Genomic DNA, 72089 nt, shown 5'->3' with positions numbered 1-72089 from the left:
TAATTAATTGGTTGGCCTTCACAAACTATGAGAATTATCAATTTCCTAAGTCATATTTTCCACTTCTAATTTCCATTTGTGTGGATATATGATTTTTTAATTCAAATATTCCACCTAGCCTTGACACATGATTATGACACGTCATAGATTCCCTATTCACACTAGGTTAAAACATGTCATATTTGGTATATTTTATTTCTTACTCATGTCTATAATAAGCCTTCATCGTCATATATTCTTGGCTATAAGTAGTTTTGAGGTGTCATGTGTACACCATAGATTCTCCTCCACTTTTAGCCATGTTAATTGTCATGCATCATAGAATCATACAAGTGGCTTGGAGGTGTCATATACATCTCATAGATTCTCCTCCACTTTTAGCCATGTTGACTTTAATGTGTCATAGAATCTCATATTTGTCTAATTATGTCATGGTTGTCATAGATATTCTAATAAATATCATGCCAAGTTGCGTATTTCAAATGACAAGTGTCCACCCTCTCATTTAATTCTCTCCTCTTTCATGTTGGCTATAAATTGAGCCTTCTTGATCCTTTTTCCAATCATAAATATATTTATCTCTTAGAATTCTATTATCACATCATGCTCAAATCACACTTCTTGTACTCTCAATAGCATCATCTCATCATAGTCATTTGCTTTCAATTTTATAGTCACTATAGGCAATTGGATCTACATCAAATGGAAAAAAAAGAAGGACATGGGATCTACAACTAAAGAGAGAGTTTTAATTATGTTTCTTTCTTTGTTTTAGTTGTATTTCATAGTAGATTAGAAGTGTTTTAGTGTATGTTTATTGAGTTTTTGAGGTTGTTCATAGTGTGCTAGGTTCTAACCCATTTTCTAAATGTATAATTAGTGAACTTGACATGAAGATCATGCAAACTAACTTGGGCCTTTTGGTTTTGTGATTGTAGGTGCAAGGAAGGAGCTCACTTAAAGGAGAACAATGTCTATCTATTGTTTCTTATCACACCTAGTTTAATTATGGGGCCTAGTAACATGTTTTTTTCTTTCATTTATGTATTTTTGTAGCTTGTTTTCTTAGGTGTGCACTCTTCTTTGTTATTGCACACTTGGGACCTTTAGGAGGTTGTTTTCGGGGCCTAGGAATCACCATAATCCCTGTTTGCTATCCACACTTGACCAACTATGCCCCAAAACCCCCAACTATGCCCTTTGGGGCCCCAAGTGCACCAGGGGTGCACTCTGCACTATCCTAGTGCACTTGGTTGAGAAGCTTTCATATTTTCAAGTTCTAGGTATTATTTTGGCCTCATTTCCCCATAGTCTACACCCTCTCTACCAACTACACTCAAACTAGCCCCAACTATACTAGGGGTACAATTAGCATTATTTGAGTGCACTTGTGGGCATCTTGAGTCTTTCTAGCCTTCTAAAGCACAATCTTCTCTATCAGAGCACAGTTGGTTCACAGAAATCACATGTTTTAATTAGAATCTACATCTAGGGTTTCAATTTCATTATAAGACCTAGGATAGGTGTTTTTGTGTTACTGATGATTTTTTTGTAGCATGTGGTGATCATTAGAAGAAGAAATATCAATTACACACTACTAATTCTTATTTACAGGACATTATTGAAGACCCATGTGCTTGTCTAAACCTTATGTGTGGATTTCTTAGATTAGATGATACTTCATTTGGTTCTCTAAAAATAATTTTATTTTCTATTTGGTGTCCATGCATTGTTTAGAACCCTAGGAGTTACATGGACGTATCTTCTTCCCTCATCATTTGTAGATCCTAGGTACAAGAGAAATATATGCAAATTCTTTAGAGAGGCTTGCCTTGGACCCAAGACTAACCACTTGGAGAGTCCCATGTGACAACCTCAAAGTGGTAATAGGCCAAAGCCAGGTCAACATTCCAACTACCATTAGAAAAATTGATATGGTTAATGTCATGTTGGTGGTATTGTTGTGTGATAGCTCTCCTCTAGTACCCTTGTGGTGCGTCAAACCCTAGTTCTCAAGGTGGGGAGACCTTCTATGGAAGTGTATCATTCACTTTTCAAATGGAATGCCCAAAATAAACACCTTGTCTTAGTAGCCAAAATCCCTTCCATCCATTGGCTCAAGGGGTCACCATTCCTGTTATGACATCCCACATACTCATGGTCCTTAGTAGAGGCAACAGTCCTTTGGGAATTGATGAACCCTAGGATTCAAATCTTGGTAGCTCTAAGAAGTGAGTGCACTATAAGGGGTAGCATATGGTGCCAAGATCCTAGGTTTTCTTCTCTAGATAAGTGTGAGTGAACTTTGGTTCAAGTGGGAATTCACTGGATATAGTCTTAAAGCTTAGGTTGTGGTGTGTCTTTTCAATTTAATAACAACAATTCTTAATTATTGTATCTTGTGTGTGAACAACACTAATCACTATAAAGCTAAAATTTCAAATTTTCACCAACACATATGTGAACCTTGGATGCTATCAAACATTATCAAAATGTTATACCTCTTGTCAAAACATTGCAAACTTTGTCCAAACACTTGAAACTTTTAAACCATGGAGACTTCTAACCTTAGGAGTGCTTGGCATGACTTAAATTCCACCTTTGCATGGTATACCATTGAATTTTTCATTCTTTGAGATTCATTCTTGCATCCTCTAGGCCTCATTTTGGATCCCTCATCTTTCATATTACATTCATTAGGCATCATTTTGCATCCCTTAGTCTTTGCATTCTAGCCCTAAATCTACATCTTGCATCTCCCAACATGCATTCTTGCATACCAAAACTTCATTTTTCACATCTTAACCATTATTACATGTGTCCTAACCTTTATTTTTCATCCTCAGTCTGATCATAGAACTACCCTCTATCATTTATCTCTCTAGAACAATGATCTGGAAATCACCAAGCCCAAAATTTCCTTAGTTTCAGACCACTTTACCAACTGCACTCTGAAACTACCAACTATAGTCTAACTATCCCCAACTACACCATGGGTGCAATTGGCTCTATCTGAGTGCACTTTCTTTCTAGAACATCCAATTTATACTTCCAAATATCATTTTGAGACTTTAGGAGTGTAACCAGGTTCTTGGATAGGCCCCCCTTGCTGATTATGTCATGAACTTCACTTTGCATGTCCTAACCTTCATTGTGCACACCTTAGGCTTCATTCATCAAGTCATAAAACTCATTTTGAATTCCCAATCTAATTATAACATCATCCCCAACAACCTAGCTCTTTGGTATAGCAACCTGACAATCACGTAGTCTAGAATCAACAAACTTTTAACCCAATCTCCCAACTACGCTATGAAACAACCAAGTGCATGCAAACTAGCCCCAAGTGCACCATATGTGTAGTTGGTGTTTTTAGAGTGAACTTGGTTCTGTCATAGTACACTTGGTGACCAACATGACCATTTTGGACCTCTAGATTGCATTTTGGGACCCTAGAACTGCCTCTAGAAGCCTGTGTAGGCCCTCATTCTAAACATGGCCTAGAACATCATTTTTCATCCCAAACTTAATTTTGCATCCTAGGACCTTTGAATATTGCATATCTAATGAATATATCTTCATTTTGACTATCCCTAAGCCTCATTTCAAACCTCAAAAACCTTTGAACTTAGTCAAAAATTAGAACAAAGTATGAATCTTAGAGTATCTCCTAATGTTGATGGATGATGGATCTTTACTATAGTCTTTTTATCATTTTTTTCATTTTCTTGGGTCAAAATCTATTTATGTCTTGATGGATTTGACCTTGTCATTTTTATCAACTTGATCGTTTCAATTTTTGTCTCTTTTTGGTCAAGATCCAAATTCCTCCTTCACAAGGTTAAACTCTTAGACTAATGCTTTTTAAAGATTTGATCCTAAGTTCAAAACCTTGCATACACCCTTGTCATAGAATTATCATATTTCTAATCTCCCTAAACATCATTTTTATTACCCCTAGTTTCATAATCACTTCATGTTTTATAGTTCAAAACCCTAGCATCTCTTCCAATATCAAACATCATCAACTTGTCTTCTTGATCTCATGTACCCATGTTGCATGCCCTAAAAATAATTATCAATGTTAGCATAGCTTCCTTCACATAATACAACTTGCATACATAAACCTCTAACATCATTTTGAAGTCTAAAGTTCAACACTAATCCATAATTTGCATACCATAGAGCCATTTTCATACCCTTTAATCAAAATCAAAAACATCATTCACATTTTCATTTGTGCATCATTTCCTTAGGACATTTTCATCTTTCATATCAAAACCATCGGTAATTTTTCACTTTCATAGATTGCATAACATAACCAAACCCTTAAAAATTCAAAAAATACTCATATCTTGCATACCCACTTCCAAATTATCAAGTTTTGCCCTATTTTACCTGCTAAACCCTTGTTTTACCAGCTGCACACTTTAGGTGTGCAATTGGTAGTTTAAGTTTGCACTATGTAGTTTTAGAGCACACTTGGCAATTAGGGATTTCATTTTAGCTTCCAACACCCTAAACTACATTCTCATACCTTGCATTGCATCCCCAAACCATAAAAAACACCCAAAAACACTTTGATCATTCTTAGTCTACATATTTTTCACCCTAACACATCTTTTTACCAATTGCATACCTTTTGGTCACCAACTACTTACCTTCAAGGCCCCAAAGATGTAATTGGTATTGTTAGAGTATAGTTGATAGTTTAGGTACACACTTGGGAGGTAGAGTGCCCATTAGGGGTTTTCTCCATTGCGTATGTGTCCTTAAGTATTATGCCAATACTTAAAGGGACATAATCAACTTAGAGACTAGAAGAACTATATCAAACCTTATTTTTTGAGGTACAAACACAACCCAAACCTCATCCAAGATAAAATAATAGCAAGAAACCAAAGCCTCACAACCTTTACTCATGGACCAATTAAGCATGTATCTGCAAAACCCTAACCATCAAGAAATAACATAACCAACCCTAAACAACACATCTAATATGAAATTTCCTTTAAACACTTCTCCTACATGTGGAATGGTTCAGTGGAGTCCCAATTTGAAACCCATATTCATATATATATACCACTTGGATGTAGAAGTGTAGCTATAATTCCTGAGGATGAAGAAACTCATTCATTCAAATTCAGTAAACCTAACATGAGTATCTTAAATCCTCCAAAAATACAAGGTAATTTGCACCTAAGTGATGATTTTGACACAAATTATGGCATCACTAAGGAAGAAATGGCTAGCGCTTGCTAAGACAAGAATTTTTGAAAAAACTTTAAACTTTTGGCAGCCTAAGAAATTGCCAAATTCAATCCAAATTTGGAGGAACCTAAGTCCAAACATCAAAACAAACCAACATTCAAAAGCATACAACCCATGATTAATTTGGACTTGGACAAGGGAAAACAACCTTTGGAATTTTTGAACACATAGATAGAACCTATAAGATCTCACCAAAAATCAACCATAAAAATTCTCCAAAGTACTTTTGAACACATCAATATCAACTCGTCTTTTAACAAACCTCCATCAATCAATGGAAACAAGACTCTTCCAAAATACCTTAAGAGGATGTTGAGTATTGATCTCAATAAAATAATTCAACAACAAGATGTGCCTAAGGGGACTTACACTCTAGGGATGCCAAATATGCCTCCTTTGGAGGAAAATCAACAAAATGCACCCTTGCTCCTAACTCTACCAACTATTATGACATCAAATGTTATGGAGCCCCCTATGAGTATACCATGTGAAACATCAATTGTAAAAACCCCTATTCACATACAAAGGAAGAGCCTTATTGAAATTTCACCTATTCCCCAAAGGAATATGTCCCATTGGAAAATCAATATGATGTCCCATGGTGAAACATCTAACACACAAAAGTATGAAAAAAAAGACCCAAACATGATGTTCACCTCTAAAGGACATAACCAACTTCCAAGAGAACAACAACTTGTGGTGGTACAAGGACTTAACATCCCTAATGCACATCCAAGTAAAAATATACTTAACATGAATACAATGTATCAACATCAACAACAACAACAACCTCAAGTGGTACAAGGATCCAATGTCTCTAATGCACAACCTAGTCTAAATCCACTTGACTTACAGGCAATGTACCAACAACAATTCCAACAACAACAAGTCATGTTTGCTAAACAACAAGAGAAACTAAAAAAATAGTTGGAATAACAAATATTCTTAGAGAAAAAAATTTCCTATCAACAACAATTGTTACAACTACAACATGTGCCCCAAACTCAACAGATACCTCGAAAACAATAGTCTCATACATGGCTTCATATTCAACCAACATAGTTATCTCAACAACAACCATAAAAAAATCCATAACAAGTGATGCAATAACAACCCATGTTACAACTCTCGTAATCAATACCACAACAACAAGTACAACAACAAGGACCATTTTGTCTTTGAGGTGCCAACATACCTCTACCTCCTATTGACACATCACCCAAGTCTTCAAATACAAAAATGTTAGCACCAAGTAGACATAGTTCTTTCCATAGAAAATGATCTACTTATAGACATAAAAGACTTGAAAAAGGACCATCATTCAAAACCCTAATGAATATTTACTACAAAAATTCAAACAAATGTCCAAACAAGTTGAGGCATTGGGAGTCCACAAGAAATAGACTCTATATACAGAAAGGGATTTATATCCTAATCCCTTTGATAAAAATATATACATTCTTCCATTTCCAAAACATTTCAAGGCACCAAGATTTGAAAAATATCAAGGACAAGGAAACCCAGTTGATCACATTAGGGAATTCTGTGCCTCTTGTACTGAATTCAGTGATCAGGCCACATACCTCATGAGACTATTCCCTCATTCTCTAGGTGGTCCCACACTCAAATGGTACTCCAAACTTCCTAGTAACATAAAATCTTAGTCAAAATTAGCAGACAAATTCATATCCCACTTTGCATTGAACATTATAAATGAGGTGACACTTTTTGATTTGTGCTCAACTAAAAAAAATATGGGAGAGTCATTTATCAAATTCTAATTATGTTGGAGAAAATCAATGCTCACTGAATATTCCTGAAGAACAACAATTTAATCTATGCATTGAAAACCTAGTCCCTAATTTAATGTACAAACTCAAGATCAAAAGTCTAAGAACCATTAATAAGATAATGAAAAAGGGAGCTAGCATTTAAGATTCCCTCATCCACAAAGGCATCCTCAAGACAATCAAGGAAAACAAAAATACAAATTCATCTAATGACAAGGATAAATTTTTCTCCAAGAACAAGAACATGACTAATGATGGTATTGTGGATGCACAAACGATCAATAGAATAGAACCTCAAGTGACTCTAAAAGGTGAAAATCCTACAAATTCATAAACTCCCAATCAAACACCACCTCAACAATAGAAACCTGAGATTTCCATGCAAGATAGAGCTTGAAGATGTCCTAGAAAAAAGGATAGGAAATTTACACCACTGGGGATACCTCTTGAGACTAAACTTCAATAATTACTCAATCATATCTTATTGCAGTTACCCTTGATCAAGGATGAACCATTAACTAAAACCTCTTGGTGGGATGACAACAAATTCTATGATTATGACCGCATCAAAGGTCACAAGACCTTGTCATGTTTTTAGTTGAAACATGAAATACAAGACCTTATCAATGATAGTGTGATCATAGTTGATCTATCATTAGTAGCACCCAATTCTAATTATACCATTTTCAAAGAGCCTTGGGGTAATCATGACAAAGGGAAAGCCTTTAGTTCAAAATCTGACTTGCAGACTAACTACAAACACACTGGATACAACTACACCATCAACCATTTCAATGAGTTTGAATCCCACATATCCACATTCACCTTAAAAGATGAAGAGCCTCACTGCATTGTTGCCACCCACCACACTTAGATTACCTTACCTAGAGCCCCAACTAGAACTATGACCCCAGATAGACCTACCACATCTGCTAGACCTATGAACCCTAGTAGACCTATTGATCCTACTTCTTTAGATTACAACCTTGTCAACCAGATTGGAAAAACCCCAATGCAAATATCCATCCTACATTTGTTTCATGCATCACCCCAATATTAGAAGGTCCTTCACCAAGCTTTAAAAGAATCTATAGTACCAGATAAAATTGATGTTGTCTAGTTCCAAGCCATGGTTGGGAACCTATCTACATCACACCATATCACCTTTTACCCTCGAGCTATTCCTTAGGATAGACCCAACCATAATGACCCTCTTCATCTTGAAGTCTTTATCCATAATGCCAATGTTAGATGTGTCTTGATAGATGGAGGAGTAGGACTAAACATCTATACCCTTAAAGTTGTGAAGGTTTAGGTTTACTCTAAAGAAGATGTGGACCCTCTTGCATAATCACAATAAAAGCCTATGATGATGGTGAATGCATCTCTAAGGGCATTATCATATTACCTATAAGAGTTGATCTAACTACCAAGAATACATTGTTATAGGTCTTAGATATAGAAATGAATTGTAACATCATACTAGGATGCCCTTGGATCCATGCTCTAAAAGCAGTGCCTTTTACATATCACTAGTGCTTAAAATTTTCCTATAACAATGTAGAGGTTACTATCCTTGGTGATCCAAACCCATTCCAATTATGTGCAAGTCTTAGAGGAACTATTGCATATGAAATCCTGACCAACAATGAAACAATTCCACTTGATTCCTCCAAATATGTTGATCCTTCCAAACGCACAATTGCATTCAAAGGAAAGCTTAAAATTTAAGACCAAGGTTTTGGTGAGTTTTCCATATGATAGGCCTTTCACATTTGAAAATTACCCCTTTCTCCTAAGCCCTATGGAAAACCACAACTTATGAAGATTTGACCCAAATTCATATTACAGAAGAAACCTTCTGTGACTTTCACTAGTGGAGGTGGCCTGCATGAAGATCATGTTTACAAAAATACATATACATGGATTGAAAAGGCTAAAGAAAAATAAAAACCTACTCCTATATCTTCAAAAAAGTATGGGCCTGGATTCACCATCATGTAGAAAAAGGGATATGATGGATGTAGTGGCCTGGGACATAAAAAACAAGGCATTACTCTACCTATTACTGTAGCAAGATAGCCTTGTATCTTGAGACTTGGATTCAAGCTATTTGTATTGGGTCTTCCTATTATTGATTCATCCTTGTCTAAGAATGTGAATGCTTCGATTGATGAAAAGGCATCTAAGAACACCCAACCTAACATCACAAGAATTGAACTCAACATTGATGATCTTGATATCTCTTATGGTCTTGACCACATCTTTTATCCTAATGAACTACCAATATAGGATAAACATATCACTGACACCCCACCTAGTCCCACAAAAGTAGGTCTCTTGGTGAAAATTAAAAGGTGCCATTAGAACATGAAAAAGTAAAAATAAAGGACATATCCAATGGTGAAAACCTCTTTGAGGTGCCCGAGGATGGAAGAATGGAAATACCTGCATTGAAGGAAAGATCAACACTACTTGTGGAAATGATAGAAGAGATAAATCTGGGAACACCTAACAACTTTAAGTTCATACATTTTGTAGCCTTGTTATGACCAAAGGAAAAAGATGAGTTTTTCAAATTCTTTCTAGAAAGTAGATCAACTTCGCTTGTTCTTATGCACACATGCCTAGATTAGATCCTGAGCTAGTCCTCCATCACTTGCCATTAAAACTAGGAGTGAAACTAGTAAAGAAAAAGTTGATAAAGATGCATTCTCAAGTTGCTCTCCTTGTCAAAGCCAAATTAAAAAAACTATTGGATGCAGACTTCATAAGACCCATTGATTACATAGAGTGGATATCCAACTTGGTACCAATAAGCCAACACTCTGGGGGCATCCAGATATGCACAAACTTTAGTGATCTCAACAAAGAATGTCCCAAGGATGATTTCCCATTACCAAATATAGACATCATCATAGATATGATAACTAGATATGGCATGTTATCACTAATGGATGGATTCTTTGGCTACAACCAAATCAAAATAGCTCCTAAAGATCAACACAAAACAACTTTCACATCTCCTTGGGGAACATATTGTTGGAATGTCCTTTTGGCCGTAAAAATATTGAGGCAACATATCAAAGAGCAATGACTACCATCTTCCATGATTTCATGCACATCCTAATGGAAGACTATGTAGATGACTTACTTTGCAAATCCCCTAGAAGAAGTGATCATTTGGGCATCCTAGAAAAAATATTCAACATAATGGAAGCTATAAGATCTATTTGAATCCTTAAAAGTGTGTATTTAGAGTCATTTTTGGAAAGCTCCTTGGGTATATTGTGTTGGTAAATAGATTATTCTTTTCAATTTAACTCTTAAATGCCCAAATCCACAAGAAATAATTTGATACCAACAGTTGGATAATCTATCACTAGGTTGATCAATTTCCTCTAAATTGAAAGGTACAGCTCCCTTATGAATGATATTCAATGAATTTTGTTCTATTCCTAAACTCACTGGTTATGTACTTAACCTGAGAATGGAAGAGGAAAACCAAACTAGCCCTAGATAGAACTAACTCAGGTAGTAAATTTAGTTCTAAACCTAGCCAACTCTAAGAATTCACATTTCTTATGACTCCTTGGCATTGGTAATGCAGTATGAATGCTACTTATGCAAATGTAGTGAAAACAAGGGTTAAATCATTCTGATTTCCATAATAGGAATGTCTACAAATACTACGATCTTTAGCCCATCCAGTACTTAACACATGATGCAAGATAATGTTCAAAACTGAATATATCAATACTACTATTGATTTATAATTAGAGAATTCATAACCAAATGCTACAATTTAGAATAAAACCCATCTTTTTCTTGAACACAACAAATAAGAATACTCTAATTTTATTTGCTCACAACCTCTGCCAAGTCTATTACAAAACTAGAACTCTCAACTCTAAATGAAATGTAGAAAATGCAATGTTCCTTCTCCCCTACTCTAGCTCTTTGTCTCTCATAGAAAAGAAGGCCCTTCTTCCATAATTGAATTCCATATTTAACATCTTTACCTTGTATGTGATCCTTTAGTTACCAATATAACTAATTCTTTTTAAAACATGAAGGGCAACTAAATAGCTTTTCTCCATTTGATAATAATATTTTCTCTTTTCTCTATTCAATTCTCTTTTCTCCCCATAGATAGCTCATAATCATATCAAGAAAGGTGGATTTAAAACATTCCATGTGTCGACAGGTGTATTCCAAGTGTCATTTGGAGAGAGATATGGGGAATAACTTTCTAGTGGAAGCCTTCATCATGATGGTTAAAATATGTTTCTAAAATCTATCCTTCTCTTTAACTATCATCTTTGGGGAAGACATTTTTTTGAACAATTCACCTATGCCTCATAAATTCCTTTATTCCCATGCTCGAACACACGTGTGTGATATGCCTAGTGATTCTTCATTTTACAAGAGTTTTCTCCTATGTTCCAAATTCATATCATACTCTTGCATGGAAAATGTTTGATACATATGTGCTTAGGCTGATGCATTCTTTATGTAGCCACGGGGCCCTTTCACTTTTCTATTGGCATTTGGTCAAACATTTTGACCATATCCTATTTTCTACAATCTACATGCTCCATCTTCACTCCCCAAATAGAACTCAATGAATCTTTTTCTATTCATATGTGGATGGATTTTGAAACTTTTAGATCTTTCTTCATGACCTCCATGGCTTCACTGGCTACAGATGTATCTCTAGAATGAGCATAGAACAAAACATAGATTCTGTATTAAAATGTTTCCCTCATCTCATTATTGGGATCTTACTTTGATTCATATCAAGTTGCTATGTTAATTATTTCATGAAAGGATCAAACATCATTAGCACGATGCCATACTTCTTGTGGACATAATGATCCATTGCACCACTATGAAGCATGGACTTTGGTATTGAACCTTTGCACCATTTGACAATGTGGACCTTGTGACATTACCTTCACACTGGTAGGCTCATGCCATGACATTTGACAAGGGCACACAATAGGGAATGGAGTCAATACTATTGGAAATATAAGGAGTAACTAAGAGGGGAGGGGTGAATTGGTTACTAAGAAAAAAAATCCTAGATCCCTTAGATATTAGTATAAAATGCAAATAGATAACTGAATACTACTAAAGCTCGGTAAAAACACAAAATGTTGTAACTCATAATAACTGGATTAGCTTAGTAAAAGATTAACATACAAACCATTAGATGTTATCTATGATTACCATTAGTTTAACTTAGTTGAAAACATATAAAAAAAAAGTATGAACACATTTGACACCAGGATTTAACGTAGAAACCCAATTTGGGAAAAACCACCAATAGCAACTAGTTACTAATTTTCACTCTTCTAAAGTGAGCCTTGTTAGGAGTCAACCCTATTGAAGGTTACAAAACACATTGTTAGGTGTGAGTCTATTAAAGGATTTAATCACCCTATTAGGAGTGGCTTAGTTAGAGGTCTTGAGAACAATTCAATGGAATTGCCACCTTATTAGAGGATTTGCAAATAGCTATTAAGCCAACTCTATTAAGAGATTTAGATCACTGCTACAATGGTTAGAGACTAACAATGAGATGACCTAATTTGAATGCAACTAAATTGCTGATTTTATATCTTTTTTTTGGCTTTTACTTGATCCTTCCTGATCAAATATGGCTTTGTTGCACCACAAGGATATTCTACTTATCCTTCAAATTCACTTCCTCTACTCATCAATAGATCTTCAATCACATCATCACAATTTGTACATTCTCTTGCACTTTTTCACACACTTGAAATCACAACTTGACCTTATACTTATACCTTCCACTTTGTCAAGTCGGCTCAAATAAAACTTAAAATATTCAATATTCATTACCTTGATTGGCTGGAATCAATAGATAAATAAATTAGGCTTAATACAATAAAATAAGAAAATCCTTCATTAGCTGACCCTACTTGGTAGAAACTAACTTTGAAATGATTTCCTTTGTTAACCAACAGAACCTTGGTTAACACTGCAAACTTAAGAAAATCCTTTGGCAACTGAGTGAGCTTAGTTAGCACTGGTTCCATCCAACTTTCCTCCGATACTTGAGTGAGCTCAGTTAACACTCACTTACTGTAAATTTTCCTTTGATACCCAAGTGAACTCGGTAGACATTGCCTTCTAAACTAGAAAAATAGAAGAATGCTTAGTAGACACTAGGAACTCTCTTCACCACCCTAGTGAGCTCAACATATACTGATTAATAATGATTATGACATTTGTGTAACATCAAAGACAACACACAACTAATCAATTATATCCAACAAATATGTCAAATTCAAAACTTTGACTTGTCTAAAAGCTGTTGTATCAATACTTAGACCTTGATCTCAAATATACATGCATGTTCCATCTTATTATCATATAGCTCAATAGCATGGAGAGAAATATTCATTCCTTGATCGTGATTATGTGATGCTGCTCAAACATATAATAAACCCTTCTTTAATGACTTGATTACTATTCCACTACTTGTAGAATGCTTGGCTGTTGGAAACCTAATAGGGGCATTCTCTACATTGAATTTTGCCTATTGAGGGATGCTTCTTTGTAATTGTTACTTAGAAATCTTTGAACTTTACCTTGGCATATTGGGTTGAGAATGATACTCACAAGGAGGACTTAGCTACTTCACCTTTACTCCATATGTGTGGCTATGAATACAATGATGGGTAAGGCCGTGGTAATGGTTCCCACTTTTTAGCCAAGTTTGAAACTAAAGTAGATATTTTTAACAAAAACTTGATTTTCAAATGCATATTATGACAAAACCATAAAGAATTTGATGATGATGTAAATTGGTGATTTTTAGCATTTTCTAGCTAGTTTCTAACAATATTTTTAATTTTTTTTAATAATTTCATTTGTAATCCTTTGTTTGTCTCCTTTGAGAAGTGCTTTATACAAAAATTGATTTTTTCAAAAAGTGATAGGTGTTTTGATAAACATAACTTTTTTAAAAATAGGATAACTATAAAATTCTTTTTGGGCTAGAATAGTAACATCAATAACTGGCAACTTTTTTTGGTTTTGTTCAATTTTGTCAAAAAGTATAGGTTTTATTTAGTGTCAAAGTGACACTAAAGATAATTTAGACACAAGTTACTTTTGATAAATATAACTTGATTTGTATATATCAAAATGCAATTTTTCTTGACTTGATAGAAAGCTAATATGCATAGCTTTGATGATCATGCTTTTTAAAAAAAATATTATTTACTTTTATATTTTTCCCAAGGCTTCAAATGGAGGTTTCTAAAATGATTAAAAAAACCTATATTTAATAAAATTAAAAATAAAACATCACAATAAAAATAATATGTGCTAAAAATATATTCATTGGAAAGCTTATTGAAAGGAGAACACATTTCTAAACTTAGTTTCAGAGTTTAAATTTATTTGGCCCTTGTTTGAGCCATCACAAGAATAAAATTTGTCTGAAATTAAGGACAATCTGAAAATTTTCCATGTTTGGAGGCTGAGCATGAAGGTGACTTTGTTCTAAGCCCATTTTTGTGGTCTTTGAGTGAAGCATCTTCACACAAAGCCACTTGGGTGGTTTGCCACTTTTCAAGAGGGGCTTCGTTCAAACGAAGCCCCCTAGGTTATTTCATGATAGCCAAAAATGGCCATGTGGGACGACCAGGGGGCTTCAGTTGAAGCCCCCTATCTAAGCAAATGGGATTTGGTCAAAGCCCCTTGGCCAACCCTTCCACAACCAGGGGGCTTCATTTTAAGCCCTTTGGCCATGTTGGATGCCCAAGGGCTTCTCTTGAAGCCCTATAGGTACATTTTTGGGTGCCATGGGGCTTCAAGCAAAGCCCTTAGCAACAATTTTTGGGTGCTATGGGCTTCGTTCAAAGCCCCTAGTCGGCCCAAATTAGTGTTATAGGCTTCGTTTGAAGCCCCTAGTTGGCCCAAAATAAAATATTTGTAATTTTTTTTTGGTATAAATAAAAATTGTAGGCTCATATTTTAATAAATACACAAAAATGTTAGAAGGAATTCATTGTTTTGAAGAAAAAGGAAGAAGACTCAAGACAATTTGAAATTTTTTAAAAAAAATTTGGAGACTGACTTGATAATTGAAAATATTTTAAAAATCAAAGATGGGATGATAGCAAGGAAGACAAAGTAAATTGACAAGAAATAGATCAACTAATGTAGAATAGAGAAATCATGAGAAAACTTTAGCAAATTATCACAAAAGAAGAGAAGGTATGTACATGAGTAAATTCATATGGTGCATATATTTGCAATTTTATAATTAATTTTATAAATTTATTCATTTATATGCATGTTGGTCTTAACAAAAAATCACAAGACAAGCAAATACATGTTGAAGAATATTTGAGACATGACAATCCAGGACATGATAGTTCAGGACATAACAATCTGGGATATGACAATTTGGGACATAACAATTTGAGACATGATAATTCAAGACATGAACCAATGGAACTTGGAGAAGGGTCAGGATCAATTTCTCAAATTGGTATGGATGAACACATAATACTAGCTACAAGTGTAAAGAAAAATATTAGTCATATAAATTTATATCATTTACTTATAATAGATGTGGATAAATTGAAATCACTTGTTGATATTAAATCGTTAAGTCTTTCCGAAAAAAAAGGTATGAATAAGATAGTAAAATATATAAAAAGTAAAATTGATGTTTTAGAAACACTTGAAAAAACTCCAAGTACATGCATGCGTTCTTTTATAGAAAAAATTGGAAGAGTCGTTAAAATTGTTAGGTGTAGACACAACATCAAAAAAGAGAAAATTTTCTAACATGCAAAGTGATATTGTTGAAAATGTTAAGAAAGGTTTGAGCTCTATAGGGAAGAAAATTCAAAGCAAAGATAAGAGCACTACAAGACGAGTTATGTTGCAATCTATTCTTGGTAGTAGTATACCAAAAAATAGACAAATATTTTCAATTTCATCACATATTGGTTTTAGTAGAAAAACCATATCAAAATATATTAAGAGAAGAATGATTTTGGATGATAGTACTTTGGAAGGAAATTGGGCAATTATGTGTAGAGCTCCTTGTTGTGATATGAGTGATGATATAATAAAAAATTTAATATCATTCTAGAATGATAATACTTGTCCTTCATCAAATACTAGAGATGTTCTCAGACATAGGGTTAGACCTAACCTTTATGAACATCATACAAAACATTGGTTGGACATAACACAAGATGACATGTATGTCTCATTTTGTAGTTCAAATCTAGATATAAATATTGGGTAGACATTATTTGAAATATTGAAGCCATATTATGTTAGGAGAAACAAAGTGTTTGAAACTTGTTGTCATTATCATATTGAATTTGATCTCCACTATCAAGTTTATCAGAATTTATAGAAGAAACTTTTGTTATGAAAATGCCCCTCCTAATAGATGAAGTGAGTTCATCTCATCTATTTTGTGTGAAAAAATAGATGATCATGTTGGTCAAATCAATTGCATTAGAGGAATATGTGACACGTGTTCTAATTTGGATCTTTTTCCTTTGAATAATGAAGATATTGATGTCACAAAAATGATAACTTGCAAGGGTTAAAAGTATGTAATGAATCAAACTAAATCTAGGAAAGAATCGAAAAGATTAGAATATGTTGAAGAGGAGGTGACTGTTGGAGCATTTATGGACAAATTCAAAAGTTTGATACAACCGTATATTCATCATGCATATTTTGCAAAGTGGTAAGCACAACAATTTCAAATGCTTAGAGATAACTTCCCACTTGGAACCATTTTATCAATTGTTGACTTTGTAGAAAACTATTCCTTTGTTCATCAAAAGGCTATTCAATTAGACTACTATTTTCCAGCTTAGGTTACTATTATGGTACAAGTGTGCTATTGTTATGCATAGTTAGATTTCGATGGTATTCAAAGCATAGTTGAAGCATGAGTCATCAAAAAAGAATATCAGTTCTACATAAGTGGTGATAAAGAACATGATATTCATTATGTAGAACATTGTTTCAAGAATTTTTTTGCATATATCAAAGAAAGAGGTATAAGTATTGATAAACATTATGTTTGGTTAGATTGGTGTGTTGTACAATTCAAATAATCTCAACCATTTTATGCACTTTGTCAATATCATTGCGATGAAAACATACCACATGTATGGAGTTTCTTCGAAAGTGGACATGGAAAAGGTGAACATGACGGTGATAGAGCTTGTATCAAACATGCTCTACCAAAGTATCAAATGAATTATAAGGGAGTTCATATAAATAATGCACATGACATTGTTGAATGGTGCAAGACACATTTTGCATCAAATGAGGTTGATGCATCATCAAGAGTGAGTCAAATAGTACCATGTAGAGTCTTTTGGGAGATATCAAGTAAATGTATATACGTGTTCATATATATTTCCTCTTAAACATAATTTAAGTTATACACACATGACACATTTGACTATATATATTTTTGTCTCTAATTTTTTTTGTATATATATTAAATATGTGTCTTCAAGTGTGGATAGAAAACTATGCATGGTTGTAAGAGGATAGAAAAAACATGATCCTTACATTTTGTTATGAGTACCAATCATCTTAATTGGACATTGTGCATAAGAGACTATTCATGTTTTTGTTGTTATTTTATTGTTGAGAATTACCATGAGTGCATCAATCAGGATCGTGGATATGTAGGTCTATGGATTTTGGTGCCACATTTTGTTACTGGTATAGTTAATTGAGATGAAGATGAAAACTTTGATGACATTCCTTTGATTTCTACTAATTATAACCATATATTTGGACTAGTTCAAATTGGTAAGTAAAATATTTAAAATAATAAATTTATATATGAATATATTAAATTTACAAAGAAATTTTAGAGCTCACAATATATATATATATGTACATGATATTTAAATTGTATATACAGGTGAAGTCTTTGTAGTTATTGTTGAGCCTAGAAATGTAGGAGTGAGTTACTATTTATTGTGTTGCATTGCTAAAAGGATGAAGTTAATTGAACTTGAAGAAAGTGATGGAATGGTATTCCCTACAGGTATATTTGTATTAAATTAACTAATTTAAATTATGAGTGTATTTATATTTAAATGATAAAAAATTATTTATTACATACCTATGTACATGTGTTAAATTAAATTTGAAATGCATTTTTTGAAATTTTAGTTGTTTTGGAGGGAACATATCTCAAGAAAGAAAAATTAGTGGAACATGGAATTCACTTTGTTGATTATCAACCTGATAATAAAGTGCTTCAATATAGCCACCATGTTATTGCTATGTCCATTTCTCTACATCTAATTAAACATAAAGGTGGATGTCCCAATTAGAGATTAGATACTGAGGACCAAGAGAGAATATTAAATGTTCTCCATGAGCATGTGGAACCACTTGGAACCACTTGACATCTATTTCATATTTCCAAAACTTACTACGTTTAATACTTCATATTTCTAGATAACTTGCTTCAATATTTAATATTTCATAGTTAATTTAATCCATTTCATACATGTACATACATTCAATACTTACATGTGTAACTTGCATACTTATATTGAATACTTACATGTTCATTAAATGATATACTTATATGTTCATACATTATATACATACATACTTGACATGTTCATTTGATATCCATTTCATATACATACATTACATTGAATGTTTACATGTTCACATGGACCATGAACTAGAAACATGAATATATCACATTTAGATTTAATTGAATAAATTGAACTAATCATACATGTACACATGTCTAACTATAAACTAAATACATGTATATCACATGGACCATAAACTAGAAACACATATATATCATATTTCTAATCATAAATTGAACCAATTATGTACACATGTCTAACCATAAACTAAATACATGTATATTGAATGGCATAAACTAGAAATGTATGTATGTATCATATTTCTAATCATAAATTGAACCTTGTCATGTACACATGTCTAACTATAAATGAAATACATACGTATAGATCATATCCAAAGGTCATAAACTAGAAACATATATGACGATTGAATAAATTTCAAACCAATCATGTGTTTAATTTAAAAATGAATCATAAACAAACATGTATGTGCAAAGATCAATATGTGTGCGCGCGTGCACGTGTGTGTGTGTCAAATCATAAGTTTTATATGTCTCAATTAGATCAATGATAAAGTAAACATATGCATGTGTCCTAAACTAGAGATTCATCCAGACACATATGAATAGAGCGACTCTTTGATTGAGAATCATGAGGATCATATGTCTATGGAGTATCAACTAAGCCCTACAAATTAAAATACAACAATGTATTAGACATGTATAGGACCTGTATATATGTACACATTAATTTAAATTTCTATAATTAAAAATTACCTGAGCACTAATGGGTGTCACATCCATCATATTTGTAGCTCTACAAGTTGTAGGAGTCGCATCGACAACATCTCTCCTCCCACTACGATCAGAGCCCACACTGGAAGAAGCATTCTTTGCTACCTATACCTATAAAAATATAACTCATTTGGAAATATGAGTACATAATTATACATTTGTACATGAAAATTTGTTATTGTAAAAATGAAACTTAAAAGAGGTGTACCTAGGTCTGGGGAGAAAGAGGGTCATCAATGACATGTACTAAGGTGTCATCAATAGAAACTACATTGCTAATAATCTCAATCCTCTAAAATAGTGAGGAGTGCAAAGGACTAACAAGTTGGGATGGAAGTGGTGTAGAGTTAGTAGACTAATATAGCAACATGTCCATGTATGATCCTATGTCATTGGAAACATGAATCTGACTCAAATCTTGTATCTGATGATCAAGCACATCAACTTAATTAGTAGAAATAGATATACCTCAACTAAGTCCTAAGGTCCCTTTAGGTGGAGCTACAATAAACTGATGTGCTAAGTTCTAAGCTGAGTACTAGGCACTAGACTACTTAGTGCCAAAGTGTTGTGTAGAGTGCTCAATGCCAAAGTCCTGTGCAAAGTGTTGTGTACTTTGGTGTGCATGACCTGATGACATGTCATGGGACACTCAAAATATAGGCCTTTGTGAAATCATATCTACGACACTATGTAAAGGCATCCCCTGTGTATCTGCAATGTATGAATATGCATGTAAAAGAGCATCTAGAAGATACAAGGCCATCTCCATACGTCTATGCTCTCCAATGAGGCAACATATATCTACTAGGGTAGGATGCAACTCTATAGATCTCATCAGTGGGCAGTATAGTACTCAATGATGCCTCATGAGATGATTTGCACTGACTAGGTGTACTCAAAAGATATGTGCCCAAAGTGTCAGATGTAATGCTCCTAGTCCTAGATCCCACCAATGCACAATGATGATGGACAACATGAGTTGCCTCATAGTATGCATCATGATCACAAACTCTACCATGTCCCTGACCATAATATCCTAGAATATCTAAATAGTTGATGTAGTGCCCCAAATGGAACTCCACGTATAGTTGTTGGGAAAAATATAATGGAATTTGGTCATTATTAGGATAAGGACCATGTGCTGCTAGGAATCAAGGGTATATTAGACAAACAATCTATGGCACAACACATCTAGTAACCTGATATGTCCTGACTATGGTCTTTCCCCTCATAAAATGGGAAGGCCTCTTGTTTGATAATCTCCTTAAAAACCAAGCTCTGAACCTGGTCTAAGGATATACCAACCAAGATCTCTGCTCTAAGCTCATCAAAAATCCTATCTACAGACTATGATGTAAATGTAGACTGTGATCCAAGCCTGTCAGTATGCTCCTGAAGACTAGTCAAAATCTGCTGACATATATCTCTACATAGATGATCCTGAGATTGCTCAATAGTTGATCTCAGTCTAGTAGTCCCTATAGTTGAAAACTAGAATATAGTCAACATATCAGGAACATGAGTTTGTCCCTATCCCTGTGCCTGATCCTTTCCATGTCCCTGATTCTGTCCATGTCCCTAAATATGATAATGACCCTCTCCATGTTCTTGATCTTGAGGTTGATCGTGGGATGCCATCTATGGGTAAAACATGCAAACTAAATGTTAACTTAATACTACAAGAACATAAGGGGAACTTAATGTTAACTTAATATTATGAAAGTGATGAGAGAGAAAGAGAGTGAGGAGAGAGAAAGTGCACAAGGATCTATAAAAAGTGATGAAAGAGAAAGAAACGAGAGAGAAGTGAGCTTGGAGAGAGAGAAGTAGATGAGAGAGAAAGTGATGAGAGAGAAAGAGTGAGGAGAGAGAGTGTGCGAGGAAAGAGAAAGTGATGAGAGAGTGTGTGTGAGGAGAGAGAAATTAATGAGAGAAAGTTTAAGGAGAGAGAAGTGAGAGGAGAGAGAGATTTAAAAGGAGATATAAAGTGTGAGGAGAGAGAAAGTGAGAGAGAGAGAGAGTACAAGGAGAGAGAAAGTGATGATAGAGAAAGAGTGAGGAGAGAGAAATTGATGAGAGAGAAAGTAAGGAGAGAGAAGTGAGGGGAGAGAGAAAGTGTGAAAAGAGAGAAAGTGATGAGAGAGAAAGAGTGAGGAGAGAGAGAAATTTAGGAGAGAGAAAGTAAGAAGAGGAAGAGAGTGTGAGGAGAGAGAAAGTGTGATGAGAGAGAAAGTGTGAGGAGAGAGAGAAAGTGTGAGGAGAGAGAAAGTGATGAGAGAGAAAGAGTGAGGAGAGAGAGAGAAAGTGGGAAGAGAAAGTAAGAAGAGGGAGAGAGTGTGAGGACAGAGAAAGTGTGATGAGAGAGAAAGTGTGAGGAGAGAAAGGAGAGAGAGATTGATGAGAGAGAAAGTAAGGAGAGAGAAGTGAGAGGAGAGAGAAAGTAAGAAGAGGGAGAGAGTGTGAGGAGACAAAGAACTTACATGTGAGAGAGAAAGTGTGAGGAGAGAAAATAAGAAGAGGGAAAGAGTGTGAGGAGAGAGAAATTGTGAGAGAGTTCAAGGAGAAAGAAAGTGTGAGGGGAGCTCGAGAAAGTAAGGAGAGAGAAAGAGTGAGGAGAGAGAGTGTGAGGAGAGATAAAGTAAGGAGAGAGAAGTGAGAGGAGAGAGAAAGTGATGAGAGAGAAATTAAGAAGAGTGAGAGAGTGTGAGGAGAGAGAAAGTATGATGAGAGAGAAAGTGTGAGGAGAGAGTGTGAAGAGAGAAAGTAAGGAGAGAGAAAGTTCAAGAAGAGAGAGAAAATAAGAAGAGGGAGAAAGTGTGATGAGAGAGAAAGTGAATAGAGAGAAAGTAAGAAGAGAGAAAGTTTGAGGAGAGAGAAAGTGAGAAGAGAGAGAAAGTTTGAGGAAAGAAAAAGTGGGAAGAGAGAAAGTGAAGAGAGAGAAATTAAGGAGATAGAAGTGAGAGGAGAGAGAAAGTAAGAAGAGGGAGAGAATGTGAGGAGAAAGAAAGTGTGATGAGAAAGAAAGTGAGAGAGAGAGAGTGAGGAGAGAGAAATTGATGAGAGAGAAGTGAGAAGAGAGAGAAAGTGAGAAGAGAGAAAGTGAAAAGAGACAAAGTAAGGAGAGAGAAATAAGAAGGAGAGAGTGTGAGGAGAGAGAAAGTGTGATGAGAGAAAGTGTGAGGAGAGAGAAAATATGAGTGTAGAGAGAAAGTCTAAGGAGAGAGAAAGTGAGAAGAGAGAGAAATTCTAAGGAGAGAGAAAGTGAGAAGAGAGAGAAAGTGTGGGGAGAGAGAAAGTAAGAAGAGAGAGAAAGTGATGAGAGAGATATTTTTTTCTAGATATTGAAGCTAATTTTTATTAATTTTTATTCATCTCTAAGTTTTAAATCATTTTTTGTTTTCTACATCTAATCCTATTGTTGGTTTTCTACATCTTAGATCATATTTTTAGTTTTCTACATCGTATTATTTTTGGTTTTCTACACATGGTGAATCCCATTTTTGGTTTTCTAAATCTAGAATCATATTTTTGGTTTTCTAAATCTAATCATATTTTTTGTTTTTATTGTTGATTTGCCTAGCATTTTAAATAAACTAAACATATAATAGTTCTTCCATTAACTACAATTTTAACAATAATTTCTAATATTTAAACTAAAATAATTAAAGAGAGAAAAGTGAGGAGAGAGAAAATGAGAAGAGAGAAAGTCTGAGTAGAGAGAAAGTCTAAGGAGAGAGAAAGTGAGAAGAGAGAGAAAGTCTAGGGAGAGAGAAAGTGAGAAGAGAGAGAAAGTCTAAGGAGAGAGAAAGTGAGAAGAGAGAAAGTCTAAGGAGAGAGAAAGTGAGAAGAGAGAGAGTGTGAGGAGAGAGAAAGTGTGAGGATAGAGAGTGAGAAGAGAGAGAAAGTGACGAGAGAGATTTTTTCTAGATATCGAAGCTAATTTTTTATTAATTTTTATTATCTCTAAGTTTTAAATCATTTTTTGTTTTCTACATCTAATCCTATTGTTGGTTTTCTACATCTTAGATCATATTTTTAGTTTTCTACATCGTATTATTTTTGGTTTTCTACAAATGGTGAATCCCATTTTTGGTTTTCTACATCTAGAATCATATTTTTGGTTTTCTAAATCTAATCATTTTTTTTTTTTTTATTGTTTATTTGCCTAGCATTTTAAATAAACTAAACATATAATATTTTTTCAATTAACTACAATTTTAACAATAATTTCCAACATTTTAACTAAAATACAACATATAAACATAAAACTAATTACTGTATACTAAAAATAACAAAATACCCATAAAAAGCTAAATAAATTCATGAAACTAATTAATTTTTTTTTTAAACTTCTAATAATTCATCAAAATAACTAAAAAATCATTAAAAATAACTAAATATTCATAAAAAATACAATGATGAACATACCTGGTATATTGAATGCTCGAAGAAGGTTGAATATGATAATATGTAATGATGGTCTAATTGCAGATGTTAGGAACTTTGCTCCAACCTCTGGTCCAAAATAGTCATCATGAAAATGACATTCAAAAGTGGTAAATCGTCTTAAAAGTCATTGTGGTTAGGGTTTTTAAGGGCTTTAAATGAAGCCCACAACTTCACTCAAAGTCGTAAAGGATTTGAAGGAAGCCCACGACTTTGCTTAAAGACCAAGTGAACTCATGGGTAGCAAGGGCTTCAAGAAAAGACCTTGGCTTCCATCAAAGCCCTCTCTACATGGCTTTGAGTGAAGCCATGTGGTGGCTTTGATGGAAGCCAAGGCTTCACTTGAAGCACCCAAAATTTTTTTTTCCCACTTTTCATCTTATTCATTCATGATGAAAAGTGGGAATGAGTTGCGTGAGATGACCTTGATTGTCTTAGAGATGACATTCTATCAAATAATTCATATGAATTGCTCAAGCATCACACAAATTTGTTGATTTTAGCCTAATTTGGATCACCATGGAAGCTCTTTACTACCCTTATCAAGCTCACAAAGTCTTAATTTTCTCATCACAAAACTCCTCTAAAACCTGATAAGATCTGAGACCCTATGAAATATTGAACTCCAGTGGCTCACAAATGTTAGACATATTTTGAAAGGAAAATGACAAACATGAAAAGCACACATATTTTTTGATCTATCAAAACCTGATGCATGAAGTCAGAAGGATGTTTGCACAACTGTGTGATAGCACTATAGTATTAAATGAGCACCCAGTGTCATATGGAGTTATAAAATTCCATGACTCTCTTCTAGTCATCACCACTAGCTATCATCATATATGTTCTTTCTTGATTAGTTTTCCCCTGACTTATTGGTCTTATGGAAAGTATAGTCCCTTCATATTTCTTGATGGAACATAGAGGGACAAATTAAATAATCATTTCATACCATGACATATGCACTGGATTTCTATGAATTGGATCCCAAGACTTTGGTAGGGATCCTAAGTTTTGGTGTTCATGACATGATAGTTGGCAATCAAATCTTAACAATATTGTTGAGAACATTTAATGATCAACCTCTTAGCTTTTCATGATATCAATTGAGTATCATCAACACTCTAATGAAGTATATGAGCTCCTTAGGTCTAAATTTAATCATACCTACCTCTAAGAGAAACCTAAAAATGTTTATGTATCTATAACACCTTTGGTTATTCATTACTCTTATCATGCAAACAAACCCCAAGCTTTATGATAAACCAAAGGTGACTATAGAACTTTGAATTGAATCTAGTCTTGAATCCTAAACTCGCATTTGCAAAGTTGGAATCTACATTTCAAATATTAAGGTTGAACCAAAGTTCTAAAGACTTTGAGCTTGTAATGGTGAGCCTTTGATGACTCTAGACTCTCAAACTAAACCTTTGAATCTGCCTTCTTTAATTGTATATGTTAAGCTTCCAAACTAGTGAATCCTGAACTTCAAACTTGAACCTCTGAATTTCAAGGTTCAAATTTCAAGTTCAACCCCCCAAAACACTGACTTCTTCAAAAGTCATAGATTGCAAAACCATTGTTAGCAATAAAAATCAACCAAAGATTCCTTCTATGAGGTCAATTTTGAAGTTTAACACTCTAATGCAAAAGCATGCTAACATATTTTTTCTCAATGAGCCATCAAGGTTAATCCTAAAAAAGTGAAAGAAATACTTGAAATGTCTCCTCCAACAAATCTAAGAACATTAAGAAGTCTACAAGGGATATTATAATCTATTTGCAAATTCATCACACAACTAGCAGATAAATATCACTCATTCTAACATTTATAATGCAAGGGCATATCCTTTAAATGGAATAACCCATGTGATGAGTCTTTTGAATATCTTAAAGATTATCTTCTGCATCCACTAGTTTTAATGGCTCCTATTACAAGAAAAACATTCATTTTGTACATCTCAGCTATAGAAACAACATTAGTCGCTCTCCTAGCACAAGCTAATAAATAAGGAAGAGAGAAAGCCATATACTACATTAGTAGAAAACTTCTGGGATATGAACTAAACTATTCATTTATTGAACAAGTTTTCCTTGTTGTTGTCTTTGTCACCCAAAAGTTGAGGCATTATATGCTCCACTAGAAAACAATGCTTATCTCCAAGATTGACCCATTAAAGTGTCCCCTAAGCAAGACCACTCTCTTAGGAAAAATAGTCAAATGGGTTATGATCCTTAGTGAATTTGACATAGAATATGTCAACAAAAAGGAAATCAAATGACAAGTGATAGCTAATCAGTTAGCAGAAGCACCTATGAGATGATCATCCCATGTTGATAGACTTTCTAGATGAAGCCATATTTAACATGGATATAGCTCATGAATTGAAGCTTTACTTTGATGGCTCACATACAAGAAATGGATTAGGAGTCAGCATTATGTTTATCACACTACAAGGAGACATAATCCCCAAGTCATACCAGATAGCATTTAGTTGCAAAAAAAACATAGCAGAGTATGAGGTAATGATCATAGGACTGAAGCTAACTATCCAATGGAACATACAACATTTGCAAGTTTTTGTTGATTCCTAGTTACCCATCTACCAAGTCAATGATAACTATGAAATCAAAGATGATAAATTAATGTCTTACAAATAGATGGAAGATTTTATCAAATCAAAATCCTTCACTATCTCTTTTTGTTAGCTACCAAGAATACATAGCAAGTAAGATGAAGCTATGGCCATTATTGCTTCTATCATTGATATGCCACAAAATGTGGAGCATTGTAAGTTCCTTGTCGAGCAACTCTTGATTCTAGCATTTGAACTCTCTCAAGTTGAGTTTGTGTGTGAACTTTTTGGTCCCAATTCCCCTTGGTATCAAGACATTTATGATTACCTACATGCCCAAATCCTACCCCCTAACTTATCCAAGAATGAACATCGAGCCTCTATTTTCCAAGCCACTAGATATATCATCATTAGTGACACCCTTTATAAGAGATCCTTTACCAAACCCTTCCTAGGTTCCTTGAGTCACAAGAATCTAAAACTTCCTTACATGAGGTTCACAAAGGTCTATGTGGAGGCCATTTCAATTGTTTGAGCCTAGAAAAGAAACTGGTAAGAGCTAGATATTATTGGCATAACATGGAATGAGATGCTTATAATTTTCCCAAAACATATCATAAGTGTCAGATACATAGTAATTTGATCCATGCACCAACGAAAGAACATTAGCCAATTATTTCTCCATGGCCCTTTGCACAATGGGCACTTGATCTTGTTGAAGCTAGTTCTCTTCCTTCCTTTGATGGTCATAAGTTCATCATCACAACAATTGAACAATTTACCAAGTGGGTTGAAGCCTTGCCTTTGACTTTCACCACTAGAAAGCAGATTTCAAGGTTCATCCTAAACTATATCATATGTTGGTATGGAGTCCCCTTGGCTATTATTTCTAATCATGGTAGTTCATTTCAAAACAAAGATGTTGATAAGCTCTTTGAGAAATATAAAATTTACCTTGGGTATTCTAGTATTTACCATCCACATGGAAATGGCCAAGCAAAAGCATCTAATAAGACTATTATCAAGATTCTCTAAAAGACTATCAATGATTTTGATTGAGATTAGCACTTACAACTAAATCTAGCTCTTTGGGCCTATAGAAAAAGTGTGTGTGCTCCCACTATTGCAACACCATATTCTCTTCTCTATGACATTGAGGCCATACTTCCTATTGAAGTTGAGATTTCATCATTGAGATTATCCCTACAAGATGTTGTTGATGATGAAAACTATAGAGTATCTAGACTCCATGAACTTGAAATGCTTGATGAGTGAAGGTGAGCCACCTTGACATATCTGCAAGCTTACCAAAACTAACTCAAATGAAGCTATAACAAGAAATTCAAAGGTCATCACTTTGAGGTCAGTGATCTAGTCTTGAAGATGAACTACAAGATCCAACAACATAGAGAAAAATTAGGAAAATTTGAATGAAATTGAGAAGGACCATATGTAGTTACGATTACATTTAGGTCTAGAGTATATCAACTTGCAACTCTAGAGGGTGAACCATTGCCCAAGTCCATCAACAACATGCATCTTCATAAATACTTGATTCCATTAAAAGTCCTAAAAAATATCAAAAAATGGCAAAAAGTCCTAAAAAAAGAAACAAAAAAATGAAAAAAGTAATGAAAAATGGATGCCTTGATGAAAACCTTAAAAACTAGCATCTTGGAATGAAAATTTGAGTCAAGAAAAAAATTCCATCCACAAGTGAAAACTAGGCAAATAGGTGCTTTGGGCAAGTACCATGGTGAAAATCTGGCAAATAGACACCATGTATAGTCAGTTATTGCTCCTCCATCTATCAAGATTCCATCTAGTTTCTCCCCCTTGTCAGTCCCTGATTATACCTTTTATATTGCAAGACATCCCTAGTCCTTGATCATGACCCATGAACTAGTTAATGTCCATTGTTATCTTACCCAAACATCACTAGTTTGTACATTTTTTTTGTTAGCCTTTGTATATAGTTTGCATCTTGTCTAGGGGCATATCACCTATCTAGTGTGGAAGTTCGGAATTTTACCAAAGGCATGTCCCTATGAACATCTTATCCACTAGACTCATCACATATCAAATTGGAGCTAACACTTGTGAATCCTTTGCGATCTTGAAAATATCCTAAAAATTTAAATAAAATCCTGAATAAATCCTAAAAATTCAAATACAACCTTGACAAAATCATAAAATTTCCTAAAAAATCCATAAAAATCATAAAATATACTGAAAAAATTCATAAAAATCATAAAATGTCTTAAACAAATTCATAAAAATCATAAAACATCCTAAACAAATCCATAAAAGTCATAAAATGTCCTAAAAAAATCCATACAAATCATAAAATATCTTGAACAAAATTCATAAAAATCATAAAATGTCCTAAAAAAATTCATAAAAATTATAAAACATTCTGAACAAAACTATAAAAATTATAAAATTTCCTAAAAAAATTCATAAAAATCATAAAATATCCTAAAAAAATTGATAAAAATCATAAAATACCCTGAAAAATCAACTAAACATCATAAAAATGTCCTAAAATAAACTTTAAAAATCATAAAATGTCCTTAAAAAATGAGCAACACAAAAACATCAAATATCCTCAAAACCCTAAAAATCACAAAACCCACCACAAACTTGCAATAAACCTTGTAAATACTCACCATGGATAATCACCCCTTTTTCTTAAACACTCACACCTCTATAGACTACAAAGCACTACACTTGCATGACAATCACACTATCTGGGCAATGTGAACCATTGATTAATTCAACTTGTCACTATCAACCAAACCAAAAATTTGACCGATCACATCGTCAATCTATCCAACACTATCTGAAGACCTAAAACACTAAAAAGCAACTAATAATGGATAAGAAGAGTTGTTGGCTAATTTTGTTTAGTGAGTGATTTCTTTTTTTTTTTTTTTTATTTGATCATGTTCCTATGTCACTCAATGATATAAATTAATCTATGAGAGTGGTTGGGATGGTTGATGGTCATTCTTTTTTTTTTCTATCTGTTAAACATGTGCCTTTAAGAGTCTGGGGCATGTATATATGCCTCAGGAAGGACAAGGTCATTTTCTATTTGCATCGTGCTTGTTTACGTAAAAGGTTCACATTTGTGCTCTAGCCCTTTATGCCATGGTGTCTTGCATTCCATCTACCATATCAAAATAAAGCTCCATTGACATATAGTGCACTTTATGAAAGAAAAAATTCCTCACCTCATACTAGTTGTTCCTCATCTCATCTCCTCTATCTTTTGACAACAATTTCATCGACCACCATGGTCTCATACTCTGATACACCGACAATATTGTCATCCTACATTCATGCATATGTCAAATGTCCAAAAAACCCAAAGTAATACATATATGCATAAACATGGCATTCATATCATTTTATATTTCATTTTCATTCATTCCATATCATTTTACATTTCATTGGCATTCATTCCATGAGAAAAACATGTGTGAAAATATAAAGATAGCATTTCCTAAGCATAACATATGATAAATCAATGCATGATGTCATCATATAAAGTTCAGATAGAAAAGCATAAATGCATCCATATAAAGCATATAAAACATGTGCATAATTCATCTCATATAGTCATCATAAGATAGGTACATCTCATAAGTGTCTCAAAAGTATCATAGTAAATGATCATGGTTTACATCAATACTAATTTCTTGTAGGTGCAAACCATGAAAGAGCATAACAAAAAAAAAGTAAGCCCCTCTATACATGAGCATGTCTAAGTCAACAAATACTATCCTTGGCCTCATGGCCACTATTTGGCCTTGAGGATAATCCCTCCCCTATATATGGTGGCCCCATTGATCCCATCACCCCTCCACTACTCTATGTCCTATGTGTTTGTCAAGAAATTGACCTCAACTGATAGCTCTATATCATCTGCCCTTGTGGCACTACCATCTCATAGTGATCTCACCAATACTCTATCTCTACATGCATTGCAGCCATCATCATGGCCAAATCTCAATATTATGGATCCTTGAAACTACTAGCAAAGTCTCACAACTCCTGGATGACCCTCTCTACTCTCCACATCACTGTGTCCCTCTTGGTCGTAGCCTAATCCCATGCCACTATCACTGCATCCCTCTCTACTGTAACCTATTCCTACATTGCTATTTCTACATCCTTCTATATTGTAACTTGATCTAACTAAGCTTGAATCCCTCTAATCACTTCCATCAACTCTAACTCTTCCTAGCTAGGCCCTCTATGTATTAGTACTAGCATCCCCCTTGTTCCATCCACTGGATCCTCCTCTATGTCCATCATTATAACATCCACATCTCTATCCTCCTCATCATCTCCCCTTCATCATCCTCTCCCACATCATCATCATCACCTACACTATCCTTAGCCTCATCATCATTAGCTCCCTTGTCATCCTCACCCTCGTCATCATCCCCACCTATCTTATCATCATCCCCATCTCTCTCATCATCATCTCCATCCCTCTCATCATCATCATCCTCATCCCCCTCCTCATCCTCTCCCTCCCCAACATCCTCCCCATTATCATCATCCCCCATCTCCTCATCCCTCTCCTCATTGTCCTCCCCATCCACATATTCCTTGTCATCCTACTCCCCATCCTACTCTACCCATGGTCTCATCCATGGTACTAGCACTATCAGATTTGTCAATAGCCTCAATAAATGTTGAGAAAACCACCTATCATTCACTATTTTCATACCCACATCTACCACTACCCCCCATAACCTCAACTATAGCTCCTCTAACTATGCATGGGATACTTGTGTTTAGATCAATGCTCCCCACTCTTTGATCTATGCCCTATATCAAGCGAACAATGTAATGCCTATAGGCACATCTTGCCTCTCACCAAACTATTAGTGTCCAATAGTGCACCCTATTAGATAACACTCCTATCTATAGTATGGAAGGAAAACCTCATCATCATACCACCCTAGGAAATCCTTGTACAACCTCCATACAAAACATGTCATCATGTCCAGTTGATCCTTGAAGAACTAGGTGTACCCTTGTAATCATCATGCCAATATCCCTCTATAGCTATATGAATAGGGCATGTCCTTAACCAACTCCCTCTCCACTAGTAGCCTAAATACAACAATATGGTCATAAGCCTAGATCTGCAGTAAAGTATCTCTAGTGTTGAATGGCAATACACCTCTATATGTCACTTGGTGAAGATAATAGTATAGCATCCCAAGCATGCACAACCCCCAATAAAACATGGTCTCATCCATACCCATCCTCTCTATAACTCTACCCCATCTGATAAGAAATCCATGTCCTCATTTATCAAGTATCAACAATTCACCCACAACCCAAAAAATCATTGTAATGAGATGCTCATGTCACGCCACTAGTAAATCCCATCTGATCTCATAGTCTCGAATCCCTATCTTTTCATCTCCACACCAAAACATTCAGTGGAGTGTTGCTTGCCTAGTTGTTGGGTCATACACTACTAGCTCCCCATTAATTATAATTGGAGGATGCACCATACATCCTCTAGGGTCACTATAGTCTCTCCTATTGGAAGATGGAATGAACTCATCTCTGAGTGCCACCTCTCTGTCAATGTTGTCAACAAAGCTCTGTTCCCTCTCACCACAAGCATAAATGTAATATGATGCAACCCTAATCTTGTTAGGATCTCACACTTGCCAAAGGTCATCTAATGTCTTAGGAACAAGATCTAAGGTATGTGTCATGTCATCCACAATAGGGGAAAATCCTTTTGTATAAACATATGGTGTATGTTAACCTTTTGTGGCTTTCTACCAAGTTTGACCTATGTTTGACCCAAGTTTGACGTAGATTGACCTCAATTTAACTAAGTTTGACTTTTTATGAACACTTTTGACTAAGTTGACCTATGTTTTGAACTCTTTCTAGGGTTTTGAACATATCTACCAAGTTTTAGGTCATTTCGAGCTCATTACAATCATTTTGACCCTCTACCTACTTATCTGTCAACTTTTTCTCAAATTTGAGCTAGGTTTGACTAAATTTTAGTATTTCTAACCATGTTTTCCTAGGTTGACCTATGTTATAAACTCTTCCTATAGTTTTGAGCTTGCATGCCAAATTTTGGGTCACTCTAAGTTCATTTGCACTCTCTCTAACCCTTTGCACCACTTCCTACTAGCATTTGACTAGGATTGACCTAAATTTGACCTAAATTTGACCACCTTGATGATGTTTGACTAAGTTACCCTATGTTCTAACATTATCCTAGGGTTTTGGGTACATGCTCCAAGTTTCAAGTTGATCTAGGCTTAATTGGACCCTTTTTAGAGCACCATAGCATCTTAGAGCATAGTTGGGGGCCCCAACTGTGCCCAATGTGCACATGGGCATGCCAAGAGCACTAAGTGTGCACTTGGTCATGTTTTGATTGTAGTTGGGGCATTTGGATGCCTTAAACTACCTCCAAGACCCTGAGTCAGCCCCGTTTGACCCCTAACTAACACTCAAATGCATGAAAGACATAATATACACAAAGAAAGCCTCGATATACTTATCAGTGGTCCTGCATCTACCTACTATCGATAGGTATGCACTCATTCACCATGATTTTTTTCCTAGGTAATCTATCCATTCTACTTGCTCCAGAGCTCTTGCTTCCAACTGAGAGGATGAAAATGACCTCCAAACTCTCTCCAAGCCCTTTTATAGTCCTTTTGTTGCATAGATGGATGTGCAAGAGGCATTTTATGTATTCGTCGTGATGCTTTTTCCACTCTAGACCCATAACTTTTGCATTTGGGCTTTAATTTGTGATCTGTCAGTTATTATGGTTTTTTCTTCTCATTGTTGACAAATTGACCTATCATATGCCTATCCTAGTCAATTTCTTGAGGGGATACCCATATATACCACTCCTATTGGGGCATACTTTTATGGCCTTTTCATCAGTGTTCTTTGACACAACGCTCTAAATTACATTGTATCAAAGAGGGGGAAAATGTAGATGCTCAAAAACAGTTTGTGTCTACAGTTTAATCACTTTTTCATACTAACTCATCATATTTTCTCGTTTCACTAGTTCCAATCTTTTGGCCAACTTGATTATTATTTGATCATATTCTAACAATATCCTTTATCATTCATACCCCCTTTCAAATCAATTTCAGCTCATTTTGGAATCAATTCTTATTTTATCCAAACTTTTTGGAATTGACTCCAAACTATTTAAACATCATCAAAAATCATATTTGACCAACTCTAAACCATTTCAAAATTACCAAAATCAACCCTAATCAATCCAAAATCACCCCAAATCAACCATAATCAACTCGAAACATGTCAAATTTCTCAAATGAATCATTATTTGTCCAACCCTAGACATTGTCATGCCCCTCAGTGCCTTGGAAACCTATCAACCTATCAATCTAACCTTAGCACTTTCATATCCATTAGTGCTAGGTCAAACTATCATTCTCATCACCTGATCATTGACATTTTTGAGTCCCTCAGTGTTAAATTGTAATCCTATCCAATCAACTTAATAACATTGACATTATCTACCGATGTTATTATAATAACCCCTATCAATCAATTTATATCCTATATCATTTACAATGTTCATTAAATATTACATGTCATTAATCCATGTCATGTGTCCTTGGTATGTTATCAATTCTAATCAATCAATCAATTTGATCATGGCTTTGATCTACCCACTGTCATCCTTGTCAATCTGCATAACTGTCACATTTTATCAAAGGATATTATCACATTTATCTAATCAAATAGGCCAATCATTTACTAATTTATCCTATAGATTAGATGACCCATAATCTAATCCTATGTCAGTTTAGTCATTTTCATCATGCATTACTAATTATTCTCTGTACTAACCAATATTTTCAATTAATTGACATTTTATTAATTAATTAGTTTGCCTTTGCAAACTATGGGAATTTTGAATTTCCTAAGTCCTATTTTCCACTTCTAATTTCTATTTTACTAATTTCAATTTGTGTGGATATATGATTTTTTAATTCAAACATTCTACCTGTCCTTAACACGTGAAAATGATTTGTCATAGATTCCCTATACACACTTGGCTAAAATATCTCATATTTTATATATTTTATTCCTTACACATATCTATAATAAGCCTCCATTATCATAGATTCTTGGCTATAAGTGGCTTTGAGGTGTCATGTGCATGTGATAGATTCTACTCCACTTTTAGCCATGTTGACAATCATGCATCATAGAATCCTACAAGTAACTTGGAGGTGTCATATGCATGTCATAGATTCTCCTCCACTTTTAGCCATGTTTACTTTCATGTGTCATAGAATCTTGTATTTGGCTTATTGTGTCATGGTTGTCATAGATATTCTAAGGAATATCATGCCAAGTTGTGCATTTCAAATGACAAGTGTCCATCCTCTCATTCAATTCTGTTTTCTTGTACGTTGGCTATAAATTGAGCCTTCTTGCTCCCTTTTTTGGTTTTCAATATCTTGATCTGTTATAATATCTAGTCTCACATCATGCCCAAACCACACTTCTAGTACTCTCAATAGCATCATCTCATCATATTCATTTTCTTTCAGTTGTATATGCACTATAGGCAATTGGAGTTACATCAAATGTAGAAGAAAGAAGGACATGGGAGCTAAAACTAAAGAGGGAGTTTTACATATGTTGCTCTCTTTGTTTTAGTTGGCTATCATGGTATACTGGAAGGGTTTTTGGTGTATATTTATTGAGTTTTTGTGGTTTCTCATAGTATGCTAAGTTTTAACCCATTTTCTAGTCCTACACCATTGCATCAAATTGTAAAATATGTCATTCAACTTAGTTGATGTCGGGTACTACTCTTTCTTCTTAAGTAGCTTTGGATAGGGGTATCACCCCTAGTTTACCTCTAAGATATTCATATGAATCCTTAAGTAAAGCTTTTGTAAATATATCAGCTATTTCTTCTTTTTTATTCACATATACCATTCTCACTTCTTCATCTTGAACCAACTCTCTCAAGTAATGATACTTGATTGCAATGTGTTTTGTCTTCGTATGCATCATAGGGTTCTTAGATATTTTTATAGCACTTGTATTTTCATAGTAGAGTATCACAAGTTTAGTAATTTCCTCCTTCATTCCTTTGAGTAATTTTTTGATCCATACCACATTTGTGTTGGAAATGATTGAAAGGATCATGAATGAAGAATAATGGAACTAGTAAAGAATGTTTTCAATCACTGTTTTATCATTGATGTCAAACTTGCTACTTGTAGGAATGAAAATTTCTTAAGTGATCCAAGTACTATCAATTGGTTGATTGACAAGGAGGAGACAATCAATAAGATGTAACTAGAGCACCTAGAGAAAGGTTGAAGTTATGATGTTCAAAAGAAGTATAAGGATTAGCTAAGCCATTGATGAAATAGTGTATTGATGACATACTCTAAGTTACAGAGAATGGACACACTAAGACACATCAAAGATGTAAGGTTTAACTAAGTCATTTGTAAAGCCTAACTAAGTTCCTTAGAGAGAGTTGATCAAGCTAGTTAGAGCTAAGAAGATTCTTAGTTGAAGCCGAGAAAGTTCAACTTCAGTGTGTGCCGAGAAAACCTTCAAATGCTGAGTAACATAGGAATGTTAAGGTGTCGAGTAACTTAGGAAAAGACTTTAGGTGTCAAGCATCAAAAGTAAGGTAATGGGTACCGAGCATCAGTAAATGCAGTAGAAGTCAAGTAACACATAAGGAGTCGAGCATTAGTAAATGTAGTAGAAGTCAAGTAACACAGAAGGAGTTGAGCATCAGTAAACCAATGATGCCGAGTTGCTGCATTATTTGTTAAGTCAAAGATTCGCTAGATCTATAACGATAAGTTTGTTACATTGTATTTTGTGAATTAGTTGGATGATAAGGATGATGAGTAGATGTCATAGAATTCTATGTAAACCATGCAAACCAATTCAAGGCGAATGTTGGTGGACTTATCATGAAGTTTCTAGAAGAAGTAATTTGGAGGGAAAACAATACCATTTTCTCAAGTCAAATCAAGACTTGAGCAGGAAATGAAGAACATAACTTCTTTATAAGGAGCTATAGGTCAGAGATCAAAGAAGTGTGATAGGGAGTTGGTCATAAGTGTGATCATGTGAAGAAGCCAAGAGAAGGCTAGTGTGAAGTGTCAAGAAGAGGACATAGTGAGGAGTAAGTACAGAGCATAAAGACTTTGAGTTGATCAAGTGGTCATAATGTGCATTGGCATAATGAGTAGAAGAACTGAAGGAGATATATCTTGAAGGGTGAACAAGCTGTCAGTACTGCAAGGGAGAAAAGCCAAACAAAGAAAGGAAATGAAGAGTGATCTGAAATCTACAAGGTTAGGGTTGCAATCTTTATTAGGTCAAAACCCTTGTAATACTCTCTTACCATTGTATTAGACATTGAAATCCTACATTGCTAGGTTAGCTTAACAGCTAGGTGGATAAGTCTTAGGAAAAGGATAGAAGATGCCCAGGAGAAGGATAAGAGATCCTTAGGAGAAGGATAGGAGATCCTTAGAGAGGGATAAAATATTCTTTTGAGAAGGTGACTATAAATCCCATGGACTTGGGTGAGTCTAACAGCTCTATGTAAATCCTTTAACAGGGTGACATTCTAAGTTGAATGTTCTTAAGTCCTCTAAAAGGGCACACTCCTAACAAGGTGTAGAAATCCTTTAACAGGGTCACATTTGACAATGTGTAAAGCCTTTAATAGGGTATGTCTTTAACAAGGAAAACCATTAGAAGTGGTTGAAATCAATTGACCAGTTATTTTGTGGGTGTCATCCCCACTCTAATTTTACCTTCTTATTCCTAGAGGGTTTTTGGGTTACCAAAATCTTTTGTGTTATGTGGGGATGCATGATTACTTTTCATGATTGTTTAATGTTTAATTGCATGCATGATAAGAAAGGAAAAGGATAGTACTTCTAATTTACCTCTATTTTATTAGAAAGTTTTATTGGACATTATTGGACCTTGAATAACTATTTCACCCCCCCTCTCAGTTATTCTCAAGAATTCTAACAATTGGTATCAGAGCAAACTGCTGATTTGTTTCAAGGTACTAGTAGCAGGAAGATCAAGATGTCCAAGAGAGAAGTTCCCAAGCTAAACAAAGACAACTTTGTTGCATGGGAAAGTCTAATAAAGCTACACCTTAGATCAATAGGTGACTATGCACAAACCTCAATCACATTTGATCATGTAGACTCTACAGGACCCTTCACTACAGATGACATGAGCAAGAAGAAGGAGCACAATAAGGTGATGTTAGATATTGCTTCAGCACTAAGCTATGTTGAGTATGATGACATCAAAGAATGTGGTACTGCACATCAGATGTGGGAAACATTATCAAGAATATATGGAGGTGATGATAATGTCAAGAGATCCAAAAGAGAGAGCCTAAGAGGAAAGTTTGATGACATGAAAATGGAAGAAGGAGAGAATGCCGCTCAATACGGTGCAAGGATGAAGGAAGTGGTAAGTGCCATAAGAAGCCTAGGAGGATAGTTAGCAAAAGAAATAGTATGTAGCAAATACCTGAGAACTTTGCTTCCTATCTATGCTATAAGAGTTTTAGCCATCCAAGAGCTAAGGTGTGTACTAGGCAACACATTGTCATTTGAAGGAATAATTGGAAGACTCACTACCTTTGAGCTATCCAACTTTGAAAACTACAAGCCAAAAAAAATTGAATCTGCATTCAAAGCGAAGATGACAATAAAAGATAATGAGGAGGTCCAAACAAAGAAAAAGAATGGAAAAGGAAAGTATGTATCTAGTGACAGCAACATTGATGAAGATGATGTAGATCAATTGGAGGCATTACTAGCAAGAAGATTTCATAGAGGAAGAGGAAAATTTAAAGGTAAACTGCCAATCATTTGTTTCAACTATAATGAAGTTGGTCACATTGCAGCCAGATGCACACAAAAGAAAAATTACAAGGATGGAAGCAACTTCAAGAACAAAAAGGAGGACAACAAGGACTACAGAGGTAAAGGCAAAAGATGCTACATTGTTAAAGAAGACTCTGACAAGAATGATGATGAAGTAGCCTATGTGGCTATGAAAGATGAATCAGATGAAGATAAAGCAACTACCCTGGTAAACTACATGAACAAGAATAAAAAATAAATCATAGATAGTGGACGCTCTCATCAAATGACTAGAGATAAAAGTAAGTTCATTTCCTTTACTCAATATGAAGGAAATAGTGTTAGATTTGGTAACAATGCACCATGTCAAATCAAAGGGAAAGGTAGTATCAAGTTTACTAAAAAGATAACATGTGATAATGCATACTATGTTGAAGGCCTAAATTATAACTTGTTAAGTCTCTCACTGTTAGGCAACATAGGATGCAAGGTTGAATTTGAAAATAGAGTTTCTAAGATATATGATTCCCAAGGAAGTCTATTAGGAAAAAGGTGATTAGACTAGGAGTAATTTATTCTACCTAGACATGGAAGATGCTTCTTGTATCATTATTCAAACTGATGATGTATGGTTATGGCACAAGAGGTTATGTCATGTAAATTTTGACAATCTGATAAGCATCAGCAAAATGAAGAAAGTCAGAGGTCTACCAAAGTTGAAAAAGCCTGATAACACCATGTACAAACAATGCTAGCTAGGGAAGATGACCAAGTCAACTTTCAAAAGAAAAACTTATACTTCTAATGAAGTATTAGAGCTAGTTCATACTGACTTGTGTGGTCCTATTGAAATGCAAAACTACAAAGGTGACAGATACATAATGCTATTTGTAGATGACTATTCAAGGATGATAACAATCATGTTCCTGAAACAAAAATCAAATGCATTCCAAATGTTCAAATGGTACTTGGCCAGAGTTGAGAAAGAGACTAGGAAGAGCCTAAAATGTCTCAAATCTGATAGAGGAGGTGAATTCACATCAAGAGAATTTGAAGAATTCTACTATGAAAGAGGAATCAAGAGGAAGACATTAGCACCTAGGACTCCACATCATAATGGTATAGTAGAAAGAAGGAATAGATTAGTTATTGACTATGCTAGGATCTTAATGATGGAGAAAAATGTTGCATTCAAGTACTGGAGAGAAGTTGTAAGTACAATAGTCTACACACTCAACAAAGTTCAAGTCAAGAAAGGTACAAATGCAACACCTTTTGAATTGTGGTATGGGCATTCTCCTAATGTAAAACATTTCAAAATATTTGGATGAAAATGCTCTATATATAAAGAGTTTAGAAATGGAAAATTTGATGCAAAGAGTGAGGAAGGCACATTTCTTGGTTATTCTACTAGAAGCAAAGCTTATAAATGCTTGAATATTAATACTAACAAAGTAGTAGAAAGTAGAAATGTAAAATTTGATGAGCTTGCAAAAACTCAAAGTGTTGAGAACACCAAGAAAGCAGAAGAATACAAGACCTTTGTATACTTTTATGAAGGTATACCTAATAATGGTGAAGTTGCAACTCAAAATGACAATCAACAAAATCTAGCATCTGCCGAGTCACAGATAGTAAATGTCAAACAGTAGACACATTCAGAAGCCAAGCTATATAATACAGAGAATGTTCATTCAGATTTTGAGAATAGACAACATGAAGGAAATGAACAAATACCTAATGAAAATATGCATGAGGATTCAGATTCTAAAAGAGACAACATGCAAACAATGAAAGAACCAGTATTGGAAAAGTATGTAAGAAGAAATCATCCTGTAGATCAAATTATTGGAAACAAAGAGGCAGGACCAATGACAAGGAATAGACTTAGAAGTGAGACATGTTTGCTCAGAAAAATGGAACCAAAAATAGTAAGTGAAGCCATAAAAGATGATGACTGGTACAATGTTATGAAAGAAGAAATAGAACAAATTGAGAAGAACAAGACATGGACCTTAGTCTCAAGACCAGCTTAAAAAAATGTAATTGGAACTAAGTGGGTGTTTAGAAACAAGTTAGATGAGAATGGTGAAATCACAAGGAACAAGGCAAGACTAGTCTGTTAAGGGTATGCACAAGAAGAAGGACTAGACTATGGAGAAACATTTGCTCCAATTGCCTGAATGGAAGGAGTAAGGACTTTACTGGCATATGTAGCCTTCAAATAATTTAAAGTCTATCAAATAGATGTTAAGTCTGCATTTCTGAATGGTATACTTGAAGAGGAAGTCTACATAGAGCAAGCAAAAGGTTTTGTTGATAAAAAGAATAAAAACAAGTTATGCAAATTACACAAGGCTCGATATGGATTAAAGCAAGCCCCTAGAGCATGGTATGAGAGACTTCACAAGTATCTAGTGCAAATAGGATTTGAAAGAACTAATGATAACAGCAACATGTACATAAAATCAGAAGAAGGTAAGGATATCCTTGTAGCTAAAATCTTTGTGGATGACATAGTTTTTGGAGGAAAGGAAGTGCTTTGCAAAAGTTTTGCTGACAAAATAAAACATGAGTTTTAAATGTCTATGTTTGGAGAAATCAAATTCTTTGTTGGATTGAATTTACATCAACTAAAACATGGTATATTTATGACACAATCAAAGTACATCAAAGAGATACTCAAGACATTTGGATTGGAAGACATCAAACCAATCAGCACACCAATGGCAATAGGACATAAGCTATCCAAAAATCATGAATTAGTTGAAGTTAATCAAACAATGTACAGATCCATGATTAAAAAACTACAATATGTTGTACATAGCAGACTAGACATAGCACTAGTAGTTGGAATAGTGGCTAGATTCTCTGCTAATCCTAAAAAAAATCATCTCATGGTAGTAAAAAGGATAATGAGGTATTTCAAAGGAATTGATGATTTTGGCCTATATTACAAAAAGAATGAAAAGTTTGAGCTCAATGCATACACAGACACGGATTGGGGAGGCAACATTGATGATAGGAAAAGCACAAGTGGAGGAGCATTATTCTTAGGTAAAAGGCTAGTTACTTGGACTAGCAAAAAACAAACATGCACATCTCAGTCCACTGCAGAAGCAGAATATGTGGCAGCAACAGTCACTTGCAAAATATTATATGACTTAAACATCTATTGAAAGGAATGAAAGAAGAGGTAACCAAACTTGTGATACTGTATTGTGATAATACATGTGCTATAAACATATCCAAGAATCTAGTAATGCATGCAAAAACCAAGCATATTGCAATCAATTATCACTATGTCAAAGAATTGGTAGAAGACAAACAAGTGAAGATGGAGTACATTCACAAAAAGGAACAAATTGCAGCTATCTTCACCAAACCATTGCCCAAGGATCCTTATGAATATCTTAGAGGCAAGTTGGGGGTAATGCCCCTAACTCAAGTAGTCTAAAGGAACAAAGAAGCTGCCCTACATCAATAGGAGTAGATCATTGAAATATTAGAAGAATGATGCAAAGGATGACAACAGGAATAGAAATTCTAGATCAGTCACAAGCATGGTAACAGAGGGAGAAAACATGAAGATGCAAAGCTTATATTTAGCATGTTGAAGATACTATATCTTTGGCATTTATGTCAAAGAGGGAGATATGAGAAACTGATCAATACAAAGTAAGAGGGAGATGTATATGAAATTGGGAGATTTAGAAGAGATAAGAATATTAAGAAGAGATAAGGTACTAATCAGCAAATAGCTATGAAGGAAGAATAAGGAATATAGAGTAAGGATGCAGTAGTCAAGAGTGAGAAGCATAACAAAGAATTCAGTTTGTATCAGCAAAAGAGGGAGTTATATACCAAACAAAAAACATATCTACTTTCGGTGGTAACTAAGTTGATTAGCTCAATCAATTGATCAGTTTGGTTTTCCATCAATGCCAAAGAGGGAGATTGTTGGAAATGATTGAAAGGATCATGAATAAAGAATAATAGAACTAATAAAGAATGTTTTCAATCATTATTTTTCCATTGATCTCAAACTTGCTACTTGCAAGAATGACAATTGCTTAAGTGATCCAAGTACTATCAATTGGTTGATTGACAAGGAGGAGACAATAAATAAGATGTAACTAGAGCACTTAGAGAAAGGTTGAAGTTATGATGTACAAAAGAAGTATAAGGATCAGCTAAGCCATTGATGAAATAGTGTATTGATGACATACTCTAAGACACAAAGAATCGACACACTAAGACATATCAAAGATGTAAAGTTTAACTAAGTCATTTGTAAATCCTAACTAAGTTCATTAGAGAGAGCTGAGCAAGCTAGTTAGAGCCGAGAACGCTAGTTAGAGCTGAGTAACACAGGAATGTTTAAGTGTTGTGTAACTCAAGAAAAGACTTCAGGTGTCAAGCATCAAAAATAAGGTAATGCATGCCAAGCATCAGTAAATGCAGTAGAAGTTGAGTAACACAGAAGGAGCCGAGCATTAATAAATGTAGTAGAAGCTGAGTAACACAGAAGGAGTTGAGCATCGATAAACCAATGATGCCAATTTGTTGCATTATTTGTTAAGTCAAAGATTTTCTAGATCTGTAATGATAAGTTTGTTACATTGAATTTTGTGAATTAGTTAGATGATAAGGATGATGAGTAGATGTCACAAAATTCTATGTAAACCATGCAAACCAATTCAAGGTGAATACTGGTGGACTTATCATGAAGTTTCTAGAAGAAGCAATTTGGAGGGAAAACAATACCATTTTCTCAAGATCAAATCAAGACTTGAACAGGAAATGAAGAGCATAACTTCTTTATAAGGAGCTACAGGTTAGAGATCAAGGAAGTGTGAGAGGGAGTTGGTCATAAGTGTGATCATGCGAAGAAGCCAAGAGAAGGCTAGTGTGAAGTGTCAAGAAGAGGACACAGTGAGGAGTAAGTACAGAGCATCAAGACTCTAAGTTTATCAAGTGGCCATAATGTGCATTGGCATAATGAGTAGAAGAACTCAAGGACATAGATCTTGAAGGGTGAACAAGCTATCAGCACTGCAAGGGAGAAAATCAAAGCAAAGAAAGGAACTGAAGAGTGATCTGAAATTTGCAAGGTTAGGTTTGCAATCTTTATTAGGTCAAAACCCTTCTAATACTCTCTTACCATTTTATTAGATATTGAAATCCTACATTGCTAGGTTAGCTTAACAACTAGTTGGATAAGCCTCAGGAAAAGGATAGAAGATCCCCAGGAGAAGGATAAGAGATCCTTAGGAGAAGGATAGGAGATTCTTAGAGAGGGATAAAAGATTTTTTTGAGAAGGTGACTATAAATCCCATGGACTTGGGTGAGTCTAACAGCTCTATGTAAATCCTTTAACAGGGTGACATTCTAAGTTGAATGTTCTTAAGTCCTCTAACAGGGCACACTCATAATAGGGTGTAGAAATCCTTTAACAGGGTCACATCTGACAATGTGTAAAGCCTTTAATAGGGTAGGCCTTTAACAAGGCAAACCATCAGAAGTGGTTGAAATCAATTGCATAGTTATTTTGTGGGTGTCATCCCTACTCTAGTTTTACCTTCTTATTCCTGGAGGGTTTTTGGTTTACCAAAATCTTTTGTGTTATGTGGTGATGCATGATTACTTTTCATGATTATTAAATGTTTAATTGCATTCATCATAAGAAAGGAAAAGGATAGTACTTTTTATTTACCTCTATTTTATTAGAAAGTTTTATTGCACATTATTGGACCTTGAATAATTGTTTCACCCCCCCTCTAAGTTATTTTTAAGAATTCTAACAATTTGTGCAATTCACTATGGTAGCCACATATTTAGCTTCAATAGTAGATTGTGATATACAATTTTTCTTCTTGTTGGTCTAGGTGACCAATATTTTTCCTAATAAAAATGCTCTACACTTGTACTCTTTCTATCATCAATGTTTCCAACCCAATCAATATCTATATAGGCTCTCAATTCAAACTTTTCATTTTTCTTGTAGTATAGGCCATAGTCTTGTGTTCCTTTCAAGTATCTCATGATCCTTTTAACATTCATTAAATTATTCTCCTTAGGATTTGCAAAAAATCTTGCAAAAATCCCAAAAACTAATGCAATGTTAGGTCTTCTATGAACTACTTCTTGAAATTTTCCAATCGTAGACATGTATAATGTTTGATTTACTTTAGCAAAATCATCAATTTTTGATAGTTTGTGTCCTATCACCATAGGAGTACTAATAGGTTTTGAATCCTCCATACCAAAAGTTTTCAAGATTTCCTTCACATACTTGGATTGAGTGATGTAAATTTCATATTTCATCTAATATACTTGCAATCCAACAAACAACTTTATCTCTCCAAACATAGCATCTCAAACTCTTTCTTCATTTCATTTACAAATGTCTTACACAATGAATTTGTTTCCTTGAAATATGATATCATCAACAAATATTTTAGCTGATAAAATTCATTTACCTCCTTCTGTCTTCAATTATAGATTGTTGTTGTCACCAGTCTTCTCAAAACTAATTTTCAGATAGTTGTCAAGCCTTTCATACCATGCTCTAGGAGATTACTTCAAACCATATAAAACTTTGTGTTCTACACACCATGTTCTTGTTGTTTGGATCAAAAAAGCCTTTGAGTTGTTCTATGTAAACTTCCTCTTCAAGTATATGATTTAGAAATGCTAACTTAACATCCATTTGATAAACTTTAAATCCTTTGTATGCAGAGTAAGCAAGCATAGTTCTTACTCCTTCCAATCTTGTAACTGGGGGAAATGTTTCTCCATAGTCAATTTCCTCTTCTTGTGCATATCCTTTGCAAACTAATCTTGCCTTATTCCTTATAACTTCATTATTCTCATCTAGTTTGTTTCTATACACTCACTTGGTTCCAATAACATTCTTGTTCTTTGGTCTAGGTTCTAGAGTCCATGTTTTGTTCTTCTTAATTTGATCAATCTCCTCTTTCATGGCTTTACTCTAGTCTTTATTTTCTAATGCATCCTTCACTGACTTAGACTCATGCATGCTTAAAAAACATGTGTCATTTCTCAACCTATTCCTTGTCATTGGTCTATCTTCTTTATCTCCAATAATTTGTTTACTAGGGTGATGTTTTTTGACATACTTTGACAACCTTGGCTCAACTCTTCTTTGTACAATGGATCTTTCAATTTTAAACTCACTATGCACTTCTCTATCAGGTAACTCAATATTCCTTGCATGTCGACTAATCTCAATATTAGAATGTACCTCAGCTTCTAATTGCAACTTAGCTTCTAACTTCAACTCAACACTTGAATGCAACTTGGCATCCATTTTATGTGACACAACAGTCACTGATTCTTGTTGATTATCAACTTAGTTTGTAGAATTATCATCATCTGCAGACATGTCTTCCCAATATTACATAAAGGTTTTGCAATTTTTAGGTTCCTTTTTTGGTTCATCTTCATGCACTTCTATATATTCATCAAACTTTACATTTTCACTTTCCACAACTTTTTTAGTGTTAGTGTTTAAACACTTATAAGCTTTAATTCTTGTGTAATAGCCTAGGAGTATACCTTCTTCACTTTTAGCATCCAATTTACCATTTTTTTTGTCCTTAAGAATATATAACTTGCTTCCAAATACCTTAAAATATTTGACATTGAGTGAATATCCATACCATAATTCAAAAGGTGTGAAATTTGTACCTTTGTTTACTTGTGCTTAGTTCAAGGTATAGACACGTGTACTTACAACTTCTTCTCCAATATTTCAAAGCAATATTTGTGTCCATCATTAGTGTTCTAGCACAATCCATTACATATATGTTCCTCCTTTCAATAATCCCATTTTGTAGAGGGGTCCTAGGTAGAAAAGTTTGTCTCTTGATTCCTCTTTCATTATAAAAGTTTTCAAAATCATTTGATGTAAACTCTCCACCTCTATTAGACCTCAGCCATTTCAAGGTTTTACTAGTTTCCTTTTCAACTCTTGCCAGATACCACTTAAACATTTGAAAAGCATCAAGTTTTTCTTTTAAGAACATTACTATCATCATTCTTGAGTAATCATCAAGAAATAGGATAATGTACTTGTCACCTTTGTAGCTTTGTAGATCAATGTCCTCATAAATTAGTTTGAACTAATTCTAGAATTTCATTTGAAGTATGAGTCTTACTTTTAAAACTAGAATTTTTCATCTTGCCTAATTGACATTGTTTACAAATCACATTATGATGTTTCTTCAATTTTGGAAAATCTTTGACTCTTTTCATTTTATTGATATTGACCATATTGTCAAAATTTACATGACATAACCTCTTGTGCCATAGCCACACATCGTCAAATCATACAACAAGACAAGTAGCATCATTCATAGCAAGATAAAATAGATTACCTCTAGTCTGATCTCCATTTCACATTAGTTTTCCATCAGTGTCATAGATCTTAGCCTTTTTATCATCAAATTCAACTTTACAATCTAAACTATTCAATTGTGACACACTCAATAGATTATGGTTAAGTCCTTCCTCATAGTAAGAATTTTCACACATGATCTTATATGTCAATCTTATTGATCCTTTTCCTTTAATTAGATAGGGTGCATCATTACCAAATCTAGCACTATTTCCATTATAATATTCAAGGGTAATGAACTTACTTTTGTCTCTAGTCATGTGATGTGAACATCCAGTGTCAATGATCCATCTATCACTTTTGTTCACATAAGATATCAATGTAGTTGGCTCATCTTCATCAGAATCATTCTTCATAGCAATATAGACAACTTATTCATCATGATCTTTAGATTCTTCATTGGATTCTTCTTCAATAATGTAACAAGTATTCTTTCCATTTTCCTTGTAGCCTTGTTACTGTCACCTTTTCTAACTTGGAATTTGTCTTCATTCTTGTTGTTTGACTTATCAAGACATCTTTTTGTAATATGACCAACCTCATGAAAATTAAAGCATATGATGGATAACTTACCTTTGTATTTTCCTTTTCCTCTATGAAATTTCCTAGCCAACAATGCTTTTAGTTATTTTAGCTCTTTATTATCTATATCACTCTCACTAGCAACAGGTTTGACCTTTTTCTTTTTCTTATCTTTAGGTTCTTCAAGTGTCAGCTTAGCTTTAAAAGAAAATTCAACATTCTCATATTTGAAATTATCAAAATTTGAAAGTTCAAAAGTAGTGAGTCTACCAACTAGTCCTTCAAGGGTCATATTACTACTAGGGGTACACTTCAATTCTTGTATAGCAGAGACTCTAATAGCATAGATAGGCTGCAAGGTTCTCAATACTTTTCTGATCATGATCTCATTTTCAATTTTTCCATCAAATCCTTGGATTGCATTATCTTTGATCCTTGTACAATAATATACTATAGTCTCAATGTGTTGCATTCTCATTTTATCAAAATTTCCTCTTAAGCTTTCAGCTTTGGCTATTAGGACATTCTTGTCTCCTCCATAGATCTTTTCTCGGGCATCCCACATCTTGATAGCAGAATCATGTGCTTTGATGTCATCAAACTTTGAGTGGCTTAGGGAAGATGCAATCTCCAACATTGCCTAATTGTGTTCCTTTTTTTTTTTCAATTGTTTAGCAGTAGTAGGATAAGCATGCCCAATGGTGATAGTTGATTGTGCATAATCTCCAAGACCTCCTAGATGTAGTTTCATCAAACTTTGCCATGCAGGAAAGTTTCCTTCTTTAACTTGGGCACTTCCTTTCTATACATCTTTATCCTTATCTTTAAGTACCTTCAAACTTTCTCTTAAGCACTTGGTGCTCTAATACCAATTATTGGAATACTTTTGAATAACTAAGAGAATGTACAAATAAAACCTTTCATCACTGCAACTTTTTCTTATGCATGCATTGACCATTCAATATCTTAAACATATGCATATTATTGTCCTATGTCAAAATAACATTGCAAAAATGTAAACATGAAATACCACAAAATCAATCACACATTTTGATACAAGGATTTTACATGGAAACCTAGTTTGGGAAAAAACACCAGTAACATGCTACTAATTTTCACTCTTCTAAAGTGAGCCCTATAAGGAGCCAAGCCTATTAAAGGTTACAATGTACACTATTAAATTTGACTTTGTTAAAGGATTTCAATCACTCTATTAGGAGTGAGCCTTGTTAGAGGACTTTAGAACATTCCATTAGAATGTCACCCTGTTAAAGGATTTACTAATGAATGTTAAGTCAACCTTAATCCAAATGATTTATCCAAATTGACACAATTGTTAGAGTAACAACAGGACTTGATCTGATAACAATAACAACTCACTTGCATATTACAAATCTCACATTTGGTCCTCCATTCTACTTGGCATTCACCCTCTTCATCTTTGACAACTTGTTCACCCTTCAAGTCTTCTTTCTTTGTGACTCTTTTGTTTATCCACCATATGAAGCAACACCTTAGACTTATTGTCTTCCTTAGGTTCTCACACATGACAACTATTTCTTCTGGCCTCATATCTCCTTATATAGAGAATTTAGGTCTTTTTTTGCTTAGCCAAAATTATCCATTCTAGGGTTAGGTAAGATTCAATGAATCTCCCCACTCTTCCATTTTATCCCTTCCTAGAAACTTCCTCTACAATCCTCTTTGAATTTTCCTCAAAATAATTTATCTTGAATTCTATGCCACCAACTCATCATAGTTATCTTCCACACATTTCACACAATTCAAGAAATCAACTTTGTTGGTTCATATTAATTAAATTTTTGATCTAACTCATTTTACTAGAACTCAACAATAACACTATGTTTTCTTAGAAAACATTATCTCCCAATGCTTGACCAACACTAAGTTTCTTGGCATCTACTAAGTCTTTATTGGTGCTTGACACATACTAAATTTCTCACTCGGCACCAACTATATTTTTCTTGCTCAGCTCATACTAAACTTACTACTCGACTTTAACTAATTGTCTACTCAGCTTGCACTAACTTTTCTCAGCTTGCACTGTTTGCTTGGTCAAGTTTGGCAAAAACATTTCTTTACTTAGCCTTCTTCTAGTCCTTTCTCAAGTATCCTTTTCTTATAGCCTTAATTAGATTAACAATACACTATATCATCAATATCTTGCTTGGTTTTAGTGCTCCTTTTATACACCAAATAACTCAACTTTTTTCTAGGTTCTCTTGTTATCCTTTGTTTCCAAATTCTCTTCATCAATCAATGAATTAATAGCATTTAGACCAAAGTAAGCAATTATCTTACCAACAAATAGCATATTTTACATCAGTGACAAAATAATGATTATTCCATGATGGGTTTCATCAATTATCTTCACTTCAACAATATTTTTTCAACAAACTCCTCCCATCTTTTCTAAACAATTTTCAATTATCTAAGTCTTATGTGATAACACAAAATCTTAGTAAAATAGTAACAATTATATATTGGAAAAGAAGAGATTAATAAATGAAAGGAGATATAGTGGAACAACTTAAGCTCACAAAATTCTTCTTCATGTTGGGTTGGTTGTAATAAATTTGCATCAATATGTTACAACCACCACAACATGAATATGATATATGATTATTAATCTAATTGTCAATAGGTACAAATAAGAAATGTAGATAAACCTTATATATAAAGCCATAATCCATGTGAGAGAAATTTGGAGTGAGCTATATAGGTAATGACAAAAGGGCAATTATGAAAGAAAAATCTTTGATGATTTTATTAGCAACAAAAATGGCCAGGGCACACCGAATCCATGCCAAAACCATCTTTCAAAAAATAGAACAACATAATTTTATATAGAAAGTGGAAAGCCCCAAAATTATACAACAAACTAAAAATGAATCTTTGCATACCTGTATATAGGGTAAGAGTTAGAGGAATCCTACCATAGAATAGAAAAATGTGCCAGTAGATTGCATGATTAGTACTATAATAGAGGTTATTAACCACAAAATTTGTAACTTGATTAAAAATGTGTACAACTTGGACACAACCATGGGATATATGGTTCAAATATGGATGTGGTGATATGGATCATCTTGCTAAATTTTTTGTACTTAATTTATCAAATACTAATTTTTATATTTTATTTGGAGTACTTTACACAAAAGCTGGGAAAAACTTGTCGTCTCAAATCTACCCTCTAAACTCAAAAGTACATTTTTTAAAACAAAATATAACTATGGAAGTCTTGCAAAGCCCTAAGCTATGCTCGCAGTACCAAGTTTTCTTCCTTGACTTAGTCAAGGCACAAAATTATACAGAGACCTTCATAGCCTTCTACACTTAAGTGGTTTAAATCAATCAAACTTGGGATCATCTTGTTTCAAAAAGTCCTCACATTACTAAAATTCCAAAAAAATAAAAGCAATTATTTTCATTTCAACATCCATATGTTCAAGACTAGCTTCTTTAAACCCTTAATAATTTTTCAATTTAGGAATGATCATAAAACTAGTCAAAGATAGTTTAAATTGTTAAATAGTAATATTCAATTATAGAATAAAAAATTACATATATCATATATTTGAGTACAATATATTATAATTTGATATTTTATTTATGTAATAGGCTAATAAAGAGGTCATAGAATGCATTATGAAGTCAATGGTTGGATGCTATATCAATATGATTGGATGTTTGAATTCTTATCATTTTTAAATTTGTTTGAACAATGATATAACATCCAACCAATAATGTAATAATGCATATTTATGATGGATTCCCTAATAAATATACTACAAAAATTATTAAAAAATGTTAGACAACAACAAAAAACTCTAAAACACATGTGAAAACATAATTTCTTCATATGCAGTACCATGCACATAGGCAAGGATAAGATCAAGAGTACAATTTTTGTTTCTTAGACTACAAAAAAAAGACCCAATAGTGATGGAGATCAAAATTCTTTTAGAATTAGAAGTATGTGACCCACAATGATTTAAAGAATACATCAGGTGGGAGGAGGATACTTGTTGACCCTGTAAATGACAAAGGCATGAAATGCAAGAAATGTTGATAGAACCAAAGTCCAAAAGAATTGATTTTCAAAATTGTGATGGAGATCAAAATTATTTTAGTATTAGGAGTACATGACACAATTATTTTAAGGATTTGGCAGGTGGGAGGATGGTATGTGTCAACCCTTCAAATGGGAGAGGCAAGAAATGTGATAAATATTCACAGAGCCAGACCCTTTTTTTAAGCCCTTTGTAAGTTATTTATCCTTGATTGAGCTAACTAGATATTGATAAAAAAGATACCAAATGAGATATAAACAAAATAATAATATTATTATAGGTGCAAGCATGCTTGTGAGGTGCAAATTTGACCATAGTGTTTGTATACCATAGAGATGCAAATAGGAAGTTGCCTATGTTTAATATCTTGGTAGGGTGCAAACATGACTAGTAGGTATTCTTATTGCACATGTTTTTATGAAAGTGGTGATAGCAAAGAGTTTTCATGTTTGAAAGATATGAATGAATTTATAGTGTTGTTCACTAATGGTACTTGATTAAAATTGTGAGGTGTGAACATGATTAATAGGTGTGCTCATTGAAATTAGGTACAAATAGAAAGTTGCCTATGTTGAATGCTTTGGGAGGGTGTAAACTTGACTAGTAGGTTTTTTATTACACATGGTATTGTGGAGATGATGTTAATGAATATTTATTGTTATGCTGAAAGATTTGAATTTTTAGTGTGTTTTCTATTAAGCATGATTAACCTTTTGAGATGCAAACTTGATCAATGGGCACTATTGTGTAGAGGTGCAAATAGAAAGTTGTAATGTTCCCTTCAGGAGCATTACTCCCTTTAGTTTGAATTTATATTTTAGAGTTTTTAAAAACCATTTCATTTCCCTCTTCCTGAGTTTAATACTTCTCTTATATATAGTATGATGAGAAAAGACACATCTTTTCATTTAATTATATTATTAATATAGGTTATTATTTATTTATATAATATTCTTAACATTGATTTAATTTGTCTATTTTTAATATCACTTCAACTATTACATATTAAATAGAATAATAACTCATAACTTAAATTCGTATATATATTTATTTTATATATCCATTACTATTTATTATTGTATAGTACAATATAATAATGCATTTCTATATATATTATGGTATTATTATTTCAATATGTATATGAGAACATTATGGCATATATTAAATGTATTATAATTTATATTTAACCTTAATATTATTATATTATTATACATATTTAGATTTAAATATATCCAATAGTGTGTGTGTGTGTGTGTGTGTGTGTGTGTGTGTGTGTGTGTGTGTGTGTGTGTAATATGATTTATCTTATTTATTATAAATAATATTTGTATTTTGAAATAGGTGATAATAATATTATTATTTAATAGTCAAATATTGGTAATCAATCCTTATTTCCTATTAAAACCTATTTTGAAATGGATTAATAGAAGCATTCATCATCAAATGAAAGCCCTAGAGCTTTGATATATTTAAGCCACCTATATTGACCTAGCCTCCTACTACTCCTATAGGCCCTAAATGTGGTTGTATGTAGGCTACCTATAGTACATTGTGTATACAAAACCCTTCCTTTTCCTTTTCCTTTTTTTCCTTTTCTATTGAAAAAGATCACAATAGAGACATGGATAAGAAGGGGAAGATAATGTTATAACACAATCAATCAAAATTTAAGGACTTTTAGTTTCCCTAGCATTCTCCCGACTTAGACAAATGATGAAGTTACCTTGAATAACACTGAGAAAAGTGTCGTCATGCCTAGGAACAAAACTAAACCCTCCCACTTGCACTTTTCTATGTGAATATAAAATGAAGTTTCATTTTTGCTTTTTTTCTTTATATCCCAAAAACATTGAAATTTTGACAATAAAAATAATTGTTATTGAAATTTCAACTAAAAACTTAAGGATCATCAAAATTTTGATGTTATTGAGATCAAATTTTTTTTTAAAAAGTGAATTTGACAAGTCAAATTGGCTTGTCATCAAAAATATAGGTTGAAAATGCAACCCAAATGTACTAGTGAAGGAAATCATATTGGGGTCAAAATTGAAGAAATAATTTTATTAATGAGCATTCCATGTAAATGCAAATTGAAAACTCAATATAAATAAACTGCAATTGATAATTATATAATTATCCTTTTTCATGAAGCACAATGCATTTCATTATGGATTGGTTAATTTGTTAGATGATTTCATGTTATTTATGCATATTTTTTTTGTCTGTAATCTATGAATATTTAGTAATCAAGTAGTCATGTATAATGATGATGACATTCCTTTAAGACCTATAAACATTATGTCATCCCATTATGTAGGGGGAATTAAAAAATACAAGGAATGAAAGTAGCACGAGGATCCATTCTAGTAGAGTAACATTGAATGAGATTGTGAGGTGATATAGTGTGTGTCATTCCATGCTTTAGAGCTTCATGGATAATTTCAAGGAACCTTGTGTGATTCAACATGGTATTTCATAATGTAGATAGGTTTTTGGGGAAGGTCTTAAGAGAATCCTACTTGTACATTAGATTAATTATAGAAATGTTTATGATTCTATTATAAAAAAATTTAAATTACATATATTTATCCATCTTTCATAATGGTTACTAACTTGGTTGCAATGTCTCAATCAAATTGTGAAATGGACAATTTACATTCATATATATGCTTTGTACCTTATTTGGGAAATCTAGGGAAAATTATAGAGAAGTCTTAGTAAGGGACATTACAATGGGTATGAATTATTTGATCCTATCACCTTGTATGGATAATATAAAGCAGTAAGATATTTCTATTCAATGAGACTATTTTTTCCATTAATCAAATATGTGTTTCATCTCTAACATGTATTAATGCCTTGTATATTATTCATTCTCTACATGTATTCATATGTATGGTTCATTCTTTATGTGTAATCATACATGATTCATGCCTTGCATGTATTCATTGTATGACTCATTCATGCCTTGCATGTATTCATTTGTATGGTTCATGATTTATTACCTATGTCTATTCATGTAAATGATTCATGACTTGCATGTATTCATGCATACAATTCATGCCTTGTGTGTATTCATGTGAATGATTCTTGCCTTGTGTTCCACATATTTAATTGTATGGACCATGCCTTACATGTATTTAGATGTGCAATTGATGCATCATGTATATTGATATATATACTACCTTCCTGGCATGTAGCCATGCTTCATGCCTTATATGTGTTTTTTCTACCTTATATGTATTTTCAAGTACTCTTTATTTGTGTATTTATGTGTGTGGGCTAAATAGTTTGTAATTGGTATTATTATATCCAATCACAAAATGAAAAATTCAGTCACATCATGTGAATTTTTCCTCTAGAAAGGGGATACACTCTTCCTATTAATGATATAAACTGACTAGACACTTAACTTTGAAACTATGATTGGGATGTCACAATGAATTACTTCAATTTTCAAGAAGAATATTTCTTCAATTATAATAAATATTTTACAATTATATCCACTAAAAAATATTAATTGCAAAAATTATCACAATATGTGTAAGATTAAACAAAAGAGGAACCCATAAATATGTACAATACAATGTAACCCAAAATATATAAAAGGAAAGAAGGATCACAAAACAAAGAATTTGAATCCCTCTCAACTTAGGAACTACTATTATGTGTTTAAACTTAAGTTTGTAGTCCAAAGTCTGTTAAAAATAGATTCAAAACTATCTTGAATCAAAATACTACTTTCAAAGATACTTCAAATTCAGTTTGGATAATAATATTGCCATGGCATGAGAACACATCATCACATAAGATGAATCTTCAACACTTAGATTGAAAAACCAATCTTCCTTTTATTCATTTGAGATTAGATTTCCAATCTAAAATCAAAGTTCATATCACTGTGAATTTGGGACTATGAGAAAAAGTTGGGGGAGATCAAACAAACTTTGACTTATTCTACACTACAATCCTATTTTGATTTATAATGTGATCACATGTAATTATAATTTTCAAATTTTCATGTGACATGTGGAAATAATACATGAAACTATTCTAAGTTTCATCTAACACTTCTTAATCTCATTCTTGGCAATGGAATTTTCATACTTTTCCAATGAATATTGTACTTCAACAATTTTTGGCCCTAACATGTGACTAATGATTATCTTGTCTTAGATTATAGTGTCATTCATGTTCATGAAGGATTTATTATATCCACTGAACATATCTTTGAGACCTTCTAACATGACTTGAAAATTCATTAAATTATCAAAAGAAGTTGATGAGAAATCATCAAAATAGGACTTCAACTTCTATAATTAAGCTAAACTCATGAAGCAATGTTTTTAAAAATTAAAGTAACTTAACAAGGGGGATATCTATTACATAACCCTTCTTGAAGGAATAAAAAATAAATAACAACACATAGAAATGGGTAATGGAAAAAACAAGTGAACCATGGTTGAATAACACAAAAATAAATGTTGTTGAAGAAAAAAAATAGTACACCTAGCTCAAAGGCTAGAAGCCTTGTACAAGGGTTGGAATACCATACTCATAGTCCAAGTAGAGAAGAGTGTGAGTTTGAAGAATATTTCTTCTTAAATTGTCAAATAACTATCTAGGTGATGCTATCTTTAGTATGCCATATGAAAGAAACTTCTTTTGGGAAACTATCAATACAATGACTAGACTATTGGGAAAGTTGTATAATGGTAGAAATAGTTTGGAGCCAAGAAGGAGCTGATATAGAAGATCAAGAATGGTCCACATAGATAGAGTTGGACACACTAGAATTAGTAAGGACATCACCTAGATTATAATCAAGTCAGAAAGATACAAATCATCAAAAAAGATTGATCTAAATCTATAGCAGGAGAATTGCCCAAATATGCAACAAGAGTGTCCTTAAAATCATCCTGTCAAGAGTTACCATAGGTAGAATAGAAGAGAGGATTAAAAGATTGGACTGTCAAAAGAACCTCATTTTCATCCTTCCACCAAGTAGGAACACCTTTAAAATGCAAGAAAAAATAGTCTATAGCCATATTCCTATTAGAGAAGCATCATGAAAATGGAAACAAAAGGCCCTTGCAATCAAATTCTTGAGTCCAAGGCATTGCCCCAACCATGAGCACCACATCCTCTAGAAGTAGTATGGAGATATCAATTTCAACTAACATGCGAGAGAAAGTAGAGTGTCCCACTTTTGTTGTATCTTTGACACCTTCAAGAAATGACCAAGAGTTTTGAATGTCTTTAGAGAAAGACATTTCCAAAAATTGGAGAAGAATATTGAGAAGACAATCCCATACTAAGTGAGTATTAAGTGATTTAGTAAGAAAATTAAATAAGCTTGTCTAAGGTTTTGCAAAAAGATAATGATCCTTCCAAACTCAATATATTTCTCAACACCTAATCATGATCTTTAGAAGAAGAAGAAATATAGAAATAAAAAATAGTTTTGCACAAGGGGAATCTCAATGTTTCTAAATAAGAAAGATCACCAAGAATTAATTATCTAGAAATGTAGATTCATAATAGAGGATCATAGCCAATGAATCTAAAAACTAACCCATGATGTCAAGAGTAACCCACATTATCCATTACATCCAAGCCACCCACACCACTTTGGAGGCCCTAACTCGAGAAATAATGGCAAAAAATTTGGTAACAAGAGAATAATTTTGACCATCAACAATAAAAAAGCTCTTTTATCCCCCCCTTATTTGCCATAAATAGGAAAACCCCCACCACAAGTGCTAGGACCAACATTATCTTCCACAAATCAAGATGAACAAAAAAAAATCCTTCCATAACCCTTTAGGGATTGTAAGAGAAAAAGAAGCCCCACACATAAGGAATACTTGACATTGATACCTCTAGTAAATTGTGGAGAGAAAAAAATCCCCGTGGCCATATCTAGCTAAGGAATCGACAAACACACTAGGAGTCCTTGGATGAGAGATGTGTGAGTAAGATTCATTTAAATTTTTGATAATTTAACATGTTATTAAGATAAATCATGAAGAAATGTTTAGGTTAGGAAGTGATACAAACTTGTTTCCTTGATCATTAGTACCCTAAAAAGATATAACATTAGAATTAATGAGATCTCGAATAACATATTTTAAAGGAAAAATAAATGGAGCAAGAAAATTAAAAAATCCAAGTGAGCTAGATGATGAAGAAAATGCTACATGAGAAAAACATAAACTAGGAGCTTGCACAAAAAGAGCCAACACAAAGGCACAAGAATTTGAAAGGGGAAAAGAAAATAAAAACCCCTTGTGACATTATGACTGAGAAAAATCATAATAAAATGATAGTGAGGGAGCATGAAGTTCATTCACAATAAAATCCATTGTGATGTTCTTTAGAATGGGAGAGAAGCATCTCTTATAAAGATGAGGAGAGGAGTTGCATGTGTAACTCCAAATTATATGAATACCACTATTCATGTAATACGTGTATGCAAAGTGTACACTCAGATTGTGCACTTTTCTAAACCATTCAATCCAATGTATCCCATAGATTGGAAATCTTGGATGTCAACCTAGAGCTCCCTAGTCATGGAGTGCAAGGAATACAATGAGCAATGATATGGCCCTTAGTTAAGCCTAAGGAATGCAACCTCTTATGAATAAACCATGAAATGGGAGATGCTAAGATAGGAGAAAGAATGCTATTGTCAAAGAATCTCAATAGAATGCAATGCAAAATGCAACTATGCTAAATTAAATACAAAGGATGCAACTACAACAACAATATGAGAGTGTTACAAAACCATTCTAATTAAACTAGGTGACCTATTTTATTTCATAAAATAAACTAATCTAATGCATTATGAAACTAGACTAAGATGCTATTCAAGAATGAGAGAGAGAAAATAGAAGTTCTCCACAAATTCTCCAAGAAACCTAGAGAAAAACTTGTAGCATAACAATAATTCACATTTGGATCCTTACATGAGGAGAGATCTCTCCTTTTTAAAGATGTTTGGATGCTAGAGATAAAAATCAAGATATGCATGATCAAGGGTGAGGGTTGAATTTTAGCATGATCCATGTGCAAGATCATTTCCACCAATGAGAAAAAGTTGACTTTTTCATCTCCATGTGAGACAAAAAGTCTTTTATTTTATTTTATTTTTAAAATGGGAGAAAATGCTTTATATGTGTAACTTAGTATAAGGGGGTGAAAGGGGTCTTTTATTTAATTAAAGAGGGACATGTCCCTTTTAATTAATTATTAACTTAGGATATAGTGGTCAAACTATAGGATAAAATCAAATAAATTGATTTTTAAAGATTTGGTTTGGGCAAATAACTAAATAATTTAACCAAAATGTTGAGAAGGGTGCTAATAGTCTAGGTGACCATTTTTGGGTGATTACTCCTCTTTGAGTAGTGTGTGATCGATCTGGGAACATATTACATCAAAGAATGAAGAAGGCAAGTAGGCAAGAGAAGATAGAGAGATATGATTTTGAAGAATGAAATGTAGAGCAACATAGAAAAACTTGAGTGTGTAGCCTAGTAGTGACAATTCTGAACATTAGGATAGAGAGATAATATTAGAACTCAATAAGAGTACCAACCTCAAGAAAAGAAGATAGATCAAGAGAAAATGGAAAGGTCAAGCATGTGCTCCTAAGAAATACATAGCCATAGGAAGCAAGAAATTTGTAGTAATGATAGAATATTCCTGCCCCCTCAAGATTGAAATTAAAATGAGGTATAAGGGATGTATGAATGAGAAAGATGTGATAAAATTGAGATAAAGCAAGATCCATGATGAAAAATAAGTTATTAAAACTAATAGTAACCACTGAAGAAGTGATAAAATGCCCTAGTTTGACTAAAGTTGACCAAGAACAATAAAGTTTGAAAACTAGGTCAAATCAACTAGAAGAATGATATGGAAGCAAGATGAAATGAATTAAAGTAGGTAAGAAATGATTAAGAAATGTTGATGCCCCAGTGAGATTCAAAGATTAGTCCTCAAAAGGTCAACCAACTAAATAGAATGAGGAAGAGATTTTAAAATAATATTTTGAGCATCAAGATAAATTCAGATTTTGATTTTGATCCAAAAAATGGATCCAGGACATCAAAATTAGCTAGGGGTGCAATTTTTGCACAATTATGAGGACTTCAAAAATTATGTCAAAATGGGGTCAAAAGGCTATATAAGGGGTCCAAGTGTCATTTTCAATTCATTTATCTTTTTTCAATTTTGATATCTTTTGAGTGTTCCAAGAGAGATAGAGATGGATCAAGCAGGGATAACGATACACATTGATTGATTTGAGCACGGTCGATTACACAACCAACCTCCATATTATGGTGTCCCATTAACTCATTGATATTCTTGAGCATTTTAGTCATTTGAGCATGTTTTTAGCACATTTTTTCCTTTTTAATAGTTTTGTGAAAAATATCATGCGATAATTTAAAAGTATCGCAAGCTTGTTATGGAAACTATCATGTAATACTTTTGGCAATGAAAAAGTATAGCACAAATGCTTGGGGAAGTATTGTATGAGGACTACCCATTAGTTATGTGATACAATGTGAAGTATCACATGAGCATAAAGTATTGCACATGTATAATGAAAAGTATCACACATATGTATGTTGAGCAATTTCACATGTTTTGAAGCAAAATTTGATCATGTTGATATTGATTTTGTTCTTGATTAGATACTTATAACTTTATTTGATCTATCATCATTGGTTTTGATGCTCTTTTATTATCATTTTGGTCATGAAAATGGTCTTTCCCACATTGATCACATTGGTCATTAGAGCCCCTAAGGTGGTGGGGTTGCAAGTTGTAGGCTATCTAGATGATGAGGATAAAGGGGTACTGGAGACCATGGGATTTGGTTAATTATTGCAGATGTCCCATATCCCGATGAACTATGACATCCTTACAACATTGGTGGAGTAGTGGTATAGTGAGCATAACATATTTCATTTTCCCACTGGAGAGGCCACTATCACACTTGAGGTTGTATATCGCATATTTTTGGTACCATGCCACGGGGATTCAATAAGTATGATAGATATGTTTTGAGGGTTTTTCTTTTGGTTCATGGTTTCCATATGATGAGTGCTAAAAAGAGATTTTGTGTGTCATAGGTGTATTATGATCAGACCTCAACAAGGAGGAGGGTAGCAGTAAAAGAGCTTTTTGAGGATGTCATCATCTTAGATATGCATTTGAGCTATGAGCATTTAGTAGAGGAGTATAGAGATCAATACCCTATAGCATGTCTTGTGTGTTCTCTAGTAAACCAAGCCCTGGTGATAGATAGGATCCAAAAGGGCTTCCCTTTAGGATGGGGCAGATTGGTAGAAGACCTAGTGGGACAACTGAGTAAGATAGTGTTAGGATCAGTGATTCTCATAGATATGTATTAGGAGCTTCATGAGATTGTATACCACGTGAGGAGAACTTGGGCATATGGTGCAATTTTGGTACAAATTGGACATGGGAGCACATAGAGGTGGTTTTGACATGATTATAAACTCAAGAGAAGAGGTACCCCTTTATATATAGATACACTAATTTTAGTGCACATCCTCATAGTGGAGATTTGACATACTACTAGAGGATTTTTGATGAGCTATCTTCATTTGAGTGGAGGCCCTACTCATAGTGTGCGAGATGGGTGGATTTCGATGATGAATTAGGATATATGTTTTACAATAGACTACTCATTGACAGGAACTCAAAGATCATAGAGCATTTTGTGATCAGTTAGGTATGGAGGCAGTTTAGGTGTTGACAGGGATTATCTATAGAGACTATGACTTATGCCTGGTGTTAGTAAATAGATTTGTCCTTTAGAAATAATGAAATAAATTGACTCTTAAATGTCTAGAAGGAAGAATAAATAGAACTAATAGTTGTATGAGTTATCATTGGTCGATAACTCTCCTCTGAATTGAGAGGTACAACTCCCTCATTGAAAGATTTGTAATGAATTGAATGATAGGATGTATCTTTAACCTGAAGATACTAAGGTTTTTTGACATTCATGTTAGAAATTTGTTCAAGATTCCCCTCAAGATTTGTGACAAGGGCTTAACCACCTCTTGTGTACTATAATTTGAGCATTTGTATGGGGCATTGATAGATCGATCTTTTGGTGCAACAACAACCCCACTCTAACAAGTGTTATCAGATCTTGGTCATAGGTTTGAATCCTCAACCAGGGGAAGATTGTTAGAAATTTTTTCAACACTCCCCTCAAGATTCATGATAAGGGCTTAACCACCTCATGTGTACTATAAGTTGAGTGGTTGTATTGGGCATTGATAGATCAGTCTTTTGGTGCAATGGAAACCCCACTCTAACAATTCATTCATAGACATGAAATGAATGGGATTGCTAGATTTATAAACTTAATGGAATAAGAAAGATGAATAAGAAGCCACAAGAATACCTAGTCAATCCTTTGTATTATAGAGAAAATGAATTATTTCTATTTTTTATGAACAATGAATGATAATATAAAACCTGCATTTAAAATGTGATAGAAGTGACTACATAATTAACATTAGTCTAAGAAATTCATACCTAGACTTCAAAATATTACATGTTAAGTTCTTACATTTTAAGTACATAACAAGATGACCACAAGATTATCCTATCTTTTCAAATCTAATCAAAGTATAGAAAACCAAAAAAAATTCCCCTTCTCCCTATTACAAATAGAATAAGAAATGTTTCCCCCTTTTCTTGGCAGCCTCAAGATTGTCTACCATAAAAAGAAGAACCTTTGCACCTTCTTTGTGTCTACTTTATCATGAATCCATCCTCATGAGAATATGGTTCAGTTATAATAAGTGAATTCTTCCAAAAGAAAACCCTTACACTAATTCTCCTTTACCATGTGATAATCACAACATTATAAATTTAATATTTGTATAGCATGTTCCTTACAAGTGGTATCTAAGTATTCATTACGAGCTTCACCATAATATGTCATGGCACATTTGAGAGAAAATCTATTGAGTCTTGATCAATTTTAATAACTAATTCTTTAGTAACTTCTAACATTAATACCTCAAAAAACCATTTTCACCTTTAATATCTTGTGAGAGCCTTCATATGATAATAAGATATTTCATGACATTAGGAAGGCATTCTTCATGCCAGTGATTAGCAAATGTTATACCCTCTTTACTTTTCTGCCACCATAGACATATGGCTCGATGAAGGTATTTGGAACTTGATACATCTTTACTAGAATTTCTTGCAATAATGAACTCTATACATGTTCTAAGTCTCTCTGTGTGTGGACATATTCGGTCTTCCTTGTTACCTCTACTCTCATTATTTTCTCCTAATTTACATCTTGATGACCCTTTTCTTGATATTACTCATTACTTGTTTTTTTCCTTATTTCTTTGTTAGGGAAGGTTTGGCCACAATTCTCATGCACCATTGATATATCCAAAGCATAGAGGTATAGGTAGTCTCGTTGGTGTCACCTACAAAGCATGGTAATGCCATTCGAAAGTTTCCTCCTAGCTATCTGTGCACAATATTGGATCTTTCATGCAAATTCTAAATTTCTTTTACTATTGATCTATAATAATTTCCTCTTTGAAGCCTATGACCAGAGATTTTATGTGCATCAAAATGTTTCATCTTCAATTTGATGTGTCTTGAACACCTTTTTTCCATAAACTTGGTGACAACAGGACAAGTGTAGGTGACCAAACATTTTTGTTGGCACTCTTCAATTCTTGGTCTCAATAAGGAAATGAGTTATAACTCACTAGAATGTTGACATGGTGGGTTAGGAAGGATCAGACATATAAACCAGATATGCCATGCTTTTCATTCCGATGTCACCTTTATAAAAGAAATGTGAGAGCTTGAATCTTCTTTGAGCTATAGATTGCAACTTGGTATTGGGTGACTAACACCTTAATTGGGGATGAGTTTATAGTGTGAGATACCTAATTGTGATTCGTATTGGAAGCATTAACTGGATCAAGACTCTACCTCCTCTTATAGACTAAATGTTTTGCATTGATTTCTCAAGCCTACAAATCCTGCATATATGAGTTCCACCTTCAATTATTTTGATGAGTCTTTGCCTACACTTTGTCAAACAATTTGCATGAATTCCTTTTGATGTTTTATGTCTACTCCAACTTTATCATCAGACTGAAATGGGCTTGTGCTACTAACGTCATGAATCATCAAGGCATTTAGAGGTTTAAGCATAAGTTCCTATCAATCCCTCCACTTTCTTTTCTTGCTAATTCATAATCTATCTTCATTCTTACCTTTTTTACTCTCTGTCAGATGGCTATAATCTCTCCTTCTACATGTTTATGTTAAAATGATTTGGTATCCCCTAATAAATGATGTTCAATAATCTTCCATTTACTCTCATACTTGACTTGAATCACTGGGAGAACATGACAAACCATCACATAGAACCACCCAATTCTTCATGTGCCATGATAAAGTTCAAAGGATATTAATTTGGGGATGACATCCCCAAGATATTTTCTATTTTCTTATGCATCTATTGATGATTATAACCATTGAACCCATGCACACCTTTTTACTTCCTCTTTGGATGCATTTGGTAATAGTGTAAAAAGGCATCAACTATGGGACACTTGGGCTTCTCAACCGATTGACATTTTATCAAATAGTTTGTAGATATCCTTGCATAATTTCTCGAGACACTTTTACATAGTGATGATGTACCATAACTCATGTTCTACATGCACAATGTACCGGTGTATTTCCATACTTCAATTTTATGACATAAGGCAATGCCTTTTTTTGATGTTTATACACATTCTTGATATTATAACTAGTTATCATAACCATCACAACACTTGGGATTTTCATGTTTCATTTTGCACTCCCATTGTTATTTCTTCATTTGATAGTCTAAACTACTAATTTGGGAACAATAGAATTCATCACATTCATAGTACTAGGTTTCTTTCCCCACTCGCATGCTCCCTTAATTGGCCCGACATCTTTTCATTGTGGCATTTCCCATTTTCTAAAATAATTACCATTTGGCATTTATCATCAACAAATAGGAATTCCCAATATATTGTAACTAATTTATCATAAAGAGCCATTAGGGAAATCTTGATGATTCATTTATTAGTGCATGCAGAGAAGCCAATTTGTGACTGTATTGACATTTAATCAAACAATTGGTGTGCATTCATGCCTTTAATATGTTCATCTTCAAAGATAAAATATGTTTCAAGTGACTTTAATGAGTAGTCATGAGCCTCATGATTGGACAACTATGTTTGATGTAAATGTGTGCACTCTTTTATGCTACTTCCTATGGTAGAGATTGCATACTACCATTGCAAACCAGATGTTTTATTTCAATGATTCTCAATGTTTCTCTATCAGTGTTGAATGCTTTGGTTTTTTTAAGTATCAAGGACCTTGTAGGTAGCAAGAACTTTATAGGTGATTCAAACCATTATATAGACCGATTTGGATCATATTGAGTGCCATCAAGATTACTTAAACATTAGCAATGCACCCTTTTAATGATATATCCTTTACTACAATAGAATCTTTCAAATTGAACTAATGAATTCTAACTTTTCACTTTTGAACTAGTGAATGTAGACCTTGAATCTGAACTCTTGAACCAATGAATCTACATTTCTTTTGAACCAGTGAATCTGCATCTAAACCCATATTTCAAGCCTGACAATGGTGGACTTCTAAAAATGAAGCTTGAACTTTGATTCTACAAATTTGAACTTGGACTTGATCTTGAAATTTGAACCCTAAACCATGTGAACCTTCAAACTTGAACTTGAACTTGAAACCTGTGGTTCAAATTTGAGTTCAACACAATATCGAGAATTTGCCTCTTTGTAGAACAAAACTTACAAAGGTATCATTAGCAACTATATCATCTTAAAATGGAAGCCCTTCCATGTTAAGAGTCTTTAGCCCTCCAAGTAGGTGGTCTGGGGTAATGTCAAGTGCCTTGAATGGGTCTTTGCATGAATCTAGTAATTTCCCCCCTATTTCGCTTTTCTCTCTTTATTTCTAGCTTGTTTCTGACAAACTACTTTGTAAATTTGAGGACTTTGGCCTCTGGGTCAAGTATGACCTTTTGGGTCAAGGACGATCTCAACCCTTACCTAAGTCAAGGATGACCTTGACCCTAACCTAGGTCAAGGATGATCTTGACCCTAACCTAGTTCAAGGACAACCTCGACCCTAACTTTTGGGAGTTTTGGGATCTCGAGCTTCAAAAATTTTCTTTCCCCATTTCTGTGTCGATTGTTTCAAGTTTTAGAATGGTAGACTCTTAAATTACATTTAATCTAGATTTATTCCTAAGGGTTAAGGTTAAATGGGATTTAATGCTCCTATGTCAACCTTCTCTAGGAATTAGTGTCATGCCCTAGATCTCTATATAAGGAAGCCTTCTTCCATCATTTTGACATCTACCTTTTTCATGATCACATATTTTATCTATGAGAAACTACCTACTTTTCAAGATCAAGGAAGCATTATATCATTCAGGAATTCAAGTTTTCCATTAAACATCAAGAATTGAAGATTTCAAGCCTTTAAAGGGATTTGGTTCAAGCATTCAAGATTCATCATTCAAAACCCTAGATCTAGCCATCATGGTCGTGTGATCTTCCTTCAAGATCCTTTGTTCATCTTCAAGATCTATTCATTCTTCTATCAAGGTGGATTCTAAGCATACAATCATGGAGGTTTTGATTTATATTTGCTAATGTTATGTTCAATCTTTCATATCAACATATTTTCTAACATTTCAAATAAAATTGTATATCTATTAAGTATCATACCTTCATTATTATATTTACTTCTACTACTTGTTAGCATTCTATATTTTAATTCAATTATTAACGTTGATTCCAAACTAGGGTTTGATTGAGGCAAACCTCTCATCCAAACAACAAATCCATTTTTCTTGTAGATATAGGTGTCGAACAATGCATTGGAGAGTAGATTTAGATACTCTTTTCATCAAACTTGCGAGATCTACAAACAAAAATTTTGTTAGAGCAATGCAAGTCAATGTCAACTTTTCAAGGTACAGTTGTTACTTGGGTTAATATTGTGCCCCACCAACAGGGTCAAAGTTGACCTCCCTTCAAAAGAAAAAATATTTCTCGACATTTCTAGTCCAAAATTGGTTCTAGATTTTCCAAAAACTTCATATAGACATCAAAAATTAGCAATTTCTAGATTCAAGATGAGTATTTGTCCTTTATTTATTTTAAGTGTTTGGCACATACTCTCCCATAATAGAAATATCACACATAAACCCCATCTTTCCCCCTATTTTTCATCACTTGATCCATTTTTACATTGAAAACCTTCTTGTGTTTAATCAATTTGAATCATTCCTTTTAAAAATTAGGGCTGGGAAGAGGGTTCTCATTTTCTTTCTTTCAGCAAAAAAAACCAACAAGAAACTAAGGCAATTTCCCCATAGGACCATTTACAAAGTTTAAAAACTCGGGTGCAAAAGCATGTTAACACCTAGTTTAGAGGTGAGAAGAGACTTCGATGGCTCCCTATGTTGGATTACCAAACATCTTTATGGAATACTATGGTTTTACAACAAGAGGCATGGGACTATCTCCCCAGTGTTGTAGATGACGGATAGAGTCAACATACATGTATGAGATGCAAAGGCATCCATTTCCCCAATTAACTATGTTAGATGCCTTACCTTAGGTGGTAGGTCATGGAGGGGATGGTGGAGATGATAGAGGTAGGGGAGAGGTTTTAGGAGAATTGAATTTGGGAGTAGCTCTAGTAGAGCCTTAGGTAGTCAAACATGGTCTTGGAGCTAAGATGAGAAGGAGGAGGATGAAGAGGAGGAGGAGGAGCATGATGATGAAGAGGAGAAGAAGGAGGTGTCTAAGGAGGAGGAGAGACTCATGAGATGGTGGGTGGAGTAGAGATAGGAGAAGCCTATAGGGGGAGCTAAGGAGGATCCACGAGATGCATGTATTTGGGCTCTAGAGGTAGAGGTGCAATAGATGCGGATGACCATTGTAGTCAAAAACCAATAGCTAGTTGATGTGAGGGAAGAAGGCGAACATGAGTGAGAGGGAATTATGTGAGGATCTATTGGAGTCTCCACAAGAGGCAGAGAGACAAGGAGCCATAGCAATGTACTATTATGGTGTCTATATATTCTAGCACGACAACAAGTAACTCTCCTCTCTAAGAGAGTAGGAAGATCTAGTTAGCTTCCAACCAGGAAATAAGCACCTTCCACTCAGTAACATCCCGCTCATGAGGGAGGGAATCAGTCTTAGGTCTAGGTTGATGTCCTTGTGACACAATGATGTATTTTTGAGACATCTATCCATATTTTTGGATCACCCATGTACATGTACTTTGATTCATCTTTAGATATATGAGATACTAGATTTAGTATCCTTATGTACTTGTCTATGTAATTGTCTCTTTTCATACTCATGTGATGGATTTGTATGGATGTTAGAACACTTTAATTTCCATGTAATGTTGTTAGAGTGGGGTTTTTATTGCACCAAAATATTGATCTATCAATACTCAATACGACCACTCAACTTATAGTACATAAGAAGCAATTAAGCCCTTGTCACAAATCCTGAGGGGAGCACTGAACAAATTTCTAACAATCTCCCCCTTAATGTTACTCGAGGGTGCAAGGATTCAAACTTGTGACCAAGCTCTAATACCACTTGTTAGAGTGGGGTGGCTGTTGCACTAAAAGATCAATCTATAAATGCTCCATAAAACCACTCAAATTATAGTACAAAGGAGGTAGTTAAGCCCTTATCACGAATCCTGAGGAGAGCATTGAACAAATCTCTAACACATGCATGCTCATGTTTTATGTTTATATGCTCATAGATGTGTTTAGCTCTCATATTATGATGTAGACTCATGTTTGAAGATGTAATACTTGGATAGATTGGATATGATGATTAGATTTACCCATGGTGATGACAAGAATAGAAGAAGCATTGAGTGGACATGATCAAGAGGGAGTGAGAAAAGATAAACATAGTTAGCTGATGCGTTTGTGAAAGATGAAGAGAGATGTCTCTCCATAGGCAAGATGCAAGACTATGATAGAATGATCCTTAAAATGCAAATTAGAATGCAAAAGGTTTAATCACAAGGGAAACTTAAATTTGAGATTCAAATTTCATCATTGAGTTTTTTTAGGGACATTGGAAGAATACAATGCTCACTAGTATAACTATGATAATATGAATATAATCTATATTGAATAGAGATGTTAGAATAAAACTTAAGCATCAAATACATGAAATTCAAGATGACTAATGAAGTTAGATTCCATAAGTTTAGTATAGCAAGATTACACATGTATCAAGGCATAAGTGGTAGAATAAACCCTAAGTGTGGTCTTACAAAAATAGACAAGGATGATACATTGTCTTCCCAAAATATCAAGTAGGACAACCATGAATGATCATGACACTTTAGTTTGACAAAGTATACCACAAGAAAAAAATAAGTAAAACATGCCACATGCCCCTAGTCTTCTAGTCCATGACATCCTCGAGAAACTATAAAGGAGGGAACACCTAGAAAAGAAATTGTCATAGACAACACACAAAGAGATTAAAGTCAATCAAGTCTCAAAAAATTTATTTTTTGAGTGTGTGTGTGTAAGTCACATGACCATCTCTTTAAGACTCGAATCTGCTAGTGAGAAATATTGCATCATTCTAGATTTTAGGCAAGATATCCAAAAAGTGTTGAGAAACACTCGATGTCAAGAGGAAGTATTGAGAAACATTTTTAGAGAAATTTTCCAAAAAAGTATTGTTGAGCTGTAGTTTTGCATAATGCTTAATGGCAAGAATACTTTCAAATTCCTCTCTTGAAAAGGTGATATGAGGATCAACTCCAAGGTTCTGGGTGATCTTGTGACCTACTGAAATCCACATAGTTGAAGATAAATGTTTTTGTTCACAAGGAGGCCTTTGCTAGTTCAAATGATTTCAGATGAGATGTTAAATATGTTCACTGCTTCAAAATAAGACACACAAAAGAATTATGTTTTTGTATTTTTATGTTTTTTTAATGAATGCAATCTAACAATGAAACTAATATGAATTCCTAATTTAACAAGGGATTAATAAAGCAAATATCAAAGATAAGGTAATAAGAAACTTAAGAAAATAACATGAATGTAAAATCCTAATGGACATAAGCAATAGACAACACGTTTGTGAGTTAAGCTTTCAAAAAAATTAGTGAGTAACCAATGAAAGTAGGAGCAACACTTTCTTGATTCCATTGATGCAATTTTCAATGGGATTTTCTTAGCAACCACAAGATGTTTCATTTTTCATCAAATCACAAGGCCATAAAAAGTGCACTCATGCGAGACAAAAAGTTATGTAGGAAAAAATGTGTGATCTCTTCTCGAACTAGATACATTAGTGGAATTTGTAAAACCATAGAAAACACCAAAATTAAAAGATTTTACAACTAGAAATAACACAATAAACTTTTGGCTCAATCACATTCTATGAACATACATTCACAAAAATATGACACATTTAGGTAAGAATCACTACACTCCAAATGCGAGCACCAAAAGCATTTATTATTGCAAAATAATGGCAGCCTTGATTACATATTACATTCCTATATTTATAAGAAAACATCTCCTCAATTTGTGTTAAGAGTGAGAGTCAATATCTTCATGCAATCATATGCTTCTAAGCTAATTATATACAAACTAACTATCTAACTAGTGCTTAGTAGGACTCCATCCATTTTTATATCATTAATTCAATGCATGAACCTTTACATGTCATAAAAAAAAGAAATTATGAGAAAATAAGAAGAAGAGAGCCTCTAGTCCATGTAGAATCATCTAGAAGTGTCAAAAATAGAAGCTCAACCTTCATTGGGCATCTGTTGAAGTTAAATTGCTATCAGAATGTGTTTTTGGTCCATGGAAAGCTCTAATTTTGGAACTAGCAATTAATTGTTGGCACACCTCTAGAGAAGAGAACCTTGGAAGAAAGTGCATTAGTACACTTTGCACACATCTAACTTCTTCAAAATTCTTCCAAAACTTTGTGACAAAAAGTGCACTAGAACACTTGGTGCACTAGCATACCAGCACACCTCAAGGGTCAAAAATACAAAATTTCATTGAGTGCCAAAAATGAAATTTTGGCTTCTAGGTTTTGAACCCCTTTATACTAGAGCTATATTTGGATTCTTGCTCTTGAATTTCTCTATTATTTCAGTGACCTTTGCCACATTTGGTAAATCTAAGGAATTATATATATCTTTGACATTTTGCATGTAGTTATCTACCTCTATATAGGCTTCAGCAAAATCCTTGAGCTTAGTATCCAGTTCTAGCAAAGCTTCTTCTATTCTAAATGCTTACCAAATATCTTCATTAGTAGAAACTTCAAAAATCTTTCTGAATCTCTAGACTACTATCTCTATAGGTATCAACTTCTCCCATGCATTATCTTCAAAAATGTCTAAACATGCATCACTATAATGTTTCTCTGCTTCCAAAATTTTCTCTTAGGCTTGGTACTTGAGCTAGTGGATCTTGGCATGTAATGATTCCATTACTTTATTTCTATCCACTATTTTTTCTATTCAATCATCAATTAAATGTAATTGTTCCATTGTATATACATACGTGGGAATTCTATATCTCTAGCCTTTTATTGCATGTAGCACCTATAAATCATTTCACCAAGTATGTACTTCATCCATAAGGCTAAAATATTGATTCAAAATTGCTACCATTTTATCCACATTCTCCTGAATAGCATGAAGTAGCTCAAAATTTCCTTGGATTTTAAGCACACCTATCTCCTCAAAAATTTCCTGCCACTATTGACAAGAATTCAAAAATGGATCTAATTGCACCCCTCCCTTATCTCTTCTTTCAATTTCTACATTTAAGGTCTCTTCGAGGTGTTCAGGATCTAAGGGACCAAAAACTTTGGTTAAATATCCCTTCAGAATTTCATTTTGTCTTCGAAGTGTTATCAATTCTACCCCTTCTTGTTCCAAACTTCTGAATACTCCTTTCATTCCCATAATGACCATTAGCTTTTCTAAATCCAATGTAGGCTTTCCAAGCATAACCTCTCTAATTTGATAGTCATGTGGAGTCAAATCTTCTACTTCTATATCAGGAGGAGGAATAGCCACTTGTGCAAACAAATCTTGATTCTGGTCACTATTGATGAAAGCCAATGCTCTTGCCTCCTTTGATGGAGACCCAAGTTTCCTAACAACTTCAATTAATTCTATCATGTCCTCCTCATCTACATTGAATTGTTTTTTCTTATTCCTTATCATTTCCTTTCACAACCATCTTGGAATATGTTCTACAAAAGTTTTTCCTTGTGAGGATGAAGGAGTTATTTCAGCTATGCCTTTTCCCTTATCACTCTTCTCCAAAGTCTTTTCCCTTTTTGATGGCTCTCCTTCTATAGTCTCTATTTTGGTGGAGCTCACAGT

The sequence above is a fragment of the Cupressus sempervirens genome, chromosome 6 (genome assembly GCF_028749045.1).
Source record: "Cupressus sempervirens isolate cs-2001-9-10 chromosome 6, ASM2874904v1, whole genome shotgun sequence".
Lineage (NCBI taxonomy): Eukaryota > Viridiplantae > Streptophyta > Pinopsida > Cupressales > Cupressaceae > Cupressus > Cupressus sempervirens.
This window is presented reverse-complemented; position numbering follows the sequence as displayed.